The sequence below is a fragment of the Hevea brasiliensis genome, chromosome 3 (assembly GCF_030052815.1).
Source record: "Hevea brasiliensis isolate MT/VB/25A 57/8 chromosome 3, ASM3005281v1, whole genome shotgun sequence".
Taxonomy (NCBI): Eukaryota; Viridiplantae; Streptophyta; class Magnoliopsida; order Malpighiales; family Euphorbiaceae; genus Hevea; species Hevea brasiliensis.
Window position 1 is genome coordinate 1,880,402 of NC_079495.1, and position 72,089 is coordinate 1,952,490.

The 72,089-nt window shown below is 33.2% G+C and overlaps 3 protein-coding genes and 1 non-coding gene across 4 annotated transcripts; all 4 read right to left on the bottom strand.

Annotated features, from left to right (window-relative positions):
• Positions 1 to 24,887: 24,887 nt before the first annotated feature.
• LOC131178799 (aspartyl protease UND-like) lies at positions 24,888 to 25,649 on the bottom strand. Its single transcript, XM_058144739.1, has one exon. It carries the CDS (start codon positions 25,647 to 25,649, stop codon positions 24,888 to 24,890), a length of 762 nt encoding a protein of 253 aa, XP_058000722.1.
• A 2,413-nt stretch (positions 25,650 to 28,062) lies between these two features.
• Positions 28,063 to 31,389, bottom strand: LOC110666260 (uncharacterized). Its single transcript, XR_009147511.1, has 3 exons — positions 31,256 to 31,389; positions 28,540 to 28,757; positions 28,063 to 28,410 (listed from the first exon to the last, which is right to left on the bottom strand). It is a non-coding gene; the product is annotated as an uncharacterized LOC110666260 (transcript).
• An 8,067-nt stretch (positions 31,390 to 39,456) lies between these two features.
• LOC110666221 (aspartyl protease UND-like) lies at positions 39,457 to 41,203 on the bottom strand. The gene has a single exon (XM_021826635.2). It carries the CDS (start codon positions 40,935 to 40,937, stop codon positions 39,594 to 39,596), a length of 1,344 nt encoding a protein of 447 aa, XP_021682327.2. The 5' UTR covers positions 40,938 to 41,203; the 3' UTR covers positions 39,457 to 39,593.
• A 1,685-nt stretch (positions 41,204 to 42,888) lies between these two features.
• Positions 42,889 to 46,190, bottom strand: LOC110666255 (histone acetyltransferase HAC1). Its single transcript, XM_021826679.2, has 3 exons — positions 46,108 to 46,190; positions 43,388 to 43,605; positions 42,889 to 43,258 (listed from the first exon to the last, which is right to left on the bottom strand). Exons 1-3 carry the CDS (start codon positions 46,141 to 46,143, stop codon positions 43,144 to 43,146), a joined length of 369 nt encoding a protein of 122 aa, XP_021682371.2. The 5' UTR covers positions 46,144 to 46,190; the 3' UTR covers positions 42,889 to 43,143.
• Between the last annotated feature and the right edge of the window lie 25,899 nt (positions 46,191 to 72,089).

A 72,089-nucleotide genomic window follows, 5' to 3' on the forward strand; every position in this document is an offset into this window, starting at 1 on the left:
ACGACTATAAAGGTATGGTTGTCAAATACATTCTCCATGAAAGACTTAGGGAGGCAACCTATATTCTTGGGATTCGCATCTATAGAGATAGAGCGAAAGAATAATTGGTTTATCCCAAAGTCTATACTTGGAAAAGGTGTTAAAGAGGTTTAACATGCTTGATTCCAAGAGAGGATTGTTACCAGTGAGACATGGTATCCATCTTTCTAAAGAGATGTCTCCAAAGACACCCGAAGAAAGAGATAAGATGGCAGGATTCCATATGCTTGGCTATTGGAAGTTTAATGTATGCAATGTTGTGTACTAGGCGGATATCGCATATCTTTAGTTTGACTAGCGGTATCAATCCAATCCAGGTTTGGAACATCGGATAGTATCAAGAATATCCTTAAGTACTTGAGAAGAACTAAGGATTTATTCTTGATTTATAGAGTGGAGACTTGCAATTGGATGGTTATCGATTACGATTTCCAATCGGATATCGATGATAGAAAGTCTACCTCTGGATATGTGTTCATTTGTAATGGAGGTGCGATCGGTTGGAAGAGTTCCAAGCGAGCACGCATTGCAGATTCCACTACAGGTCGAGTATATTCTTTGCATCGAGATCTTGCAAAGAAAGCTATTTGGATAAAGAAGTTCGTAGCGGAACTTACGGTAGTTCCTTCCATTGAGTCGGCATTTCCATTACCTTTGTGACAATAATGGAGCGATCATCTGAGCTAAGGAACCAAGGTCTCACCGAAATCCAAACACATAGAAAGGCGCTACCACATTATCGGAGAAATAGTTGGGCGGCGATGTAGCCATGCAGAAAATAGCATCGGTGAAAATCCGGTGATCCATTCACTAAGCCTATGTCATAGACTCGGTTAGATGACATCTTGAGAAGATAGGTCTAAGATATTGTAATGAATGGCTCTAGTGCTAGTGGGAGATTGTTAGTAGTATGCCCTAGAGCATATCATTTAGTATGTATCTTGTACATATTTTTAATAATAAAAGGCATTTCCACTTTTCCGTTTACATAATATATTTATGTGTAATAGAAAAGGTCCATTGATATTTTGTTAGAAATATTATTCTTAAGTTGTTAAGAATATGAGTGACAATATTTCTAGCACAAAGTATCATAAATAGGTTCACAATCGAGGATACTTCATAATAAGGACATGACTTATCCAGAAAGATTGTATTCATGTTTGTTCCCAAGTTATTTATATGAGATATAAATAAGATGGAATGGTGAGTCTCATGCCATATAACAAACATGATAGGCACTTATAAATGATAAGTAGGCCGAACGGTGACACTTATGACAAGCACATGGAGTTTACTCTTGTCAATGTTTTGTCATAAATCATATCGATGCATATAATCTTTAGACACGAGATAGCCAGATTATCTTGTATATAGGTAGTTTGAGTTTGATACTGCTTTCATACTTGTACTATGTATGGGTATATGGGCATGTGTTGGCTCCTACTAGTTATATATGGAGGTAGGTGTTGATCAAGATGGAATCTATTCCTCTAAGTAAATAGAGATAAAATCCTATGTTCATTTAATTGTTCTTGATGTTTCAAGTTCTGGCAAGATCTGAGATAGATTTATTGAAAAGAGTTTACGATGAGAAAAATCTTTTAATCAAGAACTGGAATTAAAAGAGAACATAATATTCATAGCAAATGGAGTTTGACATAAACCATGACTCGGCTTGAGTTGGGATTTTGTAAGAGAGATTCTAGTGCATGGTAACATATGATTATAGGTTCATTTAAGGTAAATCTTATTACTAATTGGGTGGCTATGGCATGCTATGCTAGGTGTTAACCATGGTCTATGAGGTTCATAAAATGATTTAGAGAAATCATTTATGGTAAGAAAGAGTTCGATGATATTAAGAGTTGATATCATGTCTCATTGCCAATTAGTGATGAGCCTAGTAAGTCACACACATACACAAGTTATCACCTATTTAAATATGATTTAATTAATTAATTAAAGAGTTTAATTGATTAATTAAATAGATTTGGTTTGCAATTAAATTGCAAAGTCCCTAGCATGACTTGAAACCAAATCTAGATTATTGGATGTGTAGTATAAATTAAATTTATATTTAAAGTGTTTAAATATGAATTTAATTAATGAGAAATTAATTAATAGAGATTAATTAATTAATTTATATTTGATATAAATTAATTAGAAGAAGAAAATAATTATTTTGGGTTAAGAACTCAAAATTAAGACACAGGGGCATTTTGGTCATTTCACAGTGTGACACGTGGCACCATGAGATGGTGACACATGGCATAACACATAAGCTTGCCAAATGTTTTTTAATCATGTAAGATGATTAAAATCAAGATTAAATATAGGTTTGACACTTGGCACAATGTGATTGGGTCACTTAAACCTAGAGCTAATCAAAAGGTGACATGTGGCTAGGGTTTAATGTGTTAACCTAGCTATTTAAGTGTGGTTATGAAAAGAAAACATAACCAGCAGCCTCTCCTCTCAATTGTCACGCCACTTTGAGCCTCTCCAGCTATTTCTCTTCATCTCTCATCAATTCAAAGAAATTAGCCATCAATCTCTTGAATAAAGAACACTAGAAATTATTTCTAGTGTCCTGTTTACATCTCTAATCTCTTAAAAGGCAGAACTTGAATTTCTAATTAATAGAAAAGGCTTTAGAAGCTGTTCAAGGGCTGCCATAGGTGTTCTTGGTGTGGACAAGCTAGAGGGACAACATCTGGTGTCCTGAAGACGAATCTCAAAGGCGCAGACACGCTGCAGCACATCAAGAGGTTAGTGTAATCGTTCTTGATTTAATCTAGGGCTCTAAAATTAATCTGATTAATTTTAAAATCTTAAATGGCAAATACAGATCCAAAAACATATTAAAAGAGTTTTAATATGTTGTTTATCATTGAAATCAAATAGATAAAAATAAATCTTGCATGGTGCATGTGACCCTAGGTGAAAATTTTTGAATTCAATGGTATAAACTTGTGTTTTTCACGCTTCCGTTCCTTCACTATTGAGATGTGTGGATGCAGAAGAGGCGAAGAAAATCCTTTTTGAGACTCATGAGGGAAATTGTGCAACCCATGCCAATGGGCACATGATGGCTAAGCAAATCATGCGACGGGGATATTTTTGGACTACAATGGAAAATGATTGCATCGAGTATTTCCAAAAATGCCATAAGTGTCAAATCTATGCAGATCCGATAAATGTGCCGCCTCATAAATTGTTCAACCTCGCCTCACCATGGCCTTTCGCAATGTGGGGCATCGATGTGATTGGTCCCATCAACCCTAAGGCATCCAATGGGCACAGATTTATTCTAGTAGCTATCGACTATTTTTCTAAGTGGGTCGAAGCCACGTCATACGCCCATATCACGCAGAACACGTTTCTCAAATTCCTCAGAAACAATATCATCTGCCGGCATGGCCTCCCTAATGAAATCGTCACTGATAACGCTAAGAATCTGAATGGTCCAAGGATTCAGAAATTGTGTGATCAATACAAAATCCGACATCTCAATTCCTCCCCATACCGTCCCCAGATGAATGGAGCGGTGGAAGCTGCGAACAAAAATCTCAAAAGGATAATTCGGAAAATGACAGTCACATATAGGGATTGGCATGATATGCTTCCCTACGCTCTTCATGCATACCGAACTTCTGTAAGAACCTCAACCGGGGCAACTCCATACTTACTGGTCTACGGGATGGAAGCAGTATTACCCATTGAAGTTGAAATTCCTTCCCTAAGGATTCTGAAGGAATCAGGGATTGATGAGTCAGAATGGATCCAGTCAAAGTTGGATCAGTTAAACTTGCTAGATGAGAAAAGGTTAGCGACATGTCATGGCGATTATACGGATGAGGGTGGCTAGAGCATTTGATAAAAGCGTTCGCCCACGCGAATTCCAACCCGGGGACCTAGTTCTGAAGAAAGTGCTGCTGAATCAAAACGATTCCCGGGGCAAATGGTCACCAACCTACGAGGGACCCTATGTGGTTAAAAAGGCATTTTCTGGAGGAGCCTTGATCTTGACCCACATGGACAGTGAAGAGTTTCCGAGACCTGTGAATGCTGACACCGTCAAGAGATACTATACCTAAAAAAAAAAAAAAAAAAAAAAAAAAGGGGAAAAGTAGGAGTGAAAACCCGGAAGGGCGCTCCCAGCAAAATGTGTGAAAGAAGGCGAAAACCCCGAAGGGGCGCTTTCTGTAAAATGAGTGAAGGATGAAAAACCGAAAGGGCGTCCTGAAAGAGCGAAAAAAAAAACAAAAAAAAAACAAAAAAAAACAAAAAAACAAAAAAACCTAGGGGTGAAAACCCGAAAGGGCATCCCACGAACCAAAAGGGAGAAATAAGGAACGAGGTATGAAACCAAGAATGGAGAGGCAACCGTTACGGCATGAGGCTTCAGAAAACTTGAAATAATGGCAGTTAAGGGATTTCAAAATCAGCCACAAGGAATATGTGAGAGCTATCCTTGTACCCTTCTTCTTTGAACCTTCTTCTTTGAAACTTCTTCTTTGTTTTTATTAAAACCGTAATAAAATCACACTTCATTCCCCATGTTTCTATCTTTCCCTTATATTTATCTTTCTGCAATCTCGTTATTTAATGCGCTATTTAAATCAGTTAAAATTTTTGCCATAAGATTAAGATTTGACAATTGATAACCTCACGTACTTTACTATGAGATTTGCAGGGAATGACCTAAAAAAAAAAAAAAAAAAACCAGAGGTGAAAACCCGGAAGGGCGCTTCTAGTCATATAGACGAAGGGGAAGTAAAAACCCGCAAGGGCACTTTTCGGGAGAAAGAAAAAACAGAAAAGGGGCATTTGAAGAAATGGGGTCATAGGTTAAGTCTTGCAACTCGTCCTCCATTCATCATTGGTCTTTGAGATTCTGTTAAGTACACTTCATTGGGGAAGAACTTCTCGTGTCCGGATTAGGCTTGCTTTGTAAGTGCAATTTAAATTTCCTGTTATCAACCTTTGGTTCCTTGATCTAAGTTGATTTTAATTTCCTGCAATTTAAATTTCCTGTTATCAACCTCTGGTTCCTTGATCTAAGTTGATTTTAATTTCCTGCAATTTAAATTTTCTGTTATCAACCTCTGGTTCCTTGATCTAAGTTGATTTTAATTTCCTGCAATTTAAATTTCCTGTTATCAACCTCTGGTTCCTTGATCTAAGTTGATTTTAATTTCCTGCAATTTAAATTTCCTGTTATCAACCTCTGGTTCCTTGATCTAAGTTGATTTTAATTTCCTGCAATTTAAATTTCCTGTTATCAACCTCTGGTTCCTTGATCTAAGTTGATTTTAATTTCCTGCAATTTAAATTTCCTGTTATCAACCTACCTCGGTTCCTTGATCTAAGTTGATTTTAATTTCACCTAATTTAAATTATCAACCCCTCGGTTTCTTGATCTTCCTTGAGTCTGAAGTTGATTTTAATTTCCTGCAATTTAAATTTCCTGTTATCAACCTCTGGTTCCTTGATCTAAGTTGATTTTAATTACCTGCAATTTACATTTCCTGCTATCAACCTCTGGTTCTTTGATCCAAGTTGATTTTAGTTCAACTTCTGTTGCCAATTTCTAGGTCACCAACTTAAGTGTGCTTTAGCTCCCTAACTTCGAACACCTAATCGTCCAAAATATGAGTCTGAATCTTTACATAATTCCTACACGGGAAATTTTCTCTTTAATAGAAATTATGTAAAGAGGGGCAGCTGTTGACACCATATTTTGGTCGATCCCCAAAATCAATAAAATTTCGAAACCGATCCCCCAGTACTAAGTCTCCCTGTGACAGCTAATCACATTTTCGATCCCTCTTTGATAGACAGTCACATTTCCGATCCCTCCTCACAGAGAATTGAATCAATGCTAAGTCCTCACATCAGTCAAAGCCTTACCAGTCTATTAAATCGCTCACCGATCTCTCAAATCCGTTGTCGAATCTCCGGACCAGTCAAGTATATTCCTGATCTCTGTTGACAAACGAAATGAACTGACACTAGATCTTTTCTTACCAGTTTTATTGCCGATCTCCCTTTCAAAAGTTTAAGAGCTAAGGTTTTGGTCCGGTTTAATGAGGATTCCGATCTTAAGTGTTCAAGTCAAATTTCCAATTTTAATCAAGTCCCGTTCAGCATTTCTTCCCTACCGATCTCATGCTTATTGTGCTTTCTGATCTCTTACGCTTAGATTAATAATTGCATTTAGTTCTTGTTTTGCTATACTCAGACAATCAAATACTTAGGCAATTCAAAGATTTTCCAATCACATCCAATCATTGAACAAAGAGCGATTTCATTTCATACCAACATTTGTACAAGTCATTCGGCTGGGGGATCACCCCCAGCCTGATCTACATTTTGCTCATTTTCTCTCTCACCCTCGGCCTCCTCTTCGCTTTCCTCCTCGCCTCCGGGAGCCAGGTCGGCCATCCAAGAGAAGTCCTCCTCTGGGTAACGCTTCTGGAGCTCGGCCAAGAGATCCTTGTGAGCGTTCACATAAGCACCGGCTATTCCTGTCACCATCTCTTCATCTTTTGCCTTAAGCTCCTCAGTAAGGTGAGCGACCTGAGCAGCTTCGTTGGCCCGGAGCGCCTGGACTTCTCCGATAGCATGATCCCTTTCAGCCAGAACATGTGCCTGCTCGGCTAGCTTATCCTCGTAAAGTTTTATCTGCCCCTCGATGTCGGATATATAGTTCTGAGCGGATAAGAGTTGGGATCGAAGGGAAGCCACCTCTTGACTCTTCTTCTCGACCTCTTTACCTAGGCGGTGAGCCTTTTCCCGGACTACGTGCTGGTTCACCAGGCACTCTACATTCAGACTCATGGATCGGGTCAGGATGTCGTCAAGATTGTCCGGAGACAGTCTGTCCCGATCCTCCCGAAGGCAGATAGAAGACCCCAAGACTTTGGCAAAATCGGGGTTCTCCCGAACAGTCCGGTTATTCTCCAGGGAAGCGATCAGCACTTGAGCGCCACGAGAAGGGGGCCTCGCAGAAGGTCGAGAACGACCCCCTTCTGTGCTTGGAGCAACTGGAGGAGGTCGAGGCGGCTCTTCTCGTCGAGGAGGAGATCGGACAGCTTCTGCGATCGGCGGTCCCGAAGGTCGGGGCAAGTCTCCTTGTATCTCCCCAGGTTCATGGCCGGGTGTTTGAAGTAGTGCCGAACGCTTCATCTCTTTTACCTTCCGGGAAATCTCTCTTTCTTTCTTCCGCTTCTTGGAACCCTCACCACCGGCCATACCTGCACAAAGAAGAGGTCAGTGAGATCGCTAAGGTCCTGAGATCTGAGATGTAGAAAATACCAATGCCGAGGTCAGAGAGCAGAAGTTCGCGATCTTGGCCGATGATCAGCTGTATGGTCCAATGGTGCAGCTCGGCAGTCACCGCATCTAAACAGGAAAACTTCTGAGTGGCCGCCTGATTCTTCAGTTCAAACACTATTAGGCTTTCCTCCTTGTTCAGGGTAATACGCTTCGGAATCAAGGGCCCCTGGTGCCACCAGCTACGGGGGAAGTCCTCAAAGCAGGTCGGATTTTTGCTCCTCAGAATGAAGAAGCGGTTCTTCCAATTCTTAAGGGAGGAGGGCAGATCGGTAAAGAGTCCACAATGAGGCTTCGCCTGGAAAAACCAGTGCTCATCGTCCTTTCGGCGAGTTAGCCTGTGCAGTTCGGCGAACACCTTAGCCGTAGGACTGATTCCCTTAGCTCGGCACAGGCCTCGGAAGGCTACTAAGATCTGCCACGAGTTAGGGTGAACTTGAGCAATGCACACTCGGTGATATTTTAAGACCTCCTTGAAGAAGTCATCCAGAAGGAACCGAAGACCGGCCTTTAACTGTTCCTCGTATACCATAACCATGTCATTCTCTTCAAAGAAGTGATCGGCTCGATGATCGCCGTGACACCGGATAAGTTCGTACGAATCAGGACGAATATTGTACTCCTGGCTGAACGATTGCAGATCGAATTCTTGCAAGATCGATGGCAGCTCGTCCATAGGAAGATTCTCCCTCCCTGAAAAAGGTGCATGCCTTGATGGTGCGATCCGCCCCCGAGCTGGAACGGAGACCCTAGGAGGTTCTGGTTGTGCGCTTGGCCCGACCACCTCTTCTTCATCAGATGACCACGAGAACTGAATGGAAGGAGGGCTCGTCACTCTTTGACCTTCGGCGCCACTCATTTTCAAAGGAAATAAAGAATTTAAACTAAAAAGAAGATCAAAACCCTTACCGGAGTCTGATCGGCGTTGGAAGAACTTGAGAAAACGAGAGAACTTTGAAGTTGTGAGCAAGAGACTGGAAATGACATACAGGAGCAAATGGCTAACCCCCCCACCCCTATTTATACTCGTACGAGCATTTAATGCTCACGAGGTTCCAGGCAGTGCATCGGTTAGCGGGACTCGCCAGTTGTTCTGACACGTCTCACGCATATTCCCAAGATTCCATAAAGAGGTCGGTTAATCCAAGTGTTTCGAATTACGGATCAGATAAGTGTCATTCAGGTAAAGAATCAGATCGGATAATCATATTATAGCTCGGAAAGTAATTAATAAGATAATAATTGACAAAATAAAATCTTTATTTCCAAAAGGTCGGATTACATCATTTGGGCGATCTCAAGAGATCGGAATACATTTCCAAAAGTCAGATTACATAATTTGGGCGATCTAAAGATCGGAATACATTAGAGATCTGATTACATCAAAAGGCCGACCTCTAAAAGATCAGCGGAACATCCTATCTAAAGAGGCCTGCGTCAATAGTCAACATTGTGACTGATCCAAAGGATGTCGCCGACCGGAGCTTAACCTGCTGTCGGAACACCCAATGTGGAGGAAAGCCGCTGTCGGAACACCCAATGTGGAGGAAAGCCGCTGTCGGAACACCCAATGTGGAGGAAAGCCGCTGTCGGAACACCCAATGTGGTGAGAAGCCGAATAAACTCGGAAGAGCAACCGCCAAGGGTCGGCGAAACCTCAGCAATTTGCTCGGTCAAAATCGGTTCGCCGATTATGCCGGTTGAACGATTCGGGATTGACACGATCGAGATCCGCGATCCAGATCGGTTAATTGGTCCAGTTCTCTCACCATCATCAGACAAGGTTATGCGATCACCAGGATCGTAAATTTTCAGTCGAGGAATAAAGAAGTCTATCGGAAAGGGATCAAAAACCACAATCATGACCGGAACGACCGCCGGAGCATCTAGAACTGGAAAGTAAGAAGGAAGAGAGGAAAATCAGATGAAGGAAAGTCTCTTTCGTCAGGGGTATATATAGGGGAAAACGGGCATTTATTGCTAAGCAGAAAACGAAGCGGACGCTTCGGGAATCGAGAGGAATTAATGCTTTGACTGGACCAGGGATGATTAAGGGATCGGAATAATAGAGATCGGAAGATGGGAGATCAGCATGAGAGATCGGAATAGGAGCGTGTCAAGAAGATCGAAAAGGGGGAGGGATCGGAAGGCAAAAAGAATAAGACAAATCCCAAATAACCGTCGTCAGAATCAGAGCCGAGGTAGTTAAAGCGTGGCAGACGAGATCTCCACCGCACGCCTAAGAATCACCCGCAATGCTGACAGGTGCCAGGGTATGTCATGACAGTCCTGTACATCCCAATCTCCACCGTTGATCTCACTTGTAAGGATGAACCCAGAACCCTTGGATCAAGAGAGAAGACGACAAGACCAGCGTCTTTCGCTCTTAGCCCTCAGATTGCTCCGGACAAGAGGATTTGAGACCGTCAGATTGAAAGAAGAAAAGGACGAATATTCTGAAGAATAATCTCAGCCGTTCATTTTGGTTCTCTTTAATTCTCAAGCATCCGATCATGTCCTTCAAAATCCAGACCCTCCATCTCCCTCAAAATAAATCCTGACCCTTCATGGGGAGCACCCGATTCCTATAAATACCTGCCTGAAAACTGTTCAAAGGGACAGGAGAAAAGAGAAAAAAAGGGCAGTGACCATAGTGGAAGAACTCTGAAAAATTAATTCAGTTCGTTACTCTGCTATTTTAGCTTTCATAAGAAAAACTTTGGAAACCAGTTTTCTGAAGCGTTTTCTTGCAAAGGGATTCTTGAATACTGAAATTCTTCATTTTCAGTCTGTTCATTATCCTGTGACATTCTCGCTTTCTGTCTTTGTTATCTCCTATTTCCATTCATATTGTCCAAGCTCAACTCCATTCAAGCTTGGTTATTTTGACCCGTTTACATTTTAACAAAGAATCCTTCATTTCGAGGGAAACCTTAGTCCTCCAACTATCAACCTGCAGTCCTATTATTTTCTGTGATTCCATAGTTAGTTTAGTAGACTCAACTTCCTACAGGTGAGTGCTATATCGTTATTTTATCAAATGTTCTTCTTTATTCACGTATTTCATTTATTCTTTTTCTGTTTGTAATTTTCACCAAGTTCATACTGTATTTTAAGCACGAAGATGGTCATTTCCGAGTTTACTTCTTTGTTAATCAGTCTATTCTTTGATTAATTTTTATCGCTTCTTAGCACAGGAGTTCTGGTCCCGAATAGTGTAGAAGTAACTAAACAAAATGTAGGTAACGGCAACTTAAAAGTCCTTTTATAATGATAAAGGGTCTAAATAATAAGACAGGGAAATGGTGAAGCCGAATCACTAGGAAAATTCAATAGGTCATTAGGCAAGACGTCATAAGACAAAATGAAACCAAACCTTGGATAACTAAATAGAATAAATCGGGCATTTATAGGTATTGGTAAAGTGACCACTTGGGAGGTCGGTCTAGTATCCCCCGTCTAGTCATAAGGTACCAATTAGTTAAAAGAAGCCTTATCCCCAGCACCTTTGAACGCCAGAATCCTAGGCTTTAGGTCCTTATGACATGTAGCTGAAATTAAAATTCGGGAGATCGGAAAGGTCCCTTCCAGGCTCCTGTTAATTTAAAAGAGATCGGAGGAGAGTTCTTATCCGATTCTCAACTTAAAATTCCAATAGATATTTAAAAGAGATCGGAGGAGAGTTCTTATCCGATTCTCAGCTCAAAATTTTAATAAATACTTAAAAGAGATCGGAAGAAGGTTCTTATCCGTTTCTCGATCTAAAATTTCCATAAACATTTAAAAGGAGGTCGGAGGAGAGTTCTTATCCGATCCTTGAGCTAAAATTTTAATAAATACTTAAAAGAGATCGGAGGAGAATTCTTATCCGATTCTCAATCCTAAATTTTAAATACTTCAAAAGAGACCAGAGGAGGATTCTTATCCGATCTCCACTCAGAATTTAAAAGAGATCGGAGGAGAGTTCTTATCCGATTCTCACACCTAATTTTAACCTGTACGCAAAATAATCCCAAAACCAAAAATGATATGCGACGTCAACTCACTGAGGTTGTCTCATTTACTTATGTATCTGGGTGATCCGAATTTAGTGAAAAATTAAAATTTCCTTTTGACAAAAGGATTAACATTTCCATCCGAGCCCTCCTAACTAATTTATGAAGAACGCGAAGTTAAATCTACTTACCCTCATTGAGGGACGAGGTGGGGTGCCTAACACCTTCCCCACCCGTTTACGGACCCCGAACCTAGAATCTTTGTCTTGAAGTGGTTTCGTTTCAATCTATTTTCACAAATGGTTTTCTTTAGTTTCCCTCAAAACTAAGGTGGAGACTCCTCACTCTTTCCCACTTCGGTGAGGGTTCTTTCAGGCGACCACAAAACACCTTGCGACAACCCCTATTTGTATAGCCTGGTATATTTCACTGTTCCGGTGACCGTTGTCGTTCGGGACAATTAAGAGGATTAAAACCACACTTAAGACAACTAAATAAGCTATAAACATAAATAATTAGTAAATGCCAATTAGTTAAGTATGAATAAGAAAAACAGAACATAAGAAGTTAAACGAGCTGAGAGTCACAGCGATGGGTGACCGTCTCGGGAACGACTGCGAATCCGTTTTAAACTCAAATTTCGAACCGTAAAATATGACGCTGCAGTCCTTAGGACCATTACGAACACAATGGAAAAGAGAAAATCACGAAAAAGAACTGTTAAGCCAGTCAAATAATTAGGTCAGGGAGCCGGAAGAAATATTGAATTATTTGCAGACCGGGATGAACCGGCGAGGGGCAATTTGGTCAATTGACCCCGAGAGCTAACTCCTGACCTAACTGTCAAATAAAATTGGTGAAAAGAAAATTTCGAAATCGAGTATTAAATTAAAGAACTAATATAAAAATAAATAGAAAAAAAAAGAAAATGAAAAAGTCAAAAGGTGATGACATCATGCATGACCTCATGCATGATGCCATAAAAATAATAATTAATATATTAAATTAAATTGATTTTTGGTCTTTCATAAGGCATAAAAGGATGAAAAAGAAAAAGAAAATTTAAAAAGTTATTACATTATGCTTATCTCACCTTTATGACATCATAATTGATTTTTTTTATTTCCCACCAATATTGACCAAGTCAAAAATTGTTTAAAGAAGACAAAGTAAAAAAAAAAAAAAAAAGGAAATTTTTTATTTTGCTCTTCTTCCTTACTGTGAGTTCTCTTCCTCCTCACCCTCTCTTCCAATTTCCTCCATTAAAGCTTATTATCAAGCTTTTTAAACCCCAAATTACACCATAAATCTTTTGTGAAAAATAGTAGAAGCCTCAAATTAAACCTCAAGAGGAAGATTAGAAGGAGAATAATTGAAGAAAATTGAGAGAAATAGAAGATTAAATTCTGCTTACTTAAGGTTGGTATTCTTCCTTCATTTTCTCTTTGAATTTATGTGTAAGTAGTTAAGTTACACTTGTAATTAACAAATAAGTTAATAAAATCAAGCATGGTGGACCAAATAGAAATGTGGGCAACTAGGGTTTAGGTTTGAGGATGAATAATTCTGATACAAATTATGAATTAGTTAAGTGTGAATGAGTGTATAAATTCCAAATATGCATGTAGAATTCAACAAATGAGCTAAACATGGAAGTTAGGGTTTTGGACCTAGGGTTTAGAGACCAAAAATGTGAGAAACTTGTAAATGGTGTCTTTGACCTAATGTCAAGTGAGAAATGGTCATTTGTGACCTAATTAAGTGTGTTAGAAGTGTTGGAATTAAAGTCAAATTCAGAGGGAGTGTGGTCATGCTGCTGTAGCATGACCAAGTCACCTTTGAGGGACCAAAAATGAAATTTTACAAGTCCAATTGGTATGAGACCAATTGGGAATGAAAATAGGCACTAAATGACACAATTTCATTTAGGAAGCATGCCCAAAAAGTGACTAAAACCTAGTGAACAAATTGACCAAAGTTGAAAAATTGCAGGCTGCCTTGCGCAACCTGACCAAATGAACAGTCTGTTCATTTAGTCATAACTCGAGCTAGGCAGGTCAAAATGACCTGAAATTTTACCAGTGGTTAGATGAGATATAGACCTAAAACTTTCATGAGGAACACAAACCCAAATTATGCCATTAACCCAATCAAATTACTGAGCAAAGTTGAATCACTGAATCTGCAGAACTGCAGATTTACCATATGAACAGTAAAGTTTCAATGGCTATAACTCTCTCTAGAAAACTCCAATTTAGGTGATTCTTGAACCAATGGAAACATAAGGCATAGTAGAACATTTCATATGAAGAAAATTAGACCAAATTATGGACTTAACTTGATCAAATTGCTGAACGAATTTGGATCAATAATCTGCCAGAACTAAAATATGTAGCATGAACAGTAACCATAATTTGGATATAACTTGAGCTACAAAACTCCAATTGGAGTGATTTAAAAAGGAGAATAAACTTAAGACAATAGGGAACATTTTCTATGAAGGAAGTTTTGTCAAATTCCAACATAAAAGTGACCAATGGAACAGTGCAACCTTAGACACCAAAACTGAAAATTTAGCAATTTTGCCTAAAAGACCTAAGTTTTGAAAAAATGACCAAAACCAACAAGTTTGGTGACCAAAATGTGGTATGTGGGTGAAGTTGGAATTCCCATACCTATTAAACCTTAGAAAGTCAATAATTTGACTTGAATAGTATAGTGAATAGTAACCCAAAATACAAAAATTTCAAGAACGTCGAGTTTAGCACATTAGAGCTAGGTAAAAGTGAAGTTAAATTTATTTTTGGATTTATGCTAAGTTATGGAACTGAAACACTGTGAAAATGTGCGTTTCAGCTGAAAAAGACTTGGAAGGTCTGAGAGACTGAGTCAAGGCCTAGAGGTGACTCACGTCAGATTTGTGCACAATAAACCTTAATTGAGCATTTTGTCATTGAAAAATTAATATAGTATAATTTATGAAAAATTGATGTTAATCATGAATTGTGTTGCCACCTTGTGAATGAAATTATGACTTTGGAAATTTATCGGATTTCTCATGAATTATTTGAATAAAATGTTTAAAATGGATTTTTGATTCACACTTAGCATGACAGTGCCTTATTACTCCTCCTCCATTCATGGGGTGAGATCGATTATTTTTCCTCCCTCTCTGGTTTACCACTTGAGGTTGTAGATCGGATGAGTACTCATTAGCTAGCTAGCCACCTCCCTCATTGATTTCGATTAGTGGGGTTGTAGATTGCTTTGTCGTGGTGTACAACACGGCATTGATCGAAAATTTTGTGTCATGGCTTAAGTTGTGTATGACTTGGCAATACTGTGTTTATTAAATTATTTGATTAAATTGTGTTATTATGAGTTTTGATAATTTGTGAAATGTGATTGAGAAATATTTAAATTGTGTTTTGTTAATGAATGATTTATGTAATGTATATTAAAATTTTATTGTGCACCACTGAGTATTTTTATACTCAGCGATAGCTTGTTTTGCTGTTGCAGATAAGAGCAAGGAGAAAGCAGCAGAGTGAGCTGCTATCGATATTAAAGACTTCATTGACCTTTTCTGTACGGGTATTATTTTATACCCTTGTAGTTATTTTGATGTAAATACTGTAATGTCATAAGTATCAATGTAAAGTGAGCAGTTGTATAATAAGTTGTAATAATATTATTTTTGGAACTTCTTTTTGTAAATTAATATTTGTAGTTTGTGAATTTCATACTTTATGCACTGTGAATGATGTTATTAAATATTTTGAGATGATAAACTTTGATTGGATTGTGGAATTATTTTTGAAGTGGATTAAATTGAGTTGACTTGAAATTATTTGGTGGTTGGGAGTTAGGAAAAATTTATTGGAAGTGCTTTTTACAGGTTTTTGAAGAACGGTTTTCTCCAAATACAAACGGAACTCTGTCAAAATTTTTATAAAATTTGCGGTAAAATTAAAATGGACAAAAATTTTTACTAGTTTATAAGCTTTGAATAAATGATTTTAATTCCTACCAAAATGCTCACCACTTCCAAAATGCAAGAAAATAGTTTTAAAATCCCTTGTAGTGTACTTAATGAATTATCGGTAGGTGAAGTTCGGTAGTTCATTAGGTATTCTACGGGATCATTTTATGCCTTACAGAGAGGTAAGGTGTGACAGGGAGAGAGTTCTTACCCTAATTCTCTTAACTAAAATCCAAACTAAAATATCACAACTTCAATATACAAATTAACCCCTAAACAAAAATCCGCTGCACGACACCAATTCACTGAAGGGTCATCTCATGCACTCGTGTTCTTGGGCAACCCTAAAAGGTGAAATATCAAATATTCCTTTTATCCATACAAAGGATTAACATCGTACTCCAACCCTCTAATTATCAATTTTAATTTATGAAGAGCACAACGTTAAATCTGCTTACCCTCGTTGAAGGACGAGGTGGGGTGCCCGAACCTAGAATCTCTATTTTCAAAGTGGTTTTTTTAATTTACCTTTACAAATGGTTTTCTTTAATTTTCCTCAAAATTAAAGTGGCGACTCCTCACTTTTCCCACTTCGGTGAGAACTCGTCCAGGCGATCGCAAAAACCCTTGCGACAGCAATATTTACTGACCCATCTCTAGAATCTCAAAGATCTACTCACAAATCATGGTTTCAAGACAAACCCAAGTATAGAAATGAAGAAAAAATGAAAATCTAAGCTAAGGGAAAGAAAAACCCTGTAAAATGATGAAGAATCTACTGTTGGAAGGTTGCAAATGGTGTCCCTTTCTCTGCAGCAAACCTCGATCTCACGTGCTCCTCTTCCTTTCTCTCTCTCTTGCAAAATCTCCTTATTTTTCTCCTTGTGGAAAGAAAGAGAAAAAGGGTATTTATATATGGTTCAAAGGTCTGCCCTAGAATGGGTTAAAAGGCAGAATATTCTGGAGAAAGTGATATATTAAATCAAATGGACGAAAGTGCCACGTCAGCCATTTTCATTAAAACATCACAAGCTGTATCGATTGTGTTGCGCCTTGTATTACAAGTTGTGTAACTTTCTGTCTGATAAAAACTTCGTATCTGACAACGATACAACCTGTGACATAATCTGTGTCATAGGTTGTGCAACTTTCTATTTTTTTAAAACTCAACTTCAAAATTTGCTTTTTGAAATTTTGCAATTCAACTCTAATTTCCTCCAAAAGGCTGCTCTGATCAAAATGTCACTAAAATTCTCCAAATTTAACCTATAAAATAAATAAATTTCAAAAATTAAACTAAGAAGTGTAAAAAGGTAAAATTAACTAAATATAGGCTAATATCTATAGTGATAACTATAAACAATGGTAAATTATGTGCAAAAATTATACGTAAATGATGATATAAAATGCATACATCAGACATCAAGGATAAATTATAATTTAAATTTTGAAGTTTAGTTAAATTTATAATTTATCTCTATCATTTTAAAATATAAAAATTTAGTACCTAATATTTTAATAAACCTATAAGTTAATTTTTTGCCATTAAAGTTTTAATTAAGTTACTGTTAATTATAATAAAAATAATTAAAATGTTCTTAACTTTATTTTTTATTTGAAAATAATTTAGTCTCAAAAATTTTATTTTATTAACAATTGAGTCCCTGTATTTTTAAAATGTGGGTTTCATTAAATTAAAATTTTTAAATTTAAATTATAATTATTAAAATATGAATTAATTAATTTAAGATCCTTTAAATTTTTTATTAATTACAAAATCAATCTCTCTCTCTCTCTCTCTCTCTCACACACACACACACACACACACATATATATATATATATTTATTTATTTATTTGCTACTCCAGATAAAGAAGGTATGAGCATTGAGAATTTGAAGTTTCTCGCTTACCAGGTTGCAAAATCCAAGGCTGACAGAAGCTTTTAATTCAGGATTGCTATCTGAAAGCTCTGAGCTAGTCACTTTGTACATTGATGTTCATACTCATAAGGTCAGTAATCTTAACGTCAGTGCAGTACCAAAGAGGCCGTCAACGGTGTAAAAATCACAAAATGGAATATCTACAACGATGGGCATTTCCTGGTTCATGGGTTGAAGATTTCTTTCCAGCCCACCTTTCTTGCCAAATTTCGGATATAACTGCAAAATATAAACCTGATTTATTATAAATACAAAATATAAGATATATAATTTGACTAATCTATTAAATAAACGAGTCTTACATATTTATGTCATATAATTTTATAAAAAATTATCTCTAATTCTTTTTTTTTTCCTAGTAACAAAGTTGAGTTAATTAAAAGAAACAAATAATTCTATCAAGCAGACGTCCAATTTATCATTATAAAAATAGAAATTTTTATCAATATTTTTTTTTAAAGAAAATTGTAGTCTCAACTCTTTATAATAGCATAAAACACTTTTAATTTGACAAAAAGGAGAATGTGGGGGCTAGCAGAGGTGGGCAGAATGCACAGGCAAGCAGGAGCGGTTGGGCACTTCCATCCACTGAGCATTGGAACAGGACAGTAGCAGATGCTAGAGACAGGGCAGAGCCTATGCAGCACTGGGGAAGGATGAAATGTTCTTCAGATGTCAAAGGCAAGTTTGGATATGCTGGAGGGGGAACAAGAGATTAAAGTTAGGAACCATGAAGGAGAGTCTTGAAGAACGTGTCAACCCTTTTTTGGGCTTATCCACTTCTGTAGTCTGAGAATAGGTCACAGAAATAGTAGTAGCAGCATTTTAATAAGTTAAGTTGCACCATGTCTGCATCAGCCTTGGCAGATGAGGTGCTTAATATATCGATTCCAAATAATTTGTAACAGATCTCAGGAGGATTATGCCAACCTACTAGGGATGCCCTTTAACTCATTATTTGGAATGCATTGTATGCTATCAAAAATATACATATAAAGTAAATGGAAACCAAAAGAAGATTATAGTAAAACAAAAGTAGATTATTTGATGGATTTTTTGCCATCAGAACATAAGGTGATGGTAGATATTGACAAGATTACGAAAGTCCTTTGAGATGCTGGGTACCAAGATCATGTCTTTGACATCCAATTCCAAAAATCACAAAATAGAATATCTAGAATGATGGCCATGCCTACCCCTTCTGAACACCTATGCCTGCCACTTTTCCTACACTGCTTATAATTTCAAGCAGTCCCCAATGGAGCAGCAGAAAAACATATTGTCTGCACTGCCACTTTTCCCACTTTTGCTTGTCTCATACGAACTCATCCTGCAACTAATCTAATGGCATCTAATTCTCTCCTTCTGCCCTTTTTACTTGTTTTGCTTCTCCTTCCGACGAATCAAATCTCGTCAGGCAGAACTAAACTCTTTCTTCCGACGAATCAGACCTCGTCAGGCAGAACAAAACTCCTTCCTCAGACGAATCAGGCCTTATCGGGTAGAGCAAAATCTGAAGGGCTGGCGAGATCAGAATTTCAATTTTTAATGCCCTGAATTTTTTTTATTTTTTTATTTTTTATTTTTCGATAGAGGATTATGTGAGTGGAAACTCAAACCTGACAGTGCCAGAAAGTAATATGTCTTGAGGCATTGGACCAAGTCAGGCCAGGTGCTCTAAATGTTGTCTTAATTCTATGGGTTTCTTACTGTTTTCTTCCTTACTAAATTCAGTTTCATGGAATATTTGGGAATTGTTTGTTTAATAGAAGATGACTTCAATCTTGAAAGGTATCGAAACCAATTACTAGTGTGATTTCGGATGACTATATGGAATTGGTTTGGGACTCTGGTGCAAGAAAGGCGATTAGTTTGGCTTTTTCATTGATTGGCTGCATGAGTTGATTAAATTGAAAGTCCTACTTGTAGTAGTATTATAAACAGCTAAAACCTCCAATCCAGATATATATAGAGAGAGAAAGAGAGGGAGAGAGTCTCCTTTGCTTCTCTCATATATACAGATTCATCCCACAACTAATCTAATGGCATCTACTCCTCTCCTTCTGCCCTTTTTACTTGTTTTGCTCCTCCTCCAGACGAATCTCGTCAGGCAGAATTAAACTCTTTCTTCCGACGAATCAGACCTCGTCAGGCAGAACAAAACTCCTTCCTCAGACGAATCAGTCCTCATCAGGCAGAGCAAAATGTGAAGGGCTGGCAAGATTAGAATTTCCATTTTTAAAGTATCCATTTTATCATTGGCCGGCTCTTGCGATACCACCACAATATGCCAACAAGCCGAGTGTTATTTTTGAGGACATGCATATTTTCTCTTACCCATCAGAATCAGATCCTCCTAAGGTGATGATAGATATTGGCCAGATCTCGAAAGCCCTTTGGGAAGCTGGGTTCAAGAACATGTCTTCGATTATTGAGAAACAACTAACCTCAATTGCACCTTTTAATGAGCATGAACGTGATAGAATCATTCTATATAAAAACAATTCAATCACTATATTTGCTCCTCCTGATGAAGCTTTGGGCATGGAGAATTGGATGCAACTCGGATACCAGGTTGCAATATCCAAGGTTCAAAGAGAAGATTTTGAAATATCCGATGGCTACGATGTACGCACATTGGACAATTATCGAAGAAGCCTTAAGATCATAGTAGTACCCGAGTGTGCTTATCCTTACGTGAATGGCGCACAAATTACAAAATGGAATATCTACAATGATGGTCGTGTGCTGGTTCATGGGGTTGAAGATTACTTTTAATAATGTTACTTTCTATTATCATCGAGATTTCATTAATAATTGATTATCGATTTTCCGTCCATTAATTAGCATGGTTTTTTTTTTCCTCTGCAAGCTTGGCTTCATTTATTTATTCAGCTAAGTGAAATATGAAAACTAAAATTCATTTGATCTAACCCTTTGAGCTAAAGTATTTTATTAAATTACAGATAAATGGGAAAAGAACAAAGTACACTCTTAACATAGAAAACACTAAAAAAAAATCATAAACTTCAATTGAAAATTAAAACACATAATAAAAGTCAAATTAGAGCTAATCAACATAAAGTTGACAATCAATAGATAGAAAAATATAATTTCTTGGCAAACAAATCATAACCCACGCTATAATTTTGTTAAGCAATCACGCAAATGATAGTAATATAGTTGAGAGCTTGAAAAAAAAGCCATGCAAAATATAGATATCTCATGTTAATAAAATATGCCATTAAACCCTATTTGCAAATCAACTCCGTCACTAAAGTGGTAGATCACATCCGGAAAGACTCTTAGTTTTTGAGTTATGTTTCCCTTAAAGCACAAACAAATGTACACATTCGCCTATTCACCTATGTCTTCTATGGTTAAATGAGCCAATATTCGCACTTCATCCCATTCCTAAACTTGTCATAGGCTTGGTCAATCAGCCAAGTGACAGGAGTTCTCATTATTTTCCTCAAAGTTAATTTTGCTCGTGCATTATGTAGATTATTTATTATTTATGTTAATGATATAATTTAATGCATATTTTTCTTTATTTCATATTATAAAATTTTATTAATGATAAAAGTTTTAATTAATTGTAGTTTTATTTCAAGTGTTAATATACAAATTTTATAATAGTAATCAATATAATTTTATATTTGGTAATTTATCATTTAATTTTAAATTTCGAAATAATCTAATTCACCGTTGCTAATCTAACTCAAATTTCAATTAAAAATATTATTTTTTTAATAATTATTTTTTTATTATAAGATAAGATCTTAACAGTTGAAATTTAAAAATATTTAAATACAAAGTTAATTTTATTTTAAGTGTTAATATATAATTTTATAATAGTAATTGATATAATTTTGTATTGGATGATACATCAGTTAATTTTAAATTTTTAAATAAGTTGATTAATAGATTTTCTTATATTATCTTTTAAATTAGTTGTCGTATACCAATAACAAAGTAATTAAAAAAAAAACATACATGTGGTGATTTTTAAGTTATTATCACTGAAATTCTTAAATTGTAAATATAAGAAATGTTTTTAAACAATAAATGTTTAGATTTTATACATAATTTTTTACTAAATAATTATTTAAATATATATCTTAACATAATTTTTTAAAAATAATTCACCCTTTTTAATCTAACTCAAATTTTAATTAAAAATATTACTTTTTAAATAATTATTTTTTACTATAAGAATATATTTTAACAGTTGAAATTCAAAAATATTTAAATACAAAATTAATTTAATATAATATACTAAATTAAAGGATAAGGCTTTCTTTTCACTTTGAAAGGTAGTTAAGATTTCTTCTAAATTATGAATTATTCAAAGTTTGAAAAAGGAAGAATTAACAAATAATAATGGTATATTGCATAGCCAGGATCAAGCAGTCTAGCCACTCATGAGCTCTTGTTTTTATTTATTGTTTTCCTCCAATTCAGTAAGTTGGGATAATTTTTTTTGAAATTATTAATTAATGCTAAGTTGTTTAAAATCCTTAATTATATATATAAAAAAAACTCAATTGTTTGATTTTTCTTTTTCTTCATTTTTTGGGTTTCTAATTATAAAGCATAAATAAAACTATAATACATTTGATTTCTCCACATGGCAAGTTTTTGATAATCAATCTTGAATTTTTAATTCATATATATATATATATAGGTATGGCCAAGTGGTAAGGCAGGAGATAGTAAATTTTTCCCTATTTCAAACCCATTTTTTTTTTCCTACAAGCTTGGCTTCATTTATTTACCTAGCGAAGTGAAATATGAAAACCTAAATTTATTTGGTCTAACACTTTAAGCTAGAAATATCTTTATTAAATTATAGATAGATATAAAAGACCAAAATACATTTGATACTCTTAACATAGGAAACATTAAAAAAAAAAAACTTCAACTGAAAATTGAAACACCTAATAAAACATCAAATCAGAGCTAATCAACGTAAAGTAGACAATCAATAGATTGAAAATATAATTTCTTGGCAAGCAAATCATAACCCACGTTATAATTTTGCTGAGCCATCACGCCTATGATGGTGACATATCGGAAATGCTCTTCTGGTAGCTGAGAGCTTGGAAAAACAGCCATGTAAAATATAGATAATTTATGTTGATAAAATATGCCATTAAACCCCACTTGCAAGTCAGCTCCGTCGTTAAAGTGATAGGTCACATCTGGAAAGCCTTTTAGTTCTTTACTCATGTTTCCCTTAAAGCACAAAAAATATACACATTCAACCATGACTTCTATGACTAAATGAGCCAATATATGCCTCACCCCATTTCTAAACCTGTCATAGGCTTGGTCAATCAGCCAAGTAGCAAGAGTTCTCGAGTCCACGATTACTCTAGTTAGCTTGCTTTGATTTGTTAATTTTCTCCTAAACACACCGTCATCAATATCAAGCTCATATGTCAATTCCTTGTAGATTTAGGTAGTAATAGGCTTCACTCATTTCCAAGGGTGTTGCATAGCCATTCATATTTGCTCCGTCTCCTAAGAATAACTGGTTATAGTTGTAGTTGGGATCATAAAAGTCACCAATGCAATAGGAGAACTTGTTTCCTAGTTGCCTTGCCATAGAAATATTTTGTGGTCTAAGACCAAAGACACCATTGATAACTTTCCCAATATATTTTTTCACAATAGCACTACAGCAAAATATTACTTAGGAAAACAACAATAGATACTTTCATCCAAAGATTCAAAGATAAGCTGCTCAGTAGCTGCATTTTCTATTGATGATGGAGCTTAGCACTACTTCTCTGTACAAGTATGACGAGGAAAATATTGACAGAATTCTGATTTGAAGGGAATACTAGCATATGTCAATGACTTTAGAGGATCTAACAATGAAATTGGACTATGTTGAGAAATACACTTAGTTGGGGTGCACTGTACCTATAGGCTACTCCTGTGTCAGACATTCAAGGGCTAAGGGGGCACTGGCCCCACTAAAATTCCAAATTTTTTCAAGGATATATTACTAATTTCACAAACTCTATATTCTGTAGTCCACCAGCAGTACGCTCTTGCAAAAAATCCTCAAGTAGCTCATAAATATTGCATTTTTCTTCTCTCTATTTAGAGTTCGCTTTCAAGATTCATAAATAGGACAAGATAAATAGATTATTGAAAAACTTTCACAACTGCAACTTGGAAAATTTAAAAGCTAGATGAATAAACATAATCATTTGATTGCTAACAACTTATTTGCTTGAAGAATTGATATAATTAGCTTTTTTTATAAGCAAGAGATTTTATTATTAAAAAGAAAATAAATTAAGAAATAGGGAGGATGAGCTCCAAACAACCCTATGCGAGCAAAATTAACCAAAACACCTAAGTCTAAAAAATAACGAGTTCTGTCAGGAAGAAAAGGATACGAAAGTTGGTAGATCAAAGCTCATAAAAACACTTACATCTTCTCAAGAAAACAATCCATAACACCATCCTATATTTAGAATACTCTATAGTCGAGGGCTAGCTTCGAAAGAGAAGATGGCTAAAAGAAAGAAGTAGAGGGAGCCCAAATGAATACATGCATATGTTATTAGCACAAAGATGAGCTTTCACTATATAGTTTTGAATGATCAATCGAGAGATTGGAACAAGTGATTGTGCATGTGCTTGCCATTTTGCTTTACTAGAATTCCTCAAAGTGCCTCCACAATTTCAACAAATGAGAACAAGTGAAGCTTCTAAAATTATTTTCTCACCTCAAATAAAGACAAAAATGATTTACTGTACTTTGATCCATCAAAGTAAGAAACAGTATAGAATAAATTGATATAATTAGCTTAAAATACCAAGGCGATGATGACACTTTAGAAGTTTTTATTCTCTTTACTTTAAAGATTTTTTTTGGGAAATTATTTTATTAGCAAAACTTCAATATAATTCACAGGAGATTAATATATTCGAAAAGAAAGGTTAGAAAAACCTATTGATCTCATTGTCCTCCTAAAAAAAATTGAAATTTCATGTGTTTTGAAATTTCATCAATTCGTATAATTTTATTAAAAAATTTAGGAAAAATAATTTTATATTTAAAAAAATATGAATTTTATGGGTTAAACTAAACGGAGAAATGATTTTCATTAAAAAAAAATATTATAACTATTTAAATCCAGGAAAAAACAAATTTTACTATCAATCTCTTGCTATGTTAATAATAGAATATTATTATTTGTGAATCAAATTTGGGCCCCTTGGTTAATTTTCTCCGTCACTAGCTGTGTCCATGATGGCTAGCTATGGGATAGTTGGGTTGCCTATGTAAAAACCTATCAGAAATAAGTCGGTGTAGATTGTAAATTTTTCCTTATTTCAAACCCATATTTTGTTTTCTATAAGATTGGCTTCATTTATTTATCTAGCAAAGTGAAATATAAAAACCTAAATTTATTTGGTCTAACACTTTAAGGCAGAAATATCTTTATTAAATTATATATAGATATAAAAGACCAAAATACATTTGACACTCTTAACATAGAAAACATTAAAAAAAAAAAACTTAACTGAAAATTAAAACACCTAATAAAACATCAAATTAGAGCTAATCAACGTAAAGTTGACAATCAATGGATTGAAAATATAATTTTTTGGCAAGCAAATCATAACCCACGTTATAATTTTGCTGAGCCATCACGCCTATGATGGTGACATATCGAAAATGCTCTTCTGGTAGCTGAGAGCTTGGAAAAACAGCCATGCAGAATATAGATGAATTATGTTGATAAAATATACCATTAAACCCCACTTGCAAATCAGCTCCGTCACTAAAGTGGCAGATCACATTTGGAAAGCCCAGTAGTTCTTGAGTCATGTTTCCCTTAAAGCAAAAACAATATACACATTCACCCATGTATTCTACGACTAAACGAGCCAATGTACGCCTCCCTTCATTCCTAAACCTATCATGGGCTTGGTCAATCAGCCAAGTGGCGGGAGTGCCCGAGTCTATGATTACTCCAATCAGCTTGCTTTGATCTGTTACGTTTCTCCTGAACACACCCTCATCAATATCAAGCTCATTAAGCCCGATGTCTTTTCCTTGTAGATTTAGGTAGTAATGGGCTTCACTCATTTCCAAGGGTGTTGCATAGCCATCCATGTTTGCTCCGTCTCCTAAGATCAACCGGTTATAAATGTAGTTAGGATCAAAAAAATCACCAATGCAATTGGAGAATTTGTTTCCTAGTTGCCTTGCCATAGAAATATTTTCTGGTCCAAGGCCAAAGACTCCGTTGATACCATCCTTAATATATTCTTGGACAATAGTACTGCAGCCAAACATTACTTGGGAAACAACAACCATACCTTCATCCAAACATTACTATAATATTCTTTTGGTTTCCATTTACTATATATATATATATATATATATATATATATATATATATATATATATATATTTGATAGCATAGAATGCATTCCAAATAATGAGTTACAGGGCATCCCCAATAGGTTGGCACAATCCTCCTGAGATCTGTTGCAAATTATTTGGAATCGATACATTGAGCACCTCATCTGCCAAAGCTGATGCAGACATGGTGCAACTAAATTTATTAAAATGCTGCTACTACTATTTCCTGTGACCTATTCTCAGACTACAGAAGTGGATAAGCCCAAAAAAGGGTTGACACGTTCTTCAAGAATCTCCTTCATGGTTCCCAAATTTAATCTCTTGTTCCACCTCCAGCAAATCCAATCTCGCCTTTGACATCTGAAGAACTTTTCATCCTTCCCTAGTGCTGCATAGGCTTTGCCCTGTCTCTAGCATCTGCTACTGTTCTGTTCCAATGCTCAGTGGATGGAAGTACCCAACCTCTCCTGCTTGCCTGTGCATTCTGCGCAACGCTACTAGCCCCCGTATTCTTCTTTTTATCAAATTAAAAGTGTTTCATGCTGTTATAAAGTGTTGAGACTACAATTTTCTTTAAAAAAAAAAAAATTGATAAAAATTTCTCATTTTTTATAATGATAAATTTGACTTCTGCTTAAAAGAATTATTTATTTCTTGTAATTAACTCAACTTTGTTATTAGGAAAAAAAAAAAAGAATTAAAGAGAATTTTTTATAAAATTATATGATATAAATATATGATACTCATTTATTTAATAGATAGGTGAAATTATATATATTATATTTCATAGTTAATATCCGAAATTTGGCAACCGAAAGGTGGGGCGGAAGAAATCTTCAACCCATACCAGGACATGCCCATCGTTGTAGATATTCCATTTTGTGATTTTTACACCGTTGATGGCAGGATAACCAGTCTTTGGTACTGACCTCATGAGTATGAACATCAATGTACAAAGTGACTAGCTCAGAGCCCTCAGATAGCAATCCTGAATTAAAAGCTTCTGTCAGCCTTGGATTTTGCAACCTGGTAAGCGAGAAACTTTAAATTCTCAATGCTCATACCTTCTTTATCTGGAGTAGCATATATATATATATATATATTATAATTAATAAACAATTTAAAGGATCTTAAAGTAGTTAATTTATATTTTAATAATTATAAAAAAATAAGAGACTCAATTGTTAATAAAACAAATTGAGTCAAATTGAGTCTCTTATTTTTTTATAATTATTAAAATATAAATTAACTACTTTAAGATCCTTTAAATTGTTTATTAATTATAATATATATATATATATGCTACTCCAGATGAAGAAGGTATGAGCATTGAGAATTTAAAGTTTCTCGCTTACCAGGTTGCAAAATCCAAGGCTGACAGAAGCTTTTAATTCAGGATTCCTATCTGAGGGCTCTGAGCTAGTCACTTTGTACATTGATGTTCATACTCATAAGGTCAGTAATCTTAACGTCAGTGCAGTACCAAAGAGTGGTTATCCTGCTATCAACGGTGTAAAAATCACAAAATGGAATATCTACAACAAATTTCGGATATTAACTACGAAATATAAGATATATAATTTGACCTATCTATTAAATAAAGTAGTATCATATATTTGTGTCATATAATTTTATAAAAAATTCTCTTTAATTCCTTTTTTTTTTCCTAATAACAAAATTGAATTAATTAAAAGAAATAAATAATTCTTTTAAGCAGAAGTCAAATTTATCATTATAAAAAATGAGAAATTTTTATCAAAATTTTTTTTTAAAAGAAAATTGTAGTCTCAACACTTTATAATAGCATGAAACACTTTTAATTTGATAAAAAGAAGAATACGGGGGCTAGTAGCGTTGCGCAGAATGCACAGGCAAGCAGGAGAGGTTGGGTACTTCCATCCACTGAGCATTGGAACAGGACAGTAGCAGATGCTAGAGACAGGGCAAAGCCTATGCAGCACTAGGGAAGGATGAAAAGTTCTTCAGATGTCAAAGGCGAGATTGGATTTGCTGGAGGGGGAACAAGAGATTAAATTTGGGAACCATGAAGGAGATTCTTGAAGAACGTGTCAACCCTTTTTTGGGCTTATCCACTTCTGTAGTCTGAGAATAGGTCACAGGAAATAGTAGTAGCAGCATTTTAATAAATTTAGTTGCACCATGTCTGCATCAGCTTTGGCAGATGAGGTGCTCAATGTATCGATTCCAAATAATTTGCAACAGATCTCAGGAGGATTGTGCCAACCTATTGGGGATGCCCTGTAACTGATTATAGTAAACCAAAAGGAGATTATTTGATGGATTTTTTGCCATCAGAACATAAGGTGATGGTAGATATTGACAAGATTACGAAAGTCCTTTGAGATGCTGGGTACCAAGATCATGTCTTTGACGTCCAATTCCAAAAATCACAAAATAGAATATCTAGAATGATGGCCATGCCTACCCCTTCTGAACACCTATGCCTGCCACTTTTCCTACACTGCTTATAATTTCAAGCAGTCCCTAATGGAGCAGCAGAAAAACATATTGTCTACCTCCTGCTCTCTATCTGGAAGCCTTACCTTCAAAACAACCATATTAATATGTACAAAATGGTTACCCAGAGTTACCAGCAATATCTGCAGCTCTCTTTCTCAGAATCTCCTCCACAGCAGCCCTATGCCGCGCATCAGTGTCCTGCTGCAGCCTTCTTGAATGTTCTTTTAGATCTCTGGATGAACATAAAAGTTTATATCAATAATTTATAAATAAAGTTCTCAAAAATCAGGGGGTCAGGATGTACTGTGGTCTAAAACAATAATTTGTTGATTTAATATGTATGCAAGGTTGAATCATAAACCTGCAACGTGGTATGTGGCATTCAGTTTCTTTGCATGATGGAGCATGAAGTTGCAAGAGATACCACATTTTCTTGCACAGAACACAAACTCCAAAATGACCTGTCTTGCATTCAGTCCCATGCCGGAAAAGCCAATTCACCTTCCAACAATTGGGATATTGGCAATGTGGAGAGCAGCATTGTCATACATGCGCCAGAAGATCAACCATTTCCCTAAGCTGCAATTTCATTTATGCAGTTTGATTAGGCCTAAGAGCAACATAAACAAAGTACTACAGCAGAGAGAATTAGATAAATTGCAGAAAACAAAAGCAATCTGCTTCGCACTTAATTTAGCAAATGAAGGTGCCTATAAATAGGTTTACAATTTAAACTGAAAATGCTAAAAAATCTCAACTGAATTCGATAGCTAATTTCGCAAGTACACGAAATCACTCAAAGTAATACAATAGCTAATATCGAACACACAAGGACTAGGCTTAAGTACCAAAACTATGCGCTAATTCTACTAATATCTAAACTATTGAATTTGAATGATGTTAGTCCATAAATGTAACTAAAGAAACTAAAATTAACAACTCCAAAGAACACAATAAAAGTTGATTATAAAATCAAATTAATTAAGTAATAAGGTATCCTTGATTTCACTTAATGTAATTATCAATTCTAGTTATTTTGTTTAGCAATTCAAATTTAATTAATTACACAAGGATCAAATAATTCCTATTAATTCATTAAGCATTATGATTATTCCTAAAATTTCACAGATCAAACCTTTTGCTCCTGCTTCAATTATTATTCCCATGAAATTTATTATTATTCACAATTCCAAAATTTTCCATCCTAGTACTAATTATGAATTAAAATCAATCAAATACCACAAAAGTTGATATCCAAAGGTATTAAATGCAACTAATGAACAATTGTATTAATAAAGAAATTTAATATAAAATCTCTTGAATGGAAACTAAATCCAAGCTACAGATTGATAATTTATTCTTTCTTTTAATTAGACCTGTATTTATTTAACTTTGAGTGTTTTGACCTTACCACATATACATATTCGACGTAGTTTCCTCTTAAAATCTATCTTAAGAAACCTGTGAACAAATTTCTATAATGCTCTCATTCAACATATCTAGCAAAATTTATCCAATGTGTTGGAATAAAATAATCACTTTACAATCATAAACTAGAAGTTGATTTCTCATTCAAATTACGATTCTCAAAATTTAAAACATAAAAAAGTTTATAAAATTTATTAAACAATCAATTGAAAATGAATATGCATGTGGACATGACCCAAAACGCAGCTAATATAGTTGCTTGAATGTCTAGTAGAGATACCATTCTTCTCATTTCTTGATTGGGCATCAGATCTGCAGCTTCTAACAGAAAGACCTGCAAACAAAATTTTCATTCTCAGTAACAAGAGATTGTAAAATTAGTTAGTAATCTAATTCTACCTTCTATCTTATATTCCTTGAGTTTCGAGCTTTTTACTGTAATATACTCAGGTTATCTATACAAACAAGAGTTTTCTTCCATATGGTTATCTTTCGCATCATAAGAGTACTTTAAGAGCATATATGATTCAAGAGGCTCTGATAATGTGACTAATCTCTTATTAACTTTCACTTGTTTCTAAATTTTGTAGATTATCTGCATAAATTTGAATAAGGGAGGAGTTTTAACCATAGCAGTTTATTCCTCTTTAGAAAAGACAGAATCACTAGTTTTTCCCTCACTATATTTCCTAAATAATATAACATAGAATGTCTTTTTATCTCATTTAATAATATAACATATTATTTCGCATTATCTTCCAGATTTAAAATACTTTAGCAGCTAAGCTGCTTGTGTGATGTTCATCTTCTCATCTATAGTGGCAAAGCTAATTTAATTTCAGCAGATGCATGGCTCCTACGTCTTTACCTCGCCTCTGTGAAGTGCATTTCGAGCAGAAAGATTCCTCTTCTTTCTTATTTTCTGATTTTTCAATAGTTACTTTAAAGTTTAGCTTACATCTGTACTTCCTTTATGCAGTTCATTTGAAATGTAAAATTTAAAAGTTTTCTTTTATAGTTCTATTATTTACATTCCCCTAAAAGACACCGTATGCCATTTTACATCACACTACCACATGTAAAAACATGCATTTACACTCTTCAGACACACTTCCCAATTAATATACCATAATCATGTGGCCTCAAAATAGATTAGCAATTCATTTCTACCCAACTGATCATGCATAGAGCTTTCATTTTCCCATTCATTTCTTGATATTATTGACAAGCTACTAAAAATTTCTGTATTCTTTAATTCATATGTGTTCCATATTACCGAACATTTACTTTCACAATTTTATACATAAACACTCACTCACATATTTATAGATTATATCAAAGTTAGGTTCAGTATCCACTATTTCATGTTCGGACTTGATTTAGCACAGCACAATCTCGTTCTAGGTTACTTAAGCGCATACCTTATCCTATATTTTTTTTGTTTAAATTCATTGAAAACCCCTACTCTACTTCCTATACACAGATCCTTCCTATATTATTTTTATATTTCAATGTTGTATCACAAAGGTGATTCTTTAAATATCCATTCTTTAAATACCATAATTTCCTGTATTCTTTGAATACCGATGAACATCACGATGAGGACAAAGGAATGGAGATAAAAAGAAAAAGAGGCAGAGGATACTTACCTGTTCGTATACGCCGAAATCACTTTCCTCTCCCATCTTCTTCTTTTGATTTCTTGCAAGTGGAAAATTGGATTTCTTTATCCAATGACAAGTTTTCAAATTTAAAAAAGATAAAATTATCTTTTATCTTTTTTTTTTTCTTATCTTTATTATTAAATTAATTATTATCATCAATAAAATTATTTTATTTTTTATTTTATTTTATTAATAAAATTATTAATTATATATATTATTTATTATTAATTAAAATTAATTTATAACAACTAAAAAATAATAAAATAATATTAAATTAAAGGATAAGGCTTTCTCTAAAGTTTGTAGATTCACTTTGAAAGGTAGTTAAGATTTCTTCTAAATTATGAATTATTCAAAGGAAAAATTAATAAATAATAATGGTATATTGCATTGCCATGATCAAGCAGTCTAGCCACTCATGAGTTCTTGTTTTCATTTACTGTTTTCGTCCAATTCAGTAAGTTGGGATAACTGCCATTTTTTAAATGATTAATTAATGCAAAATTTTTAAAATCCTTAATTATAGAAACAAAAATCTCAATTATTTGATTTCTCTTTTTCTATATTTTTTGGGTTTCTAATTATAAAGCATAAATACAACTATAATACAATTTTTAAATCTACGAAAATTAAATCATATATTCATCGCCAAAAAAAATAATAATAGTAATGAGAAAAAAAAAAAAACCTCTTGCATAAATTTTAAATAGAAGACAACGTACAATTATGTTTACAAGCGAATTTGATGACCTCTTTCAACTCCTCTTTATTAATGTAGCTAGCCATCCCCATTTTTGTCAGCAAGATAAAAGACTCACTGAGCTCGCCATCTAAAAAATCAAGAACCTATAAGTGATTAAAGGTTTTTATAAGTTCTTGCCTGCTTAGTATTCATCCCTATCACTGTGAAGTGCCTAAAGATGCCTTTGAGTTAAGGTTTAATGACGGGAAGAGTACAACATTTATTTGGAAGAAAGGCGTCTTCTTGATATGTTTTGGCAAGAATTTAGATTTCATTTGTTTCATATAAAAAAATCTCACTCTTAGGGCCTATTTGACATTACTGTTGAAACTGCTGGTGAGAAAATTAATTTTTCAAATATACTAGTTAGAGAGTGTTAAAAAATAATTAAAAATTAAATTTGATAAGTTTTAGTCATAAGAACACTAAAATAACAAAGAGTTTTTTCCAAACTGTTTTTCTCGACAGTATTTAAAATAATGTTTTTATTTGAAAAAACAGTTTCAGGCTCTGAAACTCAATGCCAAACAGGGCCTTAGTCAATCAAGTATGAGCAGTTAAAAAGCTCTACCCCATGATTCCACTCCATATACTTGTAAATTTTTCCCTACTTCAAACCTATCAGAAGCAAGTGAAGGATAGAACTTCTTGATTCTAAACATCAAAAAAATCTTATTCTATGCGGTAAATTCTAAGATTTAGAATTTGGAAAAAAATATATAGTGTTAACTTAATAATGGTGTATTCCATGATTATTTGATTTAAAATAAAGTAAAATTATTTTATTATAAAAATAAAATAATTTAATAAAATTTTACAATTCACCTCATTAAAATTTTATAAAATATATTCTTCTCTATATAGTAATTAATTGAAAATTTATTAATTTAATCGAAAACATATATTTTTTTCACGTAAAAGAAAATATATAATATTTTTTAATAATGTTAAAAATATAATAAATAAAATTAAATAAAATATACTTACTTAGAATTTTACATTTAACATACATTATTTTAATTAATATTTAAAATGTTGTAAAAAATATAATAATCTAAAATATTGAAGAAATTTTATTTTGTTATTAAGTTAATAAATATTCTATAATTAACTAATTTAGTGAAAACAACATCATTTTATGAAAAATTGATGACTTGAATCGTAAAATTTTATTAAATCTTCTTATTATTCGTAGTAAAATTAATTTTAAACCAATTAACCAAAGAATTTATTTTCTGCCCATTAATTAGCATTTGTAATTTTGAGACTGTTAAGTGCGTACAACTATAAATTAAGAGAGTGAAAATTTGAACCTGATGCTGCAGGTCAGTAATATGCTTTTAAACATTGAACTAAGTAGTCAGGCTAGGCACAAAAAATGTTGTTTTGATTCTAAGCATTTCTTACTATTTTCCCCCTTATTAAATTCTGTTTCATGGAATATTTTGGAGTTGTTTGTTTAATAGAAGATGACTTCAATCTTGAAGGGTATCCAAACCAATAACTAGTGTGATTTCAGATGACTATATGGAATTGGTTTGGGACTCTGTGGTGCACGAAGGATGATTAGTTTGGCTATTTTATTGATTAGCTGCACGAGTTGATTAAATTCGAAGTCCCACTTGTATTAGTATTATAAACAGCTAAAACCTCGGTTCCACAATATATATAGAAAGAATCTCTTTTGCTTGTATCATACAGACTCATCCCACAACTAAATCTAATGGCATCTACTTCTATCCTTCTGCCCTTTTTACTTGTTTTGCTCCTCCTTCAGACGAATCAAATCTCGTCAGGCAGAATTAAACTCTTTCTTCCAACGAATCAGACCTCCTCAGGCAGAACAAAACTCCTTCCTCAGACGAATCAGGCTTCATCGGGCAGAGCAAAATTTGAAGGCCTGGCGAGATCAGAATTTAATTTTGTACCGTATCCGTATCCGTTGTATGAAGCGCCGAATCTTGTGATGCCACATAGGCAGTGGGCTATTTTGGGGGACAGGGATATTTTCTTTTACCCATCAGAATCAGATCCTCCTAAGGTGATGATCGATATTGACAAGATATCGAAAGCCCTTTGGAAAGCTGGGTACAAGAACATGTCTTCGATTATTGAGAAACAGCTAACCTCAATTGTACCTTTTAATGAGCATGAACTAGATAGGATCATTCTATATAAAAACAATTCAATCACTATATTTGCTCCTCCTGATGAAGCTTTGGGCATGGAGAATTCGATGGATCTCCGATACCAGGTTGCAATATCCAAGGTTCAAAAAGAAGATTTTGATACATCCGATGGCTATGATGTACGCACATTGTACAATTATGGAAGAAGCCTTCTGATGATCAGATTAGTACCCGAGCGTGGTTATCCTTCCGTCAATGGCGAACAAATCACAAAATGGAATATCTACAATGATGGCCGTGTCTTGGTTCATGGGGTTGAAGATTACTTTTAATTATGTTACTTTCTATATCATCGATATTTCATTAATCATTAATTATCGACTAATTGCATTGTTTTCAGTTTTTCTATTTATTGTTCTCAAGGTTATTTTCCTCAAGTTTAATTTTGCTCATGCATCATGCAGATTATTTATTATTTATGTTAATGATATAATTTAATACATATTTCTCCTTATTTTATATTTTTATAATCATATTATAAAATTTTATTAATGATAAAAGTTTTAGTTAATTGTAGTTTTATTTCAAGTGTTAATATACAAATTTTATAATAATAATCAATATAATTTTATATTTGATAATTTATCATTTAATTTTAAATTTTAAAATAATATAATTTACCGTTTCTAATCTTACTCAAATTTTAATTAAAAATATTATTTTTTTAATAATTATTTTTTTATTATAAAATAAAATCTTAAAAATATTTAAATACAAAGTTAATTTTATTTTAAGTGTTAATATATAATTTTATAATAGTAATTGATATAATTTTGTATTGGATGATACATCATTTAATTTTAAATTTTTAAATAATTTGATTAATAGATTTTCCTATATTTTAAATTGGTTGTCATATACCAATAACAAAGTAATTAAAAAAAAACATACATGTAGTGATTTTTAAGTTATTATCACTAAAATTCTTAAATTGTAAATATAAGAAATGTTTTTAAACAATAAATCTTTAGATTTTATAAATAATTTTTTACTAAATAATTATTTAAATATATATCTTAACATAATTTTTTAAAAATAATTCACCCTTTTTAATCTAACTCGAATTTTAATTAAAAATATTACTTTTATAATAATTTTTTTTATTATAAGAATAGATTTTAACAGTTGATATTCAAAAATATTTAAAAACATAGTTAATTTAATATATAATTTTATAATAGTAATATACTAAATTAAAGGATAAGGCTTTCGTTTCACATTGAAAGGTAGTTAAGATTTCTTCAAAATTATGACTTATTCAAAGTTTGAAAAAGGAAGAATTAATCAATAATAATGGTATATTGCATTGCCAGGATCAAGCAGTCAGCCACTCATGAGCTCTTGTTTTTATTTATTGTTTTCCTCCAATTCAGTAAGTTGGGATAATTTTTTTTAAATTATTAATTAATGCTAAGTTGTTTAAAATCCTTAATTATATATATATATATATATATATATATATATATATATATATATAAACTCAATTGTTTGATTTTTCTTTTTTTTTTTTTTTCATTTTCTGGGTTTCTAATTATAAAGCATAAATACAATTGATTTCTCCACATGTCAAGTTTTTGTTAATCAATCTTGAATTTTTAGTTTACATACACACTGATATATTTATATGTATGGCAGGAGATTGTAAATTTTTCCCTATTTCAAACTCATATTTATTTTTTCTACAAGCTTGGCTTCATTTATTTATCTAGCAAAGTGAAATATGAAAACCTAAATTTATTTGGTCTAACACTTTAAGCTAGAAGTATCTTTATTAAATTATAGATAGATATAAAAGACCAAAATACATTTGACACTCTTAACATAGAAAACATTTAAAAAAAAAAATCATAAACTTCAGCTGAAAATTAAAACACCTAATAAAAATCAAATTAGAGCTGATCAACGTAAAGTTGACAGTCAATATATTGAAAATATAATTTCTTGGCAAGCAAATCATAACCTACGCAATAATTTTGTTGAATCTTCACGCCTATGATAGTGATATATGATAAATACTCAACTGGTAGCTAAGAGTTTGGAAAAACAGCCATATAAAATATAGATAATTTATGTTTCCCTTAAAGCACAAAAAAATATACGCATTCACCCATGCCTTCTATGACTAAATGAGCCAATATACGTGTAACACCCTCTTTGTAGCAACTCCGTATATTCTACTGTTCCGGTGACCAGTGTCGGTCTGGACAGCTAGAACGTCCGAAAAAATATTTAAACTAAAGTGAGGAACCATAATTAACTCAAATATTAATAAGAAAAATTTAGAAAAAATTTTAAAAATAAAATACAACCAAGTTAAATGAGTCGGTGCCTTAGCAATGGGTAACCCAGTGGGAAGTTGCGGTTCTCGCAACTAGGAGCTTAGTAAATCATAGACTGGGTGAGATCTTCTGCAGCTCTGTATAGTGTCCATGTCACCTCACCGTCATCAGTGCATTGGTAGGACACTAGGTTTTAATTTGGTATTTTGTAATTAACTTTTATTTTCTAATTTGTAATTAAGACTTATGTAATTTATTTTAGTATTGATGTAAATTATGGAAATTATGTTTTTGCATTTTGTATTAGGTAGGAGTTTGTGATTTGTAAATTATGAACTCATGTAAATAGTAAATTTATGTAATCATATGTTGATGTACATATTTTGAAGAATTTTGTTAATTAATATAATTTGAGAATATCTTCATGAAATTTTAGTTGATTTTGAATTTGAATAAAATTGTGGATTAATGTTGAGAACTTGAAATGATTGCTAATGTTGAGACCATGTTGATGGTTATTGAAGTTTGAGAATAATTGGAAATGATTATTTGAAGTGTTTTTCACAGGTTCCGAAGAACTGTTTTCTCCATTTTTAGCCGGTACTCTGCTGAATTTTCTATAAAATTTGCGGAATTTCAAATAAATTTATGATTTCAATAAATGACTGAAATGAATTATATTTCACAAATTTTACTTCATAACTATGAAAAAAATAAATTGAGAAGAATAAAAAAATGATTGAATTAAAATAGAGTGTTTCGGTACACTGAGTGGCATATCTTGCTCGGTTACACTGTAGACGGGTAAGGGGTGTCACAATACGCCTCACCCCATTCCTAAACCTATCATATATAGGCTTGGTCAATCAGCCAAGTAGCAGGAGTTCTCGAGTCTACAATTACTCCAGTTAGCTTGCTTTGATTTGTTAATTTTCTCCTAAACACACCGTCATCAATATCAAGCTCGTATGTCTATTCCTTTTGGATTTAGGCAGTAATAGGCTTCACTCATTTCCAAGGGTGTTGCAGAACCATTCATATTTGCTCCGTCTCCTAAGAATAACTGGTTATAGTTGTAGTTGGGATCATAAAAGTCACCAATGCAATAAGAGAATTTGTTTCCTAGTTGCCTTGCCATACAAATATTTTGTGGTCTAAGACCAAAGACACCATTGATAATTTTCCCAATATATTTTTTCACAATAGCACTACAGCAAAATATTACTTAGGAAAACAACAATCGATACTTTCATCCAAAGATTCAAAGATAAGCTGCTCAGTAGCTGCATTTTCTATTGATGATGGAGCTTAGCACTACTTCTCTATACAAGTATGATGAGGAAAATATTGACAGAATTTTGATTTGCAGGAATACTAGCATATGTCGATGACTTTAGAGGATCTAACAATGGAATTGGACTATGTTGAGAAATATACTTAGTTGGGGTGCACTGTACCTATAGCAGGCTACTCCTGTGTCAGACATTCAAGGGCTAAGGGGGCATTGGCCCCACTAAAATTCCAAATTTTTTCAAGGATATATTATTAATTTCACAAACTCTATATTCTATAGTCCACTAGCAGTACCCTCTTGCAAAAAATCCTCAAGTAGCTCATAAATATTGCATTTTTCTTCTCTCTATTTAGAGTTCGCTTGCAAGATTTATAAATAGGACAAGATAAATAGATTATTGAAAAACTTTCACAACTGCAACTTGGAAATTTAAAAGCTAGATGAATAAACATAATCATTTGATTGCTAACAACTTATTTGCTTGAAGAATTGATATAATTAGCTTTTTTTATAAGCAAGAGATTTTATTATTAAAAAGAAAATAAAATAAGAAATAGGGAGGATGAGCTCCAAACAACCCTATGCCAGCAAAATTAACCAAAGCACCTAAGTCTAAAAAATGACGAGTTCTATCAGGAAGAAAAGGATACGAAAGTTGATAGATCAAAGCTCACAAAAACACTTACATCTTCTCAAGGAAACAATCCATAACACCATCCTGTATTTAGAATACTCTATAGTCGAGGGCTAGCTTCGAAAGAGAAGATGGCTAAAAGAAAGAAGTAGAGGGAGCCCAAATGAATACATGCATATGTTATTAGTACAAAGATGAGCTTTCACTATATAGTTGTGAATGATCAATTGAGACATTGGAACAAGTGATTGTGCATGTGTTTGCCATTTTGCTTTACTAGAATTCCTCAAAGTGCCTCCGCAATTTCAACAAATAAGAACAAGTGAAGCTTCTAAAATTATTTTCTCATCTCAAATAAAGACAAAAATGATTTACTGTACTTTACTCCATCAAAGTAAGAAATAGTATAGAATAAATTGATATAATTAGCTTAAAATACCAAAGTGATGATGACACTTTAGGAGTTTTTATTCTCTTTACTTTAAAGATTTGTTTTGGAAAATTATTTTATTAGCAAAACTTCAATATAATTCACAGGAGATTAATATATTCGAATAGAAAGGTTAGAAAAACCTATTGATCTCATTGCCCTCCTTAAAAAAATTGAAATTTCATGTGTTTTGAAATTTCATCAATTCGTATAATTTTATTAAAAAATTTAGGAAAATTAATTTTATATTTAAAAAAATATGAATTTTATGGGTTAAACTAAATGGAGAAATGATTTTCTATAAAAAAAAATTATAACTATTTAAATCTAGGAAAAAACAAATTTTACTATCAATCTCTTGCTATGTTAATAATAGAATATTATTATTTGTGAATCAAATTTGAGCCCCTTGGTTAATTTTCTCCCTCACTACCTGTGTCCATGATGGCTAGCTATGCGATAGTTGGGTTGCCTATGTAAAAACCTATCAGAAATAGGTCGGTGTAGATTGTAAATTTTTCCCTATTTCAAACCCATATTTTGTTTTCTATAAGCTTGGCTTCATTTATTTATCTAGCAAAGTGAAATATAAAAACCTAAATTTATTTGGTCTAACACTTTAAGGTAGAAATATCTTTATTAAATTATATATAGATATAAAAGACCAAAATACATTTGACACTCTTAACATAGAAAACATTAAAAAAAAAAACTTAACTGAAAATTAAAACACCTACTAAAACATCAAATTAGAGCTAATCAACGTAAATTTCACAATCAATAGATTGAAAATATAATTTTTTGGCAAGCAAATCATAACCCACGTTATAATTTTGCTGAGCCATCACGCCTATGATGGTGACATATCGAAAATGCTCTTTTGATAGCTGAGAGCTTGGAAAAACAGCCATGCAGAATATAGATGAATTATGTTGATAAAATATACCATTAAACCCCACTTGCAAATCAGCTCCGTCACTAAAGTGGTAGATCACATCTGGAAAGCCCTGTAGTTCTTGAGTCATGTTTCCCTTAAAGCAAAAACAATATACACATTCACCCATGTCTTCTAGGACTAAACGAGCCAATGTACGCCTCACTTCATTCCTAAACCTATCATAGGCTTGGTCAACCAGCCAAGTGGCGGGAGTTCCCGAGTCTATGATTACTCCAGTCAGCTTGCTTTGATCTGTTACGTTTCTCCTGAACACACCCTCATCAATATCAAGCTCATTAAGCCCGATGTCTATTCCTTGTAGATTTAGGTAGTAATGGGCTTCACTCATTCCCAAGGGTGTTGCATAGCCATCCATGTTTGCTCCGTCTCCTAAGATCAACTGGTTATAAATGTAGTTAGGATCAAAAACATCACCAATGCAATAGGAGAATTTGTTCCCTAGTTGCCTTGCCATAGAAATATTTTCTGGTCCAAGGCCAAAGACACCGTTGATACCATTCTTAATATATTTTTGGACAATAGCACTGCAACCAAACATTACTTGGGAAACAACAACCATACCTTCATCCAAAGATTCAAAGATGAACTGCTCAGTAGCTGCATTTCCTATTGATGATTGAGCATTGACATATGTCATGTTATAATAGCACTGGTTCTTGATACAAGTACGATCAGGAAAATACTGACAGGAGTTTGATTCGCAGGGAATACTAGCATATGTGGATGACTTTAGAGGATCTAGCAATGGAATTGGACTGTGTTGAGAAATATACTCAGTTGGGGAGCACTGTACCCATGGCAAGCTACTCCCTGTGTCCATGATGGCTAGCTGTGTAATAGCTGGGTTGCCTATGTAAAAACGTACGAGAAATAAGCCGGTGTTTTCTGTACCAATCACATCAGTTTTGTATGTATCACCACCAAAGCGTACAAGCGAATTTTCAAAAATGAATTTCGCCTTATCTTCTATACTGGGTTGGTGGTTATGAAATGGGAAGTGTATAGAATTGCGGTTGACTAGATTGATAATGAATTTTGGAGGTTTGGTTTTAGCTTCTGAAACAATGGCAGTGAAACATGAAATGCTGAAGGTTGCAAATAGGAAAACAAGGAGCACAATTCTTGAATAATGAATTGCCATAATTGAAATATCTTGTACTGTTTCTCCACAACCTGCATAGCTTTATATAAGCGCTTGGTGAGGGGTTTTTTTTGCTAACCATAGCGCTGGAGGAGGTGCAGGTTTCAAATGCATGAATGGAAACACAAAAAGTATGTGATAACTAACAAAATGAATGGTAACTAACAAAAAGCTGCTCCGAATTTGCCCATGCAGTTTAAGTGTTGCCATCATGCATTTCATGTTTAGTGGCTTTTTTTTTTTTTTTTTTTTCAATAAATAAATAGTGATGATATGATCTTCCAAGTAATTAAAAAGCTTTAGCTAAAGTTCAAATGGATCGTTTGTGTGCTGGACTAGTGGATCGTGGTCTGAATGGGCTGGGCTGAGTAATGGATCAATATTGGGTAATAGGTAAAATTAAGTTCTAATCATATGAGCCGAGGCTGCCAAGCCCAAAAATTTATTTATTTGCAATTTAATTTTCCTTTTGTAAAGTTAGACATAAGGATAAATTATAATTTAAATTTTGAAGTTTAGTTAAATTTATAATTTATCTCTATAGTTTTAAAATTAAAAAAACTTAGAACCTTACATTTTAATAAATCTATAAATTAATTTCTACTATTAAAATTTTAATTAAGTTATCGTTAATTATAATAAAAATGACCAAAATACTCTTAACTCTATTTTTAATCCCTAAATTTTTATTTTATTAACAATTTAGTTCTTAAAATTTTGTTTTATTAACAATTGAGTCTCTTATTTTTTTATAATTATTAAAATATAAATTAACTACTTTAAGATCCTTTAAATTTTTTATTAATTACAAAATCATATATATATATATATACATATATATATGCTACTCCAGATGAAGAAGGTATGAGCATTGAGAATTTAAAGTTTCTCGCTTACCAGGTTGCAAAATCCAGGGCTGACAGAAGCTTTTAATTCAGGATTGCTATCTGAGGGCTCTGAGCTAGTCACTTTGTACATTGATGTTCATACTCATAAGGTCAGTAATCTTAACGTCAGTGCAGTACCAAAGAGTGGTTATCCTGCTATCAACGGTGTAAAAATCACAAAATGGAATATCTACAACAAATTTCGGATATTAACTACGAAATATAAGATATATAATTTGACCTATCTATTAAATAAATTAGTATCATATATTTGTGTCATATAATTTTATAAAAAATTCTCTTTAATTCCTTTTTTTTTCCCTAATAACAAAGTTGAATTAATTAAAAGAAATAAATAATTCTTTTAAGCAGAAGTCAAATTTATCATTATAAAAAATGAGAAATTTTTATCAAAATTTTTTTTTTAAAAGAAAATTGTAGTCTCAACACTTTATAATAGCATGAAACACTTTTAATTTGATAAAAAGAAGAATACGGGGGCTAGTAGCGTTGCGCAGAATGCACAGGCAAGCAGGAGAGGTTGGGTACTTCCATCCACTGAGCATTGGAACAGGACAGTAGCAGATGCTAGAGACAGGGCAAAGCCTATGCAGCACTAGGGAAGGATGAAAAGTTCTTCAGATGTCAAAGGCGAGATTGGATTTGCTGGAGGGGGAACAAGAGATTAAATTTGGGAACCATGAAGGAGATTCTTGAAGAACGTGTCAACCCTTTTTTGGGCTTATCCACTTCTGTAGTCTGAGAATAGGTCACAGGAAATAGTAGTAGCAGCATTTTAATAAATTTAGTTGCACCATGTCTGCATCAGCTTTGGCAGATGAGGTGCTCAATGTATGGATTCCAAATAATTTGTAACAGATCTCAGGAGGATTGTGCCAACCTATTATGCCCTGTAACTCATTATTTGGAATGCATTCTATGCTATCAAAAATATATATATATATATAGTAAATGGAAACCAAAAGAATATTATAGTAAACCAAAAGGAGATTATTTGATGGATTTTTTGCCATCAGAACATAAGGTGATGGTAGATATTGACAAGATTACGAAAGTCCTCTGAGATGCTGGGTACCAAGATCATGTCTTTGACATCCAATTCCAAAAATCACAAAATAGAATATCTAGAATGATGGCCATGCCTACCCCTTCTGAACACCTATGCCTGCCACTTTTCCTACACTGCTTATAATTTCAAGCAGTCCCTAATGGAGCAGCAGAAAAACATATTGTCTACCTCCTGCTCTCCATCTGGAAGCCTTACCTTCAAAACAACCATATTAATATGTACAAAATGGTTACCCAGAGTTACCAGCAATGTCTGCAGCTCTCTTTCTCAGAATCTCCTCCACAGCAGCCCCATGCCGCGCATCAGTGTCCTGCTGCAGCCTTCTTGAATGTTCTTTTAGATCTCTGGATGAACATAAAAGTTTATATCAATAATTTATAAATAAATTTCTCAAAAATCAGGGGGTCAGGATGTACTGTGGTCTAAAACAATAATTTGTTGATTTAATATGTATGCAAGGTTGAATCATAAACCTGCAACGTGGTATGTGGCATTCAGTTTCTTTGCATGATGGAGCATGAAGTTGCAAGAGATACCACATTTTCTTGCACAGAACACAAACTCCAAAATGACCTGTCTTGCATTCAGTCCCATGCCGGAAAAGCCAATTCACCTTCCAACAATTGGGATATTGGCAATGTGGAGAACAGCATTGTAATACATGCGCCAGAAGATCAACCATTGCCCTAAGCTGCAATTTCATTTATGCAGTTTGATTAGGCCTAAGAGCAACATAAACAAAGTACTACAGCAGAGAAAATTAGATAAATTGCAGAAAACAAAAGCAATCTGCTTCGCACTTAATCTAGCAAATGAAGGTGCCTATAAATAGGTTTACAATTTAAACTGAAAATGCTAAAAAATCTCAACTGAATTCGATAGCTAATTTCGCAAGTACACGAAATCACTCAAAGTAATACAATAGCTAATATCGAACACACAAGGACTAGGCTTAAGTACCAAAACTATTCGCTAATTCTACTAATATCTAAACTATTGAATTTGAATGATGTTAGTCCATAAATGTAACTAAAGAAACTAAAATTAACAACTCCAAAGAACACAATAAAAGTTGATTATAAAATCAAATTAATTAAGTAATAAGGTATCCTTGATTTCACTTAATGTAATTATCAATTCTAGTTATTTTGTTTAGCAATTCAAATTTAATTAATTAAACAAGGATCAAATAATCCCTATTAATTCATTAAGCATTATGATTATTCCTAAAATTTCACAGATCAAACCTTTTGCTCCCGCTTCAGTTATTATTCCCATGAAATTTATTATTATTCACAATTCCAAAATTTTCCATCCTAGTACTAATTATGAATTAAAATCAATCAAATACCACAAAAGTTGATATCCAAAGGTATTAAATGCAACTAATGAACAATTGTATTAATAAAGAAATTTAATATAAAATCTCTTGAATGGAAACTAAATCCAAGGTACAGATTGATAATTTATTCTTTCTTTTAATTAGACCTGTATTTATTTAACTTTGAGTGTTTTGACCTTACCACATATATATATTCGACGTAGTTTCCTCTTAAAATCTATCTTAAGAAACCTGTGAACAAATTTCTATAATGCTCTCATTCACCATATCTAGCCAAATTTATCCAATGTGTTGGAATAAAATAATCACTTTACAATCATAAACTAGAAGTTGATTTCTCATTCAAATTACGATTCTCAAAATTTAAAACATAAAAAAGTTTATAAAATTTATTAAACAATCAATTGAAAATGAATATGCATGTGGACATGACCCAAAACGCAGCTAATATAGTTGCTTGAATGTCTAGTAGAGATACCATTCTTCTCATTTCTTGATTGGGCATCAGATCTGCAGCTTCTAACAGAAAGACCAGCAAACAAAATTTTCATTCTCAGTAACAAGAGATTGTAAAATTAGTTAGCAATCTAATTCTACCTTCTATCTTATATTCCTTGAGTTTCGAGCTTTTTACTGTAATATACTCAGGTTATCTATACAAACAAGAGTTTCCTTCCATATGGTTATCTTTCGCATCATAAGAGTACTTTAAGAGCATATATGATTCAAGAGGCTCTGATAATGTGACTAATCTCTTATTAACTTTCACTTGTTTCTAAATTCTATGTTTTGTAGATTATCTGCATAAATTTGAATATGGGAGGAGTTTCTATAGCAGTTTATTCCTCTTTAGAAAAGACAGAATCACTAGTTTTTCCCTCACTATATTTCCTAAATAATATAACATAGAATGTCTTTGTATCTCGTTTATTAATATAATATATTATTCCACATTATCTTCCAGATTTAAAATACTTTAGCAGCTAAGCTGCTTGTGTGATGTTCATCTTCTCATCTATAGTGGCAAAGCTAATTTAATTTCAGCAGATGCATGGCTCCTACATCTTTACCTCGCCTCTGTGAAGTGCATTTCGAGCAGAAAGATTCCTCTTCTTTCTTATTTTCTGATTTTTCAATAGTTACTGTAAAGTTTAGCTTACATCTGTACTTCCTTTATGCAGTTCATTTGAAATGTAAAATTTAAAAGTTTTCTTTTATAGTTCTATTATTTACATTCCCCTAAAGGACACCGTATGCCATTTTACATCACACTACCACATGTAAAAACATGCATTTACACTCTTCAGACACACTTCCCAATTAATATACCATAATCATGTGGCCTCAAAATAGATTAGCAATTCATTTCTACCCAACTGATCATGCATAGAGCTTTCATTTTCCCATTCATTTCTTGATATTATTGACAAGCTACTAAAAATTTCTGTATTCTTTAATTCATATGTGTTCCATATTACCGAACATTTACTTTCACAATTTTATACATAAACACTCACTCACATATTTATAGATTATATTAAAGTTAGGTTCAGTATCCACTATTTCATGTTCGGACTTGATTTAGCACAGCACAATCTCGTTCTAGGTTACTTAAGCACATACCTTATCCTATATTATTTTTGTTTAAATTCATTGAAAACCCCTACTCTACTTCCTATACACAGATCCTTCCTATATTATTTTTATATTTCAATGTTGTATCACAAAGGTTATTCTTTAAATATCCATTCTTTAAATACCATAATTTCCTGTATTCTTTGAATACCGATGAACATCATGATAAGGACAAAGGAATGGAGATAAAAAGAAAAAGAGGCAGAGGATACTTACCTGTTCGTATACGCCGAAATCACTTTCCTCTCCCATCTTCTTCTGTTGATTTCTTGCAAGTGGAAAATGGGATTTCTTTATCCAATAACAAGTTTTCAAATTTAAAAAAGATAAAATTATCTTTTATCTTTTTTTTTCTTATCTTTATTATTAAATTAATTATTATTATCAATAAAATTATTTTATTTTTTATTTGATTTTATTAATAAAATTATTAATTATATATATTATTTATTATTAATTAAAATTAATTTATAACAACTAAAAAATAATAAAATAATATTAAATTAAAGGATAAGGCTTTCTCTAAAGTTTGTAGATTCACTTTGAAAGGTAGTTAAGATTTCTTCTAAATTAATAAATAATAATGGTATATTGCATTGCCATGATCAAGCAGTCTAGCCACTCATGAGTTCTTGTTTTCATTTACTGTTTTCCTCCAATTCAGTAAGTTGGGATAACTGCCATTTTTTTAAATTATTAATTAATGCTAAATTTTAAAAATCCTTAATTATAGAAACAAAAATCTCAATTATTTGATTTCTCTTTTTCTATATTTTTTGGGTTTCTAATTATAAAGCATAAATACAACTATAATACAATTTTTAAATCTACGAAAATTAAATTATATATTCATCCCCAAAAAAATAATAATAGTAATGAGAAAAAAAAAAAAAAAAACCTCTTGCATAAATTTTAAATAGAAGACAACTTACAATTATGTTTACAAGCGAATTTGATGACCTCTTTCAATTCCTCTTTATTAATGTAGCTAGCCATCCCCATTTTTGTCAGCAAGATAAAAGACTCACTGAGCTCGACATCTAAAAAATCAAGAACCTAAGTGATTAAAGGTTTTTATAAGTTCTTGCCTGCTTAGTATTCATCCCTATCACTGTGAAGTGCCTAAAGATGCCTTTGAGTTAAGGTTTAATAAGGGGAAGAGTACAACATTTATTTGGAAGAAAGGCATCTTCTTGATATGTTTTGGCAAGAATTTAGATTTCATTTGTTTCTTATAAAAAAGCCTCACTCTTAGGGCCTGTTTGACATTGCTGCGAAACTGCTGTAGAGAAAATCACTTTTTTAAATATACTAGTTAGAGAGTGTTAAAAAATAATTAAAAATTAAATTTGATCAGTTTTAGTCATAAGAACACTAAAATAATAAAGTAGTTTTTTCCAAACTGCTTTTCCCAATAGCATCTAAAATGATGTTTTTATTCAGAAAAACAGTTTCAGGCTCTGAAACTCAATGCTAAACAGAACCTTAGTCAATCAAGTATGAGCAGTTAAAAAGCTCTACCCCATGATTCCACTCCATATACTTGTAAATTTTTCCCTACTTCAAACCTATCAGAAGCAAGTGAAGGATAGAACTTCTTGATTCTAAACATCAAAAAAATCTTATTATATGCGGTAAACTCTAAGATTTAGAATTTGGAAAAAAATATATATAGTGTTAACTTAATAAATAATGGTGTATTCCATGATTATTTGATTTAAAATAAAGTAAAATTATTTTATTATAAAAATAAAATAATTTAATAAAATTTTACAATTCACCTCATTAAAATTTTATAAAATATATTCTTCTCTATATAGTAATTAATTGAAAATTTATTAATTTAATAGAAAACATAAAATTTTTTCACGTAAAAGAAAATATATAATATTTTTTAATAATGTTAAAAATATAATAAATAAAATTAAATAAAGTATACTTACTTAGAATTTTACATTTAACATACATTATTTTAATTAATATTTAAAATGTTGTAAAAAAATATAATAATTTAAAATATTGAAGAAATTTTATTTTGTTATTAAATTAATAAATATTCTATAATTAACTAATTTACTGAAAACAGCATCATTTTATGAAAAACTGATGACTTGAATCGTAAAATTTCATTAAATCACCTTATTATTTGTAGTAAAATTAATTTTAAACCAAGTAACCAAAGAATTTATTTTTTGCCCATTAATTAGCATATGTAATTTTGAGACTGCCAAGAGCATACAACTATAAATTAAGAGAGTGAAAATTTAAACTTTACACTGCAGGTCAGTAATATGCTTTTAAACATTAGACTAAGTCAAGCTAGGCATAAAAAATGTTGTTTTGATTCTACGCATTTCTTACTATTTTGCCCCTTATTAAATTCTGTTTCATGGAATATTTGGGAGTTATTTGTTTAATAGAAGATGACTTCAATCTTGAAGGGTATCCAAACCAATAACTAGTGTGATTTCAGATGACTATATGGAATTGGTTTGGGACTCTGTGGTGCACGAAAGATGATTAGTTTGGCTATTTTATTGATTAGCTGCACGAGTTGATTAAATTCGAAGTCCCACTTGTAGTAGTATTATAAACAGCTAAAACCTCGATTCCACAATATATATAGAGAGAATCTCTTTTGCTTCTATCATACAGACTCATCCCACAACTAATCTAATGGCATCAACTTCTCTCCTTCTGCCCTTTTTACTTGTTTTGCTCCTCCTTCAGACGAATCAAATCTCGTCAGGCAGAATTAAACTCTTTCTTCCAACGAATCAGACTTCGTCAGGCAGAACAAAACTCCTTCCTCAGACGAATCAGGCTTCATCGGGCAGAGCAAAATTTGAAGGGCTGGCCAGATCAGAATTTAATTTTGCATGGTATACGTTGTATGAAATGCCGAATCTTGTGATACCAGATAGACCGAGGGCTATTTTGGGGGACAGGCATATTTTCTTTTACCCATCAGAATCAGATCCTCCTAAGGTGATGATAGATATTGACAAGATCTCGAAAGCCCTTTGGAAAGCTGGGTACAAGAACATGTCTTCGATTATTGAGAAACAGCTAACCTCAATTGTACCTTTTAATGAGCATGAACTAGATAGGATCATTCTATATAAAAACAATTCAATCACTATATTTGCTCCTCCTGATGAAGCTTTGGGCATGGAGAATTCGATGGATCTCCGATACCAGGTTGCAATATCCAAGGTTCAAAAAGAAGATTTTGATACATCCGATGGCTATGATGTACGCACATTGTACAATTATGGAAGAAGCCTTCTGATGATCAGATTAGGACCCGAGCGTGGTTATCCTTGCGTCAATGGCGAACAAATCACAAAATGGAATATCTACAATGATGGCCGTGTCTTGGTTCACGGGGTTGAAAATTACTTTTAATTATGTTACTTTCTATATCATCGATATTTCATTAATCATTAATTATCGACTAATTGCATTGTTTTCATTTTTTCTATTTATTGTTCTCAAGGTTATTTTCCTCAAGGTTAATTGTGCTCATGCATTATGCAGATTATTTATTATTTATGTTAATGATATAATTTAATACATATTTTTCCTTATTTTACATTTTTATAATCATATTATAAAATTTTATTAATGATAAAAGTTTTAGTTAATTGTAGTTTTATTTCAAGTGTTAATATACAAATTTTATAATAATAATCAATATAATTTTATATTTGATAATTTATCATTTAATTTTAAATTTTAAAATAATATAATTTACCGTTTCTAATCTTACTCAAATTTTAATTAAAAATATTATTTTTTTAATAATTATTTTTTTATTATAAAATAAGATCTTAAAAATATTTAAATACAAAGTTAATTTTATTTTAAGTGTTAATATATAATTTTATAATAGTAATTGATATAATTTTGTATTGGATGATACATCATTTAATTTTAAATTTTTAAATAATTTGATTAATAGATTTTCCTATATTATCTTTTAAATTGGTTGTCATATACCAATAACAAAGTAATTAAAAAAAACATACATGTAGTGATTTTTAAGTTATTATCACTAAAATTCTTAAATTGTAAATATAAGAAATGTTTTTAAACAATAAATCTTTAGATTTTATAAATAATTTTTTACTAAATAATTATTTAAATATATATCTTAACATAATTTTTTAAAAATAATTCACCCTTTTTAATCTAACTCGAATTTTAATTAAAAATATTACTTTTATAATAATTTTTTTTATTATAAGAATAGATTTTAACAGTTGATATTCAAAAATATTTAAAAACATAGTTAATTTAATATATAATTTTATAATAGTAATATACTAAATTAAAGGATAAGGCTTTCGTTTCACTTTGAAAGTTAGTTAAGATTTCTTCAAAATTATGACTTATTCAAAGTTTGAAAAAGGAAGAATTAATAAATAATAATGGTATATTGCATTGCCAGGATCAAGCAGTCTAGCCACTCATGAGCTCTTGTTTTTATTTATTGTTTTCCTCCAATTCAGTAAGTTGGGATAATTTTTTTTTTAAATTATTAATTAATGCTAAGTTGTTTAAAATCCTTAATTATATATATATATATAAAAAAAAAAACTCAATTGTTTGATTTTTCTTTTTTTTTTTTTTTTCCATTTTCTGGGTTTCTAATTGTAAAGCATAAATACATTTGATTGTCCACATGTCAAGTTTTTGTTAATCAATCTTGAATTTTTAGTTTACATACACACATATATTTATATGTATGGCGGCATGGCCAAGTGATATGGCAGGAGATTGTAAATTTTTCCCTATTTCAAACTCATATTTATTTTTCTACAAGCTTGGCTTTATTTATTTATCTAGCAAAGTGAAATATGAAAACCTAAATTTATTTGGTCTAATAATTTAAGCTAGAAGTATCTTTATTAAATTATAGATAGATATAAAAGACCAAAATACATTTGACACTCTTAACATAGAAAACATTAAAAAAAATCATAAACTTCAGCTGAAAATTAAAACACCTAGTAAAAATCAAATTAGAGCTGATCAACGTAAAGTTGACAATCAATATATTGAAAATATAATTTCTTGGCAAGCAAATCATAACCTACGCAATAATTTTGCTGAATCTTTACGCCTATGATAGTGATATATGATAAATACTCGTCTGGTAGCTAAGAGTTTGGAAAATAGCCATGTAAAATATAGATAATTTATGTTGATAAAATATGCCATTAAACCCCACTTGCAAGTCAGCTCCGTCATTAAAGAGATAGGTCACATCTGGAAAGCCTTTTAGTTCTTGAGTCATGTTTCCCTTAAAGCACAAAAAATATGCACATTCACCCATGTCTTCTATGACTAAATGAGCCAATATATGCCTCACCCCATTCATAAACCTGTCATATATAGGCTTGGTTAATCAGCCAAGTAGCAGGAGTTCTCGAGTCTACCATTACTCCAGTTAGCTTGCTTTGATCTGTTAATTTGCTCCTAAACACACCGTCATCAATATCAAGCTCGTATGTATATTCCTTTTAGATTTAGGCAGTAATAGGCTTCACTCATTTCCAAGGGTGTTGCATAGCCATTCATATTTGCTCCGTCTCCTAAGAATAACTGGTTATAGTTGTAGTTGGGATCATAAAAGTCACCAATGCAATAGGAGAATTTATTTCCCAGTTGCCTTGCCATAGAAATATTTTGTGGTCTAAGACCAAAGACACAATTGATAACTTTCCCAATATATTTTTTCACAATAGCACTACAGGCAAATATTACTTAGGAAAACAGCAACGGTACTTTCATCCAAAGATTCAAAGATAAACTGCTCAGTAGCTGCATTTTCTATTGATGAGGAGCTTAGCACTACTTCTCTATACAAGTATGATGAGGAAAATATTGACAGAATTCTGATTTGCAGGGAATACTAGCATATGTCAATGACTTTAGAGGATCTAACAATGGAATTGGACCATGTTGAGAAATATACTTAGTTGGGGTGCACTGTACCTATAGCAGGCTACTCCTGTGTCAGACATTCAAGGGCTAAGGGGGCACTGGCCCCACTAAAATTCCAAATTTTTTCAAGGATATATTACTAATTTCACAAACTCTCTATATTCTGTAGTCCACCAACAGTACCCTCTTGCAAAAAACCCCAAGTAGCTCATAAATATTGCCTTTTCCTTCTCTCTATTTAGAGTTCGCTTTCAAGATTCATAAATAGGACAAGGTAAATAGATTATTGAAAAACTTTCACAACTGCAACTTGGAAAATTTAAAAGCTAGATGAATAAAACATAATCATTTGATTGCTAACAACTTATTTACTTGAAGAATTGATATAATTAGCTTTTTTTTATAAGCCAGAGATTTTATTATTAAAAAGAAAATAAATTAAGAAATAGGGAGGATAAGCTCCAAACAACCCTATGCCAGCAAAAATAACCAAAACACCTAAGTCTAAAAAGTAACGAGTTCTATCAGGAAGAAAAGAATACGAAAGTTGGTAGATCAAAGCTCACAAAAACACTTACGTCTTGTCAAGGAAACAATCCATGACACCATCCTGTATTTAGAATACTCTATAGTGGAGGGCTAGCTTCGAAAAAAAAGATGGCTAAAAGAGTCAATTATGCCAAAACAAACCTAAATGAAATAGATAGCCAATGTGTCTCAAATAGAGGGTGAGTAATGTATGGAAGATTATATTGCCAAACCCATATGCAAGCATAAAAGATCTAACTCTACTAATGTAACAAGCATTTTTCAAAGAATCATTAGGTCTTTTTAAGGGTTGTAATGAGGTTCAATAGGGTAAAATTATGGTTAACAAAGAAAGGGAATAAGGTAAACAAAATATGAGAATAATATTAATCCTGAAACTCAAAGTGCATCCAATATTTTTTTTTTCATTTTTTTTTAAATTTTTTTATTTTTTTTTATTTTTTAATAATTTTTTTTATTCACAATGAATCTCAAGTGCTATCGCAATGATTATATAAAGGGACTACTTTTTAAACTTTATTATTATTATTATTATTATTATTATTATTATTATTATTATTATTATTTTATTTTTTTTTATTTTTTATGTGTCCCTATTTCATTTCACACCCAAAATTACCTTTGGAATATTTTGGTGACCCTTTTTCTTTTTTATCAACTTTTCACAATTACTCTAGCACTTTTCAAGATGTTTCAATCCTCCAAGTTTTTTTTTATCATTATTTTTTTATATACACTTAATTGCTAAAATATTATTCTCATAAATAGGTGGTAGTGTTTAGGTTTTATGGCTAGGTAAATGATTTGGGTTCCAAAGAAATTAGGGAATTAAGGTTCAAGAGAGTTTGCAAGGGTTGAAATGAAATTAAGGTAGGTTAAGGCTAAATATGAGGTTTAAAATATGAAGGAATGCCTAAATCATATTCTCATCAAATGCAAGTTAAAAATTTCGCTTTGAAAGATCTAAGATGTTTGTTCTAGAAATGGTGAGACGACAATGACCATTTTCTTCCTTAAAGGCTTATTCAGACACTCAAAACTCAAAATAACTAATCAGAATCTGCATACCTAAATGAATATATTAATTTTCAGCTATTAAGTAAGAGAAAGAATAATGCTTAAGACTTTGTACCCAGCTGGAACTTTCATTCCACTAACCATCTAAAGGCAAGTTGGATTGCTTGAATAAGCAGCTTCTGGAATTCAAAGACTGGTTTAAAAAACCAAAAATTTTAAATGAATAAATGAAATGCATGAATGTATAAATGTATAATCAACCTATATGTAACTAAGTATGCATAACTAAGTGTATGAAGCTATATGCAGTGTATATATGTGAATATGTACAAGTATGAATTAATGAGTATGTCACTATATGCAAGTGAAAGGGAAAAATAATTTTTGCAAAAAAATTTACCCTCTCCCCCATACTCAGAATGAACATTGTCCTCAATGTTAAAAGATTGCAAGGAATGGGATAATTTGGCTATAAATGCAATGGGTTCTCTCAAATATTGTGTAGAAAATAGGTGGCTAATATGTGCATAAAGAATGGATATGTAAGCTTAAAGTGGATAAGGGATACCCTGTTTCATAAGTGGTAGCACAACTTGTGCAGAAAATGACACAAGCTGAGATAAGAATTGTTACCTCATTAAAGGTGCAGTGAATTTAATTAAATAAAATTTGGACAGCTACTACACTCATTGCAAAAGAAACAGTGGAATGGAATCCATTAAAGCAATTAAAACTCAAAAAGTTGAAATAGGAAGGTTAAGCTCAAAAATATAACCATGAGATATCCACTCATCAAGTGAAATTCTAAAGTAGCATATAAAAGCAAGTGAGCAAAGCATTAAAGATTCAAAAGAAAAATATACTTATGAGCAACATAAAAAAAAAATACTGAATAAGCAAATGTTTCAAATAAAAGAAAAGCAACACAAGCAAAATATTAACTAAACAAGTCGCTAAAAACACTAATTAATTAAGCAACTAAAATAAAGACATGAAATATGTAAACTGAAACTAAAAGCTGGTCAGTCATGAATGATAACTCCTTTGCCCTTGCCATCTTGTGGAGGTGGTGGTGCTTTTGATGGTTGCTGTGGAGAAATGATGCTCAAAATGAGTACCTGGTTAGTTTCGATATGCTCTAGCTTAGCTTGCATGGCTTTCAACTCATCTTGTATTTCAGCACTTCTATCCAAATATATATCAGCTAAATCCCTTAATGTTTGAAAAGAGACATCCGTCATTTGTCGAAAGGAGTAGATCTCATCACTGAGATTCTCCATGAATGTCAGAAGGGTTGCCATGGAGGGTCCAGAAGCTGTTGATGAAGCAGGTTGTGCAGCTGGTGGAGCCTGGCATGGAGGTTGTGTATAAGGCTGCTCAAATGGTTGCTCAGATGGTGAAGAGGAGCTAATTGCAGTAGGGGAGCCTGGTGGTGTTGCTGCTGGTGCCGGAATCTCATAAAGCTGTGTAGCCTCATTTTTAATACAAAATATTTGGTTGGCCAAATGAGGTCCATCCAAATACAGCAAGCCAGTTGTGACGGCAGCACACCTATGAACTTGAGGGTCAAAACCAAAATAATGTGCAATGGGTGTGACCAAACCTCCAAACGCAATCTTACCAATACCCTTAGTAGTTTGGCAGAGCACATGGCGGAAAAAGTAATAACCAGGTGAAACCTTTTTACCAGTTTTTGCACAAAAAAAAAAAAAAGGTCATACTGAGACATTGTGCCAACATTTGTTCATCTTCCTAAAATTGTATTTGCAATTAATCTTTGAAGCAATCGCAAGGAGTGACTCTTAATTTTAGAGGCCTTACTGTGCCCAGGTTTGAAAACACCTGCTAAGGGTGCTATTTGCTGCTAAAATTCATGCCCATTACAATCCCTTCGACTGGTAGGCATTTTAATCAAACCATCAGTGGGGAACTCGAATATATAATGAAAGGCATCCATGGACAGTACTCTATCTTGACTGAGGCATCTAAAGTTGATTGTCAAGTTATTATCCAATTCATATTTATGCTTACTAGTGGACAGGGAGGCCATAAATTCCTACACTAGAGTGGGGTAAACCAATTCCTGTTTATGAACAAATCTCACCCAACCCAAAGCATCCAACAAATTCTGCATTTCATCATATATATTCAAAGATTTGAGTGTAAACACATCCAAATACTGAGTCTGAACAATTTCTCTAGTTTAGATTCTTGTCTTATTTTTCTTCATTTCGGCAGTAGGCAATACCCATTGTCTAGCAGTAGGCACAAATGAAGGAATAGCGTAGTTACCTGAAGATTTCCCTGGGCGCTTTACCGCTGATCTCGGGATTCCAAGGCGAGCACCAGGTACGGCAGAAGTGGGCGGCTGGACTGGTTGAGGCTGTGTGGGCTGTTCGGATTTCTTTCTCTTTGTGCCGCTTGTGGTTTTGTGTGGCTTAATACTCTTTGCTTTCTTCTTCTTATATATAGCAATGGGGGCATCACCAGAATGGGTTGCCGGTGAGTCAGTATCCATGGGTTGGGTGGGTTGAGGTTGCGGCGTAGGGCGTGAGGTATGGGGAGGGGAGTTTTCGAAGGAAAGAGGGGAATCGGTCATGGCGAAAATGGAAGACGAATACGAAGAAGTAGAAGAAGAAAAAATATTGTTGTTGTGGGTGGCGGAGGTTGCGGCGAAGAGGAAAGAGTGCGGTTGTGTCAGTGGCTATGTCGAGAGGAAGAAGAAAGTAGTGGGGTTATCGGGTATGGGTTTGGGTTAGGGAGTAAGAGTGATGGGTTTTGGATATGGGTATGGGCTTTGGGCTTAGTTAGTTTTTTTTTTTTTATATATCAAAATGGATTAGTGGGCTTTTTGGGCTTTGGTTGGTTGCGGGCCCATTCTGGTAAAGTGGGTTGTCAACCTGCAAAACCAAATAAACGACACAAGTTAGAACACAATGATGGAGGTTGTGCCGGAAGTTGTCAAATATTCTGCGCAAATTGTGCCCAGTGAACACAAGCTATGACACAACCAAAATCGATTGTGCCGCAGGTTATGAAATATTCTGCCCAAATTGCACCCAGTGAACACAAGCTACGACACAACCAAAATCGATTATGCCGCAGGTTGTGAAATCTGCTGCCCAAATTTGATAAAATTACACAGTACCTGAAAAATTGAAACAAATTAGATTTCAAATGATTAGACCTTCATAACATGAATTCTAATTGTTCAACCAGTTATGTTCCTCAAATACTCATAAATTTTTTTTTTCCAAAGCACCAATTCACACATCTACATTCAAATAATTTTATTTTTTTTTAAAACCAAGATGACAAAGTTTGGAAAAACTTTCTCTTAAAATTAACAAAAAGAGCAAGGAATCCAGCAAGATCCACCAGCAAATATTCAACAATAGAAAGATGAAAAGTATAAGTGAACAAATTTAAAACTAAAATTTAAAGCTGAAATTTAAAACTAGAACTAAAAAAAAAAATTTAATGCTCATTTGCTTGCAATGAATTGTATCCCATCTGGACAAGAAAATTAGAACAATGTCAAACTCTGAATAAAGAGTATAGAAAAACTTAAAATAAATATATGAAAGAAATAAAGAATCAATGAAAAATTGTGGGTTATGCCAAAAAATGCTAAGTTTAGGTCTTTAGCTTGACCTTACTCAATCAAAAATTTATGGAGAATGAGAGATAGTAGGTTGCTATCTTCTCAATTGGCTCACCAACTGAATAATGCCTCAATTTTTGCCCATTTACCTTAAAATTACCAGATTTTTCACCAAAAATTTCCATAGCACCATGAGGAAAAACTTTTACAACTTTAAATGGACCTGACCACCTTGATTTTAATTTTCTTGGAAAAAATTTCAACCTTAAATTGAATAAGAGCACCGAATCTCCTTCTTTAAAGTTCTTTTTCTTGATATGCTTATCATGCCATTTTTTAGTTTTTTCTTTATAGATCCTAGCATTTTCATAAGCATCAAGTCTTAGTTCTTCTAACTCATTAAGTTGCAAAAGTCTTTTGTGTCCAGCAGCTTGTAAATTCAAATTGATTACTCTTATGGCCCAATAAGCTTTACGTTCTAACTCTACGGGCAAATGACATGATTTCCCAAAAACTAACCTATAAAGTGTAGCTCCTATGGGGGTTTTAAAGGCTGTTCTATATGCTTAAAGAGTGTCATCTAATTTAAGGGACCAATCTTTTCTAGACTTGCTGATAGTTTTCTGCAAGATTTGCTTAAGTTCTCTATTTGTGATTTCTACTTGGCCATTTATTTGAGGGTGATATGGTGTGGCAATCCTATGCTTTACCCCATACTTTCTCATCAATTTTTCAAATCGGTGGTTGTAAAAATGGTTACCACCATCACTGATTATGGCACGTGGGGCACCAAATCTGGTCAAAACAAATTTTTTCAGAAATTTCACCACAACTTTTGCATCATTGGTAGGTGTAGCAATAACTTCTACCCATTTAGATACATTGTCCACCCCTACCAAGATATATTTATTCCCATAAGAGGATGGAAATGGCCCCATGAAATCAATTCCCCACACATCAAACAATTTAACTTCTAATATGGATTGTTGGGGCATCTCATCTCTCTTGGAAATATTGCCTACCCTTTGACACCTATCACACTTGCTTACAAAGTCTCTCACATGTTTAAACATATTAGGCCAATAGAAACCTGATGTTAAGACTTTTTCAACAGTTTTTGAGACACTACAATGACCACCATATTCAGAGGAATGACAATGGTAAATAACATGATTTATTTCTTCCTCTGATATACATCTCCTAATTATTCCATCATTACATCTCTTAAACAAAAGAGGCTCTTCCCAAGAATAAAATTTAACATAATGCAAGAATCTTTTCTTTTGCTGCCAAGATAAATCAGGTGGCAAGACACCACAAGACAAGAAATTCACAATATCAGCAAAACCATGGAAGTGCAGATTTCAACACATACAACTGCTCATTCATAAAAAACTCATCAATTAGCACAATATCATCATCTTTATTTTCAGTTTTTATCCTAGAAAGGTGATCAGCCACCACATTCTCAACACATTTTTTATCTCTTATTTCTAAATCAAATTCTTGAAGTAACAAAATCCATCTAATCAACCTAGATTTAGCTTCTTTCTTGCTCATTAAATACCTTATTGCTGCATGATCAGTGAAAACTATTACCCTTGAGTTGACCAAATAAGAACGGAATTTATTGAGTGCAAATACTACCGCAAGGAACTCCTTTTCAGTTGTAGCATAATTAACTTGAGCATCATCAAGGGTTCGGCTTGCATAGTAAATGGCATAAGGTTTTTTATCTTTTCGCTGACCAAGGACAGCTCCAACAGCAAACTCGCTTGCATCACACATGATTTCGAATGGCAAAGTCCAATCCAGGGGTTGCATGATAGGAGCTGTTGTTACTGCCGTCTTTAACCTGCAAAAAGCAACCATACAATCTTGATTACAATCAAATTTAACATCACGATTCAAAAGATTTGTTAAGGGTTTAGCAAGTTTAGAAAAATCCTGAATAAATCACCGGTAAAACCCGGCATGTCCAAGAAAACTCCGCACTCCTTTGACAATGGTTGGAGGGGGCATTTTTTTAATAATTTCTATTTTGGCTCTATCTACTTCTATTCCCCTGTTTGAGATCAAATGCCCTAAAACGATCCCCTCTTGGACCATAAAGTGGCATTTCTCCCAATTCAACACCAGATCATTATCAGCACACCTCTGCAAGATTTTAGACAAATTAGTCAAGCATGAATCAAAATTAGTTCCATATACTGAAAAGTCATCCATGAAGACCTCCATAATTTCTTCAATAAAATCAGAAAAATGGCCATCATGCACCTTTGAAAGGTGCCAGGTGTATTATACAATCCGAATGGCATCCTTCGATAGGCAAAGGTGCCATAGGGACAGGTAAAGGTAGTTTTTTCTTGGTCATCAGGATGGATTGGAATTTGAAAGAAACCATAATATCCATCTAAGTAACAAAAGAAAGAATGCTTGGCTAATCTCTCTAACATTTGATCCATAAAAGGAAGAATAAAATAGTCTTTTCTTGTAGCGTTGTTCAACTTCCTATAGTCTATGCACATTCTCCAACATGTAACAGTTTTAGTGGGTATCAATTCATTATTCTCATTTTTAATAACTGTCACCCCACCTTTTTTTTAGTACAACATGCACAGGACTCACCCACTCACTGTCAGAAATGGGGTAAATAATTCCAGCAGCTAGTAATTTCAGGATTTCCTTTTTCACAACATCCTTCATTGTAGGATTCAATCTTCTTTGGTGTTTAATGGAAGGTTTACTATTTGGCTCTAGGAAAATCCTACGCATACAGACTGTTGGACTAATTCCCTTTATATCGTTAATTGCATAACGCAAAACTCTCCTATATTATCTCAAAACTCTCAACAATTTTTCATTCTCAATATTAGTCAAAGAAGCATTAATTATAACAGGATATGTTCCATTTGGTCCAAGAAAAGCATACCTAAGGTTGGAAGGAAGAGGTTTAAGATCTACCTTTGGGGCATCCTCTACCTTTAATGATGGTGGTTTAATATCCAAAGTTTGTACTTCTTCAAGCTAAAAAATTGTGGCTTCAGGATGTGGTGGAGAGCTCTCTAAGTGTTGTGCAAAAGCAGCTATGTTGTGATTATCATCATCAATGCTCCCACCATGGACTAAGCAATTTTCAAGAGGGTCCTGTGGATGGCTTTTTCTAAAATGCTCTTGAACAATCTCATCAATAATGTTTACCCGCAAAAAAGACTCAACTTCTTCATGTTTCCTTTTCATGGCTAGATTGATGTTGAATATCATTTAATCATCTCCCACTCTAAGTGTCAATTTCTCACCCTTTACATCAATTAATGCACCAGCTATTGCCAAAAAGGGTCTTCCCAATAAGATAGAAATTTTTGTGTCTTCTTTCATATCTAAAATGATAAAGTCCACCGGAATGTAGAATTTCCCAACCTTGATAGGCACATTTTCTAGAATGCCTTCTGGGTACTTAATTGAACGATCAGCCAATGAAAGATAGATGTTTATGGGCTTCAACTCTCCCATATTCAACTTCTCATATATTGAAAGTGGCATTAGGCTGACACTAGCTCTAAGGTCACATAAGGCATTTGCTACACAATTATCACCTATATGACAAGGGATGGAAAACACACCCGGATCTTTGAGTTTGGGAGGTAACTTCTAATGAATTATAGCACTGCATTACTCTCCCAAGTTAATGGTGTCATAATCTTCTAGCCTTCTCTTGTTGGTAAGAATCTCCTTCAAAAACTTGGCATAACTTGGCATTTGGGATAGTGCCTCAGTGAATGGCACATTGATATACAATTTCTTTAGCACTTCAAGGAATTTGCCAAGTTATTTGTCTAGCTTATGTTTGATAAATCTTTGAGGGTAGGGAAGGGTGGACTTGTGAGGCTCAGGTGGGATGTATGGTTTCTCTCCCTCATATTGCTCACTTTTGCTTTCTTCTTCTTTTTCATTTTTCTTGTTCTCAACTAAATTGTCTTCTTTTGTGCTCTCTTTTTCTTCTTTCTTGTTTTCACTCTCTTGACCAGCTTTCTTACCACTTCTCAAGGTCACAACCTTACATTGTTCATAAGGGTTTTGTGGTTGGCTAGGTAGTTTGCCATAGGATTTGCTTCCCGATGAGCTTGCTTGTTGAGCCAATTGAGTCTCCAACATACGATTGTGAACTTATAATTGATCCATGGTTTGTCTCATGTGTTGCATTTCTTCATCCAATTTGCTATTCATCTTGCTTTGTTCAGTAAAAAATTTCTCCATCATGCTTTCCAAGGTTGGCTTCGGTTCATGAGGTGGAAGGGATTGTTGTGCTCTTGCTTGATATCCAGGTTGTGGCTGCCTTGTAGGCTGAAATTGAGGCTGAAACTGAGGTCTATTCTGTTGCATATACTGCTGGTTATGAGCATAATTTGAGCTTTGACCTTGTTGAGCAAAAGTTGCTTGTAGTCTCCATATTGAGTTGTTCACGTTAGAGTAAGAATTTCCCATAGGTTTCTGTTGATAACCTCCTGCATAAGCAGCTTGTTCTTGCAAATAATCATCACCATAAAAAGAGTAATCAACTCCACAACTTTGGCTTCCATCTGTGAAGGCAACTTGTTGCATAGTTGTAGGAGTTGAGGTTATTGCCTTTGTGCAAAAATCACTAAGAAGCTGAGTCAACTGATCAAATATTGCATTCATGTAGCTAACTGAGTCAAGTTCATAAATCCCAGCCATCTTTGGCTCAAGTGCTCTAGGATTTCCCCACAAATGGGTATTATGAGCAATCTTCTCTAATAAATCATAGCATTCTTCACTTGTCATTCTCATGAAATCTCCTCCTGCTTGTGAATCAATTGTGTTTCTTATGGCTGGAGTAACTCTGGTGTAGAAATTCTGAACAATTATCCATTTGGGTATTTCATCATGAGGACATTGCCTTTCAAGCTCCTTAAATCTCATCCAAGATTGATACAAAGTTTCATCATCCCTTGGCTTAAAGCTACCATCAAATTCCTCAAATGAGTGGTCTTCCTGGGTGGGAAAAACTGAGATAGAAAAGCTTGAGATAGCTGCTCCCAAGTAGCTATAGTAGCTTGTGGAAGTGAGTCATACCACTCTAATGCTGAATCCCGAAGAGAGAATGGAAATAAGGTGAGTCGAATCACTTCATCTGAAACTCTAGGCTGCCTTTGTGTGCCACATATCATCAAAAATTTCTTCAAATGAGAATGAGGATTTTCAAGTGGACTACCTCCAAATTGTGAATTCTGAACCATTTGAATGAGACCAGTCTTTAACTCAAATCGATTAGCTTCAATGATAGGTCTGTTATCTCTCACATCTGCACATTTAGGAAAAGCATAATCTAACATGGATCTTCTTTGAGGATCATTTTGATTAACAACTTCATTCTGCCTATTTTGCTCATTTCCTCCATTGTCTCCACCAATAGCTCTATTTTGATTCTCCATATTTTCAATTATCTCCTTTTGCTCAAATCTTTGTTGTTCTTCTTTTTCTGCTTCCTTTCTTCTCTTGTATTCCTTTTTGTTGGCTCGATAGAATTTTTCAATTTCAGGGTTGAACAACAATTCAGTATCACTTGTGCTTTTCGATCGTCTCATAAACAAGAAAAGTACCTGAAAAACACAAGGAACAACAGTGAAAATAAAAGAAAATAAAAATTCTAATAAGCTTAAAACAATTAAAATCCAACTTAAAAACAAACAATTCCCCGGCAACGGTGCCAAAAACTTGATGTGCTTCCACAAGTGCACGGGTCACAGTAGTATAGTTTTAAAAAAATAATATCGTTCCCACAGGGAATTGTTCTTAAATTGGAAATAAAAGGATAAGCTAATTAGAATGGTAAAATTTAAAGATATTAAAAATGAAATTTGAAATTAAAATTGGTATTTGAGGAATTTAAACTAAATCAAACAATTAACTAAATTAATTAGACTAGATTACCAAATTTTAATTTGAAATTTCTATTTATGAAATTGGGAGGAATTAAATCTAAATTCAATAAAAATTAAAGTGATTCTAGAGATAGGGTTTTCAATATTATTTGCATGTAGTTTATCCCCAATTTAGCCAAACACATGAGAATTTCAATTTTGAGGGAAATCAATTCTTAGTTCTTTGAAACCTCTTTCAAGCATTTCAAAATTGATATTCATTAAATCAAACCCTGTTTTCACGATATTTTAAACCTAACAAAAACCCAATTAAAGCTCTAATTGATTTTGGAAAGTCCCCTTAATCCTCTTAGCTTATCTCTAACAATAAGAAAACTAAGTTTATTGCAAGATTATCTATCCCAAACATTCACTTTTCAGTCAATCTATCAAGGATTAAAACTTAACTTAATGAGGGCCCATTCATCAAGCAAGGCAACAAGCTCACAAGCAATAAATCAAAATGCAACAAATCTCATTTAAATGACTAAATCAATTCAAAACCAAAATACAAAACAATATTTACAAACCCATCTCTAGAATCTCAAATATCTACTCACAAATCATGGTTTCAAGACAAACCCAAGTATAGAAATGAAGAAATAATGAAAATCTAAGCTAAGGAACAGAAAAACCCAGTAGAATGATGAAGTATCAGCTATTAGAGAGTTGCAGAAATGTCCTCTACTGCTGCTGCAAAACCAGACGAGCTTCTCTTCCTTTCCTTCTTTTCTTACCAAAAATCTCTCTCTCTTTCTCCTTTTGGAAAGAAATAGATAAAGGAGCTTTTATATGGTTCAGAGATCTGCCATAGAATGGGTAAAAAGGTAGAAAATTCTAGAGAAAATGATGTATTAAATCAGAGAAATGAAAATGCCACGTCAGCCATTTTCAGTAAAACGACACAAGCTGAATCGGTTGTGTCGCGAGTTGTGTCGCAGGTTGTGAAACCTGCTGCCCGAGAAAAATTGCATATCTGACAATCGACACAACCTGTGACATAAGCTGAATCGGTTGTGTTACGCGTTGTGTCACTTTCGGCCTCTTTAACTCAACTTTAAAATTTTTGCAATTCAACTCTAATTTCTTTCAAATGGCTGCTTTGATCAAAATACACCAAATTTCTTCAAATTTAACCTACAAAACAAATAAATTTCAAAAATTAAACTAAGAAGTGTAAAATTGTAAAATTGACTAAATATATGCTAATATCTATAGTAATAGCTATGAACAAGGGTAAATTAAGTGCAAAAATTATACCTAAATGATGATATAAAATGCATGCATCACATAACACTCTCATTCTCTTCCTGAAGGTGGCGGCACACTTCTATCCCTCTCCTCTTCATCTTGTCTCATCAATTCAAAGAGAATTGCCCAAAATCCTTTGAATTAAAATTGCTAGAAATTGTTTCTAGTGTCCTATACATACATACTGCCTCTCTAAAGGCAAAAACCCAATTTATAATCAGTTGGCAAAGGCTTCAGAAGCAAATTGGGGACTGCCCATTGGTGATCTTGGTGTGGAAAATTTAGAGGGACAACACTTGGGGTCCTAGGTGCTTCCTAAAAGTGCCAATCACATCCATAGTACATCAAAGAGGTTAGTGCTCTAACTCCTTTTTTAAACTAGAGTTTAAATGAATTAATTTGTTAATTCACAATCTTGAATGACAAACATAGATCCTAATACATATTAAAAGTGTTTTCATTTGCAATTGAGCATTGAAATTAATTAAGCACATAAAAGATGTGGTATGATGCATATAACCCTAGAAGAAAATTTTTGAAATTCGATGCTCTAATGAACAATTTTCATGTTTTCGCTCCTTCATTTTCTACGATTAGAATTGCTTAGGAGCATTAGATGGAACCTATATGAAGGTAAAAATACCACAAAGAGATAAACCCAAATATCGAACAAGAAAGGGAGAATCGGCAACAAATATTTTGGGAGTGTGCTCTTGGGACATGCAGTTTATTTATATTTTGCCTAGATGGGAAGGGTCTGCTGCTGATGGAAGAATACTTAGCGATGCTATTACTAGGAGAAATCCATTAAAAATACCTCATGGGAAGGGTCTTCTTATTTTTTTTTTTTTATATCTTTATTTGACAAACACATATATCATTATTGGAAAAAAAAAGTACAACTTATTTATTTATCTTTTAATTATTGCAGAGTCATAAAGATGCAAAAGGGTTATATAGAAAACCTTGGCCTCTGTATGATGATTTTGAAGAAGTCTATGCTAGGGATAGAGCTACTGGGACTAATGCTGTAACTGCTGCAGACGAGAAAATCAAGAGATGAACCAAGCAAGTAATACATTCTCAGAAAGTTCTCCTCTAGATGATGGTGGAAATGAATCACAAGTTAGATTATCTAATGAGGCTCCTGTTGCTCAAAATATAAGTAATGAATCAAACAAAAAAAGGAAAACATCTTACAAAACAATCGAGGCAATGCAAGGGAAGTATTTAGAAATGATGCAACAAGTTATTCAAAGCAACAATAAGTTAGTTGCTCAACTTGTACAAGCTTTTGCAAGAGAAGAAAGAAATGATAGAGCTCATCTGTGTGAAGAACTTGGCCTTGTTTCTAGACTAACCACATCTAAAATATTACTGGCTATGAGGAGAATGTCTACTGATGACGTGACCATGTTTTTCAGCTTGAAGAATGAAGATGAGAAGTATGAATTTATCCAAATGGTTCTTGGAGCTATTTAGATGATGGTTATGATAGAATTTTTTTTTCTTTTTTACAAAATAAGTTATGCTAGGCCTATAACCATGGACACATATGACTTTTTTTTCTTTTTTTTTTTGTCAATGTTATTTATTTATATTGTTAAACTTCCAAACTGTATTTTGTGTTTTGCAAATTTTTGTCAAGTTGTCCATTGTGTGTTTACATGTATATTAGTTGGCAAGATAAAGAGAACATAATAATATTATGTTAGATAATAAAAATACAGTTAATAAAATTTTTAAATTAAATTATTTAAAAATAAAAAATAATATTAACAAAAATAAAAATAAAAAAATAATTTTGATATTTGTTATTAAAATATAAATATAAAAATAGATGTTTATATATTTTCATGTGAGCTCTTTTAACCTTGTACCAAAGATCATTAATTGTTGCACTATAAATTATCTTTTATCCCCTTAATAATTACTCAATTAAATTTTAAGGGGTTAACACTTAACCCTCAATTTTTTAAACTTGTATCAAACGCAATCTAAGTATTAATATATAATTTTATAGTAGTAAGTAAAATAATTTTGTATTGGATAATACATTATTTAATTTTAAATTTTAAAATAAGTTGACTAATAGATTTTCTTATATTATCTTTTAAATTAGTTGTCATATGCTAATAAAAGTAGAAATTTTGTGGAAGAAAAAACACATATCAGATGGTGATTTTTATATTTAAATTAATTTTTATATTTAAATTATCATTATTAAAATTCTTAAATTTTAAATAGAAGAAATATTTTAAAATAAATTCTTAAATTTCATAAATAATTTTATAGTGAATAATTATTTAAATATACATGCATATTCATATATTATTTTAAAAAATAATTCACCCTTTTTTAATCTAATTAAAAATTTAATTAAAAGTGTTATTTTTTATTATTTTTTAGTGTAAAATAAAATTTCAGTAGTTAAAATTTAGAAATATTAAAATAAAAAATTTAATTTTTAATATGATAAGTTAATTTATTTATATAAAAATATAAAAATAAAAATAAAACAAATACTACGTCACAAGGCAATTTTTTAAGCTTTTTTATTGGGTTAGGTGTCTCACTCATATTAAGTTATATTGGAGGCTTAATTTTAATATATATATATATACACACTAAATTAAGTGATATGGTAGTTAAGATTTCTTCTAAATTATGAATTATTCAAAGGAAGAAGTAATAAATAATAATGGTATATTGCATTGCAATGATCAAGCAGTCTAGACAATCATGAGTTCTTGTTTTTTTTTATTGTTTTCCTGCAATCTAGTGAGTTAGGATAAGTTCGAGTTTTTAATTTTTTTTTTAATTATTAATTAATACGAAGTTGTTTAAAATCCTTAATTACTGAAAATAAAAAAAAAAACACAAAATCTCAATTGTTTAATTTCTCTTTTTCTTTATTTTTTTGGGTTTCAAATTATAAAGCACAAATAAAATTATAATAATAAAAAAGACCACAATACATCTGACACTCTTAACATATAAAACATTAAAAAAAAAACATAAACTTCTACCGAAAATTAAAACACCTAATAAAACATCAAATTAGAGTTAATCAGCATAAAGTTGACAATCAATATATTGAAAATATAATTTCTTGGCAACCAAATCATAACCCACGTTATAGTTTTGCTGAGCCATCATGCCTATGATAGTGATATATCGGAACTTCTCATCTGGTAGTTGAGAGCTTGGAAAAACAGCCATGCAGAATACAATAAAATATGCCATTAAACCCCACTTGCAAATCAGCTCCTTCACTGAAGTGGTAGATCACATCTGGAAAGCCTTCTAGCTCTTGAGTCATGTTTCCCTTAAAGCACAAGCAATATACACATTTACTTATTGGTACTATGGCTAATTGAGACAATATACGCCTCACTTCATTCCTAAACCTGTAATAGGCTTGGTCAATCAACCAAGTGGCAGGACTTCCCGTGTCTATGATAACTCCAGTCAGCTTGCTTTGATCCGTTATGTTTCTCCAAAACACAGCCTCATCAATATCAAGCTCGTTAGCTCCGATGTCTATTCCTCGTAGATTTAGGTAGTAATGGGCTTCACTCATTTCCAAGGGTGTTGCATAGCCATCCATGCTTGCTCCGTCTCCTAAGAACAACTGGATATAGTTGTAGTTGGGATCATAAAAGTCACCAATGCAATAGGAGAATTTGTTTCCTAGTTGACTTGCCATAGAAATTTTTTGTGGTCCAAGGCCAAAGACACCATTGATACCTTGCTCAATATATTTGTCCACAACAGCACTGCAACCAAAGATTAGTTGGGAAACAGCAACGATATCTTCATTCAAAGATTCAAAGATGAACTCCTCAGTAGCTGCATTTCCTTTTGATGATGCAGCCTTGAGATATGTGATGTTATAATAGCACTGCTCCTTGATACAACTATTATGAGGAAAATATTGACACAATTTTGATTCGCAGGGAATGCTTGCATTTCATCCACATATGCAAGCATTCCCTGCGAAACAGCAACGATATCTTCATTCAAAGATTCAAAGATGAACTCCTCAGTAGCTGCATTTCCTTTTGATGATGCAGCCTTGAGATATGTGATGTTATAATAGCACTGCTCCTTGATACAACTATTATGAGGAAAATATTGACACAATTTTGATTCGCAGGGAATGCTTGCATAAGCATTCCCTGCGAAATTGTGTCAATATTTTCCTCATAATAGTTGTATCAAGGAGCAGTGCTATTATAACATCACATATCTAAAGGCTGCATCATCAAAAGGAAATGCAGCTACTGAGCAGTTCATCTTTGAATCTAGCAATGGAATTGGACTGCGTCGAGAAATATTTGTCCACAACAGCACTGCAACCAAAGATTAGTTGGGAAACAGCAACGATATCTTCATTCAAAGATTCAAAGATGAACTGCTCAGTAGCTGCATTTCCTTTTGATGATGCAGCCTTGAGATATGTGATGTTATAATAGCACTGCTCCTTGATACAACTATTATGAGGAAAATATTGACACAATTTTGATTCGCAGGGAATGCTTGCATATGTGGATGACTTTAGAGGATCTAGCAATGGAATTGGACTGCGTGGAGAAATATACCAAGTTGGGGAGCACTGTACCCATAGCAGGCTGCTCCCTGTGTCCATGATGGCTAGTTGTGAGATAGATGGGTTGCCTATATAAAAACGTATCAGAAATAGGAAGCCGCCGTCTTTTGTACGAATCACTTGACTTTTGTGTTTATCATTAGCGAAGCGTAGAAGCGAATTTTCAAAAATGAATTTCGCCTTGTCTTGTATGCTGGGGTGGGGCTTATAAAATGGAGATTGTATAGAATTGCGGTTGATTAGTTTGACGATCAGTTTTGAAGATTTGACTTTAGCTTCTGAAATAGTGGCAGTGAAACAGAAAATGTTGAAAGTTGCAAATATGAAAAAGAGGAACACGATTCTTGAATAATGAATTGCCATGACTGAAATATCTTGTACTGTTTATCCACAACCTGCACAGCGCTATATAAGTGCTTGATCCAAGCCATAGCACTGGAGAAGGTGCAGGTCGATCAAATGCATGAGTGGAAACACAAAAAGTATGTGATAACTAACAAAATGAATGGTAACTAACAAAAAGCTGCTCCAAACTTGCTCATGCAGTTTAAGTGTTACCATCATGCATTTCAAGTTTGGTTTTTTTTATTTATTTATTTGTTCTTTCTTTTAATTAGACCTATATTTATTTGAGTGTTTTGACCTTACCAGATATTCGACATAGTTTCCTCTTAAAATCTATCTTAAGAAACCTGTGAACAAATTTCTATAGTGCTCTCATTCAACATATCTAGCCAAATTTATCCAATGTGTTGGAATAAAATAATCACTTTACAATCATAAACTAGAAGTTGATTTCTCATTCAAATTACGATTCTCAAAATTTAAAACATAAAAAATGTAACAACCCAATTTTTCTAATAAATATTTTTATTATTATTATTTTTCTTTTATTGAGCTAATAATTTATTTATATTTTATTCATGAATTTAAATTAATATTTTTACAATGGTAATTTTTGTTAAATGGGTATTATTTTTATATGTATTATTATTTTTATCATTATCACTATTAGTATATTTATTTTTATCATTATTATTTATTTATATGACTAGTTTTAAACATCCATATTAAATATTTAATAAAATATTATTTTATATTATTAACAATTGATTTAGTGGTCATTAATTTCATTATTATTACTATTATTATTATTATTATTAACATTGTTATTATTATCAATTTAAATGTATTAAAGGAAGATTAGGACCTATGTGAACAAATAAGAAAAGTTTAGGGATTTCAATAAAATTAAAAGTTAAAAAAAAAAAAGTAGTTTTGAAAAAAATTTTTGCAAACAGCCCCCCCCCCCTCCTGTCTCCCTCTCTCTTCTTCCCGTCTCTCTCCCTCTCCCTCTCCCTCTCCATTCACTGCGTCTCCGATAGACCCAGTGGAAGGCAACGGTCAGCAAGGGTCCGGCGAGCTTCCAGCGATCCCCAGCGGCACTGGCAACCCCCATGGACAGCGAACGGTGGCAAAAGGAGGCCTCAATGCACGCAGTAGCTGCGTCTTTTTAGGCACGATTCCGACAGTTTTCGGTGGCATTCCGGCCAGTGGAGGGTGGCGCTCGACTCCTGGGACCACGGGCTTCCCATCCCGACCGGCGCTGCTCCGTTCCATGGAGGTTTCTGGCGAGTTTCGAAGAGAGAGAAAGAGGAGAGAGAAAATTGGGCAGTGGGCTTTCCGGTAAGTTTTCGGTGGATCCGACCATCAGATCAGAAATCCGAGGCCACCAATAGACTCAGGACGGCGAAATCTTTGAGATAGGACCAGCTTCGCTCTAATCGGACACCATTTGAAACAGGCGATAATCGGACAGTCCAAATCACTTGATGAGATTTTTGAACTTTTTCGATTCCCAAAATTTAAAAATAATTTTATGATAATTATTAACAAAATTTGAACTTAATTTAGGTACAATCGGATCGAGGATAGGTCATCGGCGTCGGGACCTAATTTTTAGCCAGATCCGGCTGTTCGGCGACCCGTCTCAAAACGTGATCGATATTATAATCAATCATAGTATTCTCAGACGTTCCGGACACGTTTCAAGTGTCAGATTTGGCATAGGTAAACTTGAACTCCAAGTTGCTCATTTTCGGCTAATACCGATTTAGAATAAAAATTCATAAAATATTCGTGGGTAATTGTAAAATTATAATTCTTTTTGCAATAGTCTTATAACCCTATTAAGGACCACAAGGCAGCATTTTAGAATTTTTAGAGCTCATTTGGGTAGTTTTTGCAAAAGGGTTAGTTGTAGAGACTAAATTGTAATTTTTCAAATTGTGGTTGTTGACTATTTGGATGGGCCCAGGAGGAGCCATGTGATATGATTGAGTTGTGATTGTGTGATTTGTAGATATAGAAGTGTATTTTGAACCCTTTTGCAGGTTGGGTAGGTCTTAGGTATAGGGGGGATTCTGTTAGATTTTTAGCACGACTTAGGGTGTCTTTGGTTTTTTTAAACTTGTATTGAGTCAACTATATTAAATAATTATAATGAAATTATCAGGTGAGCCGGGACAACCTTCCTCCTCCGCCTAGCCGCCACAGTGACCTCGGTTCAAGTCTGTTAGTAAAATATTAATTTTAATTATAATTATAATATTATTATATATTCAGGCATGCCCATGCATCACTTATAAATATGTATCTATGTAGTTAAACACTAGGCACGTTTTATATTGCATTCTTAATTGATGAAGTGCCATGGACGTTGTTTATGGTAATTTGGAGTAGTGTGTGTGCGTTAGTGTGCGTGTGGCGTGTAGTATTGGATATGGATAGGACGGGTAGACGCGGCTTGAGAGACACTCGCTGAGACCCGATCCTTTATGGATAAGTCGAGGTAGGCATAGCTCGAGATGATCTTGCTGGCCCCTGCATTTGGTTTATCAAGCGAAAGTCCGGCTTGAGAGATACTCACTGGCAGAGGTTGGATTAAGAGAGCTGTATAGGGGATCAGCTCCCATATATGTACTGTTTGAATATTATATGGATGCGTGAGTACTTCAAATTTACCTTTTTACTGTTATGATATGATGTGTATGAAAATTTTGATAGTGTTGCATTTCACTCCTTAGAATGCATTAGCTCTAGTTAGCTATAGAAATTATAGTTAAAATTGGTATTTTACTCTCTGAGTAGAACGCTCACTCCTATTCACCTATTTTTCTAGGCTACAGGAGGAGTTCTTTTACAGAGCAACATGCTTTCTTCCTTGCAGGTTTAACATCAATTATTTTATTATTTTATTATTTTTCTAAAT

Bases quoted from the DNA above. Each gene is read 5' to 3' on its own strand.
- LOC131178799 (XM_058144739.1), bottom strand. From the start codon at position 25,649: ATGGTTGTTGTTTCCCAAGTAATGTTTGGCTGCAGTACTATTGTCCAA.
- LOC110666221 (XM_021826635.2), bottom strand. From the start codon at position 40,937: ATGGCAATTCATTATTCAAGAATTGTGCTCCTTGTTTTCCTATTTGCA.
- LOC110666255 (XM_021826679.2), bottom strand. From the start codon at position 46,143: ATGGGAGAGGAAAGTGATTTCGGCGTATACGAACAG. The intron at 43,606-46,107 runs GTAAGTATCCTC...ATGAAATTGCAG, and splicing joins ATTTCGGCGTATACGAACAG to CTTAGGGCAATGGTTGATCT. The intron at 43,259-43,387 runs GTTTATGATTCA...ATGTTCATCCAG, and splicing joins TGCCACATACCACGTTGCAG to AGATCTAAAAGAACATTCAA.